Source organism: Microtus pennsylvanicus, chromosome 6 (genome assembly GCF_037038515.1).
Source record: "Microtus pennsylvanicus isolate mMicPen1 chromosome 6, mMicPen1.hap1, whole genome shotgun sequence".
Lineage (NCBI taxonomy): Eukaryota > Metazoa > Chordata > Mammalia > Rodentia > Cricetidae > Microtus > Microtus pennsylvanicus.
In genome coordinates, this window is record NC_134584.1 from 116,456,169 (window position 1) to 116,510,235 (window position 54,067).

The following is a 54,067-nucleotide window of genomic DNA, read 5'->3' on the forward strand; positions in this document are numbered from 1 at the left end:
CCCTTGGCCTCTGTGTCCTTGAGGCCCACATTTCTAGTAAACCAGGACACAACTGGCCTCGTGTGAGCTTATTTCTAGGGACCCAGTCAGCCATCTGAGCCTGTCGGTGGACTCAGTAACGTGAAAGAAGAAAGATAGCATGTTTGCTTTCAATGGAACATTGGGTCCCCAAAGAGGACTCCAACAAGGCATTGGGGAGATGGCTTAATTGATGAAATGCTTTGCCAACAAACATGAGGACTGAGCTTGGTCCCTGGCATCTATGTAAAAAGGCACACCTGTGCTACATCATCATCGTCCCAACCCTGGAGAGGTAGAAACAGAGAGGCACCTTGGGCTCATCGGCCAGTCAGACTAGACTATTTTCGTGAGCTCCTGGTCAGTGAGAGAACTCCAACCTGGTCTAAAAAGGGAAAAAATAAGAGGTGGGCAACACCCAAAGTTGTCCCTGGCCTCCACATACGTGTGCGCGAGCATACACAAACACACAAAGAACCCTCACAATATGTGTGCTCCGTGGCCCCAGGGTTTCATTCCCCTAAAGACAACACAAGTAAGGATTTATTGCAAGCAGTCTGTGTGGGAGGAGACCCAGAAACCACTGGCAGATCTTCCTCAGAAACCTGTTTATGGATCGTAGAATCTCTGGGAGTCTCCCACCCCCCTAAGTTGTTTGCCTCCCAGGGAGGGGGATCCGTGTACATGTGCTCTTGATGATAGGTGCTACACGGACACGAGTGTGTGTGTCCCACACTGTGCTCTGCATTTCCATCCAGCACAGTCTTCTCTGTACTGTTAGAGATCAAGGTCACGGTTGTTGTCATGGTGATGCCCAAGCCTCTCTTCTCTCGCTTGTACGTATGTATGGGTTTCTTGTTCACCTGCTCGTTGTTTGGCTTTGCTGTTTAGGAAATACTGCCACAGACATCTTCAACAAACCCCTTCCCCTGGGAAGATCCATCTCTCGGGCACTCTACAGGGCTCTCTCAGGCCCTAACCTAACTTCATCCTTATGGAGGCCTTCTACAGACAAGCACTGGCATTCTTGGCCTTGCTCCTCGTGTGTGACAGAATGGAAGGACCAGAAGTCAGCATCTCCCAGGAGAATGCAACACGACCAGCCAGAGTTGGCAGACAGTTACTTCGTGTGCCGGTTAATAGTGACAGCTTGACTGGTCTAGAACCGCCCAGGAGACAAACCTCTGGCTGTATCTGGGAGGGATTATCTAGATTAGATTGATTGACGGGGAAGACCCAATTTAAATGTGGGCAGCACCGTCCCATTGGCTGGGCTCCAGGAAAATAAAAAAGAGAAGGTTCGTTGAGCACCAACCTTCACCTTTCTCTGCTTCCTGACTGTGGCCGTCATGTGACCAGCTCCCTCAGGCTCCTGCAACCATGCCTTCCCCACCATGATGGACTGTAACTCCTCCACCTGTGAGCCAAAATGGACTTCTTTCCTCATGATCCTTTTGCCAGGTATTTCCGATACAACCTCACTCCCTCAAGACGTGCTTGAGGTACGCTCATACACACCTCCAGAGCCAGGAGCACCCCAGCCAGGCTGAGTTATATATGGGCCTCACAATGTGTCATTAAGCCCTTCTTGCCATTGTCATTTGCAATGTCTTACAGACAGTGTCTTCTAAAGGCCATTTATAATGCCCCAGGGCCCGCTGCTGGAATCTCCTGGAGGAATCTCCATCTTTGGGGGCTGTTTCTGGCAGGGAACAGAGTGACACATCCACACAGGCATACGTCGGAGCTGGGACATGGGGACCTGGCTAGAAGGCCCCGTGATTCTCACCATGAACTCAATGCTCCACTTAAACTAATTAGTGGCTTGCTCACCAGTCCCTCCTGAAGACTCCCCCGGCAGGTTGGTCCTAGGAAACATGCTTCTCAGCGGGGCAGTGTTTTGGGTGCCCTCCTGTTTTCTCTGATTCAACAATTGGGAACCATCTCTGAGGAGCACCGAGTACGAACCTCAGTCCTTGGAATGATGGGTGAAATTCTCTTGATTGTTTTTTACATTTAAAGAGGCCATATCTTTGTTGTGTATGTATGAGTGTTTTGCTTATACTTGTGTCTGGGTACCACATGCAAGCCTGGTACCTGCAGATGCCAAAAGAGAGCATCAGTTCCCCTCAAACTGCTGTTACAGGTAGGGATGAACTATCGTGTGGGTTCTAGGACAGTAAGTGCAGAGTGTGTGTGTGCGTGCATGTGTGTGTGTGTGTGTGTGTGCATGCGTGCATGTGTGTGTGTGTGTGCATGTGTGTGCACATACCATAGCATATATGTGGACGTTAGAGCACAGCTTACAGGAGTTGTCTCTCTCTTCCAGAGGACACGCTCAGGACATTGGGTTTGGTGGCTGAGTCATCCCGTCAGCCCTCTTATGGTTTTGTTGTTGCTGTTGTTTTGTTTTGTTTCTCTGTAGCTTTTGGAGCCTGTCCTGGAACTAGCTCTTGTAGACCAAGCTGGTCTCGAACTCACAGAGATCCGCCTGCCTCTGCCTCCCGAGTGCTGGGATTAAAGGCATGCGCCACATTGCCTGGCTTTGTGATTTTTAAGACCTCTGTGTAGATGAACCCTCCAGGCCTCCTGGCATGTGTTTGCTGGCATATTTCACAGGGTAACCTGGACTTTGAAAGACCAATCAGACAGTGATTGGGTGTGGTGAGGATTTTGTAATTCAAGTGCCAGAGAGGCAGATCCCTGGCTTTCCCTGGCCAGCAAGCCTAGCAAAACTGGCAAGTTTCTGGCCAGACAAAAACCATGTTTCAAAAATAAAGGTGGTAAACACCTAAAGAATGACATCCAAGGTTGTCTTCTGGTCTTTACCTGTACACACATGTGTGCAACGCACACACACACACACACACACACTCACACACACACATACACACTCAGAGATAGGGAATGTGACAAAGGTGGAGGTTGGCAACAGGGGGCCTTACAGTGCCAAAGCCTTGCTTCTCATTGGTAGCCCAACACCCACGGAAACTACAGGCACCCCAGTCACCCTCCACAGAGTGGTCTGTCACGCACGGCCTCACCTCAGCCTTTGGACATGCTGTTTCCTTGACCAAGGTTGTCTCTTCAATGCTTGTGTACCAATGCTCTTTCTCCAGAACAGCTCCAACATGGACCCCTTCCCCCCAGGCCTACTAAGGTCTTACGAGAGCTAACTGACTGACTCTCCTTTCCCGTCCTCCGAGCAGCCTGATCTTCTTCCATCTTGGCATGACTCGAAGGTATCAGCAAACTCTCAAAGAGGACAGGAGAGAGCTATGGTAAAACATCTGGCTGTGAAGATGAATCTAGAATTGCCTTCACCCATTTTTACCCTGTCTTTGCTTCCTCACTGTCGTGGGTTGAGTTGCATCCCTCAAAAATATCTGCTGTATGGTCGCCCGTTTGACTGCAGCATCATTTGGAGCCAGCTTTGCCATGGTATCAGGCTGAGATGCGGCTCCATGGGGGGTAGAATGGGCCCTGGCACAGTGACCAGAGTCCTGACAGTGGAACTTGGTCATAAAGACACGGAGGAAAGAACACCACAGGGACATGGAGGCACACAGTTCAGCACTGCATTTGTACACCAAGGACCACCAAGATCGCATACACATGGCAGAACCTGGGGGACACAAAAAGGCCAACCATCAGAGCCCTCCAAAAGATCCCAGCCCTGTTGACACCTTCATCTCCAGCGTGTGGCCTCCAGAACAGGTGGTCAGTTCCTGGTTTTAAGCTGACCAGTTTGTGATGCTCTGTACGGGACGCCCAAGGACCCAAGTGCAGTGGCCCCAGCAAGATGAGATCCACGCGTGGCTGTTCACCGCGTAGCTACAGAGCACCTACCGTTCACCATACAGGGTGTTCTCTTCCGTAAGGGCAACTGCTGCCTCTGCAGGGACTTTGCCTTTCACCTTTAAACCTGAAAACCAAGATGTGACCTTATCTCTCCAGCTTATCGCCCCGGCTAATTAGCAGCACCATCTAGAACTTAACTTAATTGGAAAGCTGCAAAATAATTTAGATATGATAGCACTATCTCCTACCGGGAAACAGTCACTCGCGAAGGGCTGTGACTTCTGGCAAGAGATAAAGAGTTGCAAAATAAGACTGTTGAGATTTTTATAACACAATTTGTATTTTTTGTTAATTTCAACTTCTACTTTGTGTGTGTGTGTGTGTTGTTGTTGTTGTTATTGTTGTTGTACAGGACTACCCTCTGAGTTCAACTGCCACCATCTTCAGGATGGGCCTGCTCCCAAAAAGATTATCACAGCTGGGCTTGTTGACCGTCAATGTCCCTTCTTGGAAGCAGAGGACAGGGAGGGTTGGGACACCCTCAGTGGAGTATCCAGCCACCCCTCCCAACCAGTTGGGTGCAATTATGCCCTAACTGAACATGGCCTCAATACCTCCGAGAAGGACAGAAGGATGTAGGTGGGGATTAGAGGAGACAGCTCCATCACCCTGGGGACAGATCTTCTAGGGTGGCCACTTTAAGATCACCCACCCTCATGCCTGTAACTATAATCCCTTACCCAATGCTCTGAAAGTCAGTCTGATATACTCATTGGTTCCCCAGAGTGAACGAGGGTGAAACAGTCCCTGGGTTTGCCATTGTGGGCATCTCCCTCATGGAAGGAATTTTAGCAACATGTGTGTGTTTATGTATGAGTGAGTACACCTATGTACAGTCCAGAAATCAATCTTGGGTGAGGTTCCATTTGATTTTTGAGACAGGGTCTCTTTGGCCTGGCGTTCACCAAGTAGGCTAGTCTGGCTTGCCAGTGGACCCCAGGAATCCCCTGTCTCTGCCCCTCCTGCTGTCCTGCGAGTCACTCTGTAGACCAGGCACACACACACACACACACACACACACACACACATACACACACCCATGTACACACATGCACACATACCAAGTGGCAGTGGCTGCTGGTGACTCAGTTTGGATTCCCCATTTTGTCTTGTGATGTTTGTGCATGAAGCAGTCAGTTCAGCTTTTAGCCTCCTTCCCCAGGTGTATATGGGTAGGACACATACGGAGGCAGGGGGACAGCTTACAGGAGTCAGTTCTCTCTTTCCACCACGGGGGTCCTGGAGATTGAACCCAGGTCATCAAACTTGGAGGAAAGAGCATTTACAGACTGAGTCATCTTGCTCTCCCAGGTATAGCACAATTAATAAAAAAAAAACCCAGAGACAGATATTGGGGTTCAACCTAAAGATCAGAGAAGTAAAGCAGCCAGCCACTGGCTCTTACCTAGACCGCAGTCTGAAATGGCGATCCTGCCTTCAGGAATCTCAGAATGAGACTGACTGAGAGCTGTCTTCTCCCGTTTTATATTCCTCTCTAGTGCTGGGATTAAAGGTGTGCACAACTACCACCCAGTTTCTATGGTAAACTAGTGCAGCTACTGGGATTAAAGTCATGTGTCACGACTGCCTAGTCTGTAAGGCTGACCAATGTGGCTGTTTTACTCTCTGATCTTCAGGCAAGCTTTATTTATTAAAATACAAATGAAATACCACTACGCCAAGGGCCACAATTACTAAAGCTCAGGCTGAGTTTCAAACCCAAGTCCTCTATCTTTTAACTGGAAGCTCCTCCTTCTCCCCCAGCACTGTAATTTCTCCCCTGATCTGTTGATGCATCCCAGATACCTGTCCAAGGAAGGATACAGCTTTCACAGCCTGGAATAAATAATTCTGGCATTGACGCATGTGTTTGGACATGACAGCAGCGTAAAGAGATAGGTTATCAAGGGACTTCCTGGAAATGTGGGGCAGAGGGAAATGCTTTCTAGGAGAAGACAGAAAAGATAACGGGCTTTGGGATTCCCATGTCATTGCACCCTACTGCATAGTGAGGGGAAAGGAGGCTCAGAGAGTGTGGCATGACCAGACCCACAGACACTCCAGCCCGGTGCCAGTAAGGTCACCACTCTTCCTGCCAATGGGCTCCTCAGCTGCAGCTGTGCCCAGGGGAGTTATCTGGAGACAGAAAACACCGCTCTCCGGCTCCGCTGAGATTCTGAGTCAGAGGGTCTGGAGCCCAGCCCAGCACCGGCACTTTGCGAGCTCTCACTAGGCGCAGGCAGTACACAGCCAAGGGAGGAAGCACAGCCTGTTCTAGAACTCTCTGACACCCTGAAGACACTCTCAGCTCAGCCCCCACCCTCCTCCGCAGCTAGGTATGTGAAGGCAGACACTATGGCCTCCTCTCTCCCCAAACCGTGTGTGTGTGTGTGTGTGTGTATGTGTGTGTGTGTGTGTTGGCAGGTGAGCAGGTGAGCATTACATGACCGGGTGTGCATTCCCATGTAATGTAATCATGTGTATAGGTCCTCAGAGGACAGTTTTGACAGTTGCCTTCTCCAGTACCATCTGCCTTATTTATTTTTGACGCATGGTTCCCTCTTGGCCTGGAATTCACCGAGAAGGCTAAAACAGTTGGCCAGCAGTGAGGGAGCCAGCTGCCTCTGTCTCTGTAGCGCTGAGAGTATACACAGGTAGCTCCAGCTCTTTTTTCTTTTCTTTCTTTCTTTCTTGCTTGCTTGCTTTTTTTTTTTTTTTTTTTTGTAAAATGAGTTCTGGGGATTGAACTCAGGTCTGCCTCGTGTTCGCAAGTTAAATACTTTACTGAACAAGCCATCTCTCCCACCCCAAGTCATCTTTATTTCAAAACTCACATAAAGCAGAGAAATTGTACACATGCGCTGTGCCCCATGATGCTTTGACCCCTGTACGTGCTGTGTAGTGTGGAACCCAGGTCAATCTCGGCCTTCTGTTGTTCTCCCCACTCAGGCAGCACTCTGAGCAGCGGGCATTGTGAATTCACCAACTCCCACCCAGAGCCCTGGAAAAGTCAATGTAGATTTCAGGCAATGGCATCATATCAATGGCTCACAGAGGTGAACATCGGGGACACCCTAGAGCCAAAGATGGCCATGGTTTCTCCCTCTTGACAGCCCAAGTTTAATCGAAGGGTTACAGCTGGACTGGCTGTCCAGCAAGCCCTAAAGATCCTCCTCTCTCTCTCTCTCTCTCTTAGTGCTGGGATTTATATAGATGCTACAGGTGAAATGCAGGTCCTCACGCTTGCACATCAAGCCTTGTCCCCAGCCCCTGAAGCTGTTTGGTGTTTCAATTATTCTTTGGTTCCTGATGGCAGCCTTTTCTTCCCTGTCTTTGTTTTTTAAATATGTACGTGACACATTTTTTCCCCTTTTTCCAAAAGAAAGAAAATCAACTGTCAATTCATATGATTTCTAAGAGTGAGAAGTAACACACACACGCCCACATGTGCGTATGCACACACACACACACACACACACACACACTCATTTCCAGAAGGTGAAGTTGTCACCAACCCACCATGCAATAATGTGATCGATGCATTTGATGGTTCCCCAGCTTGAAGAGCCTTTACTGGTCTTGAATATCTCCCTGCTCCAACCATAAACACATCCAGTTCTCAGGATGGGCTAGCTCAGGCAACCTAACTCAGCGGAATGCACTGAATCCTCTCCGCCCACTTAAATCAGAGCCTTCCTAGGTTAAGCCAAAAGTGAAAGCAGAGAGGAAGAGTTGGAAAAACACTAACAGGATTAAAAATTATCCGTAACACATGGCTTGGGAACTGACCTTTGACCAAACATCGTATAAATTACCCAGCAGCTTCCGGCAGCAGGCAGAAACACAGACCTGCAGAGAGAAAGGAAGGAGAGGGAGAGAGGAGGGAGTGTGGAGGGACAGATGAAGTCGTAAAGGAACAGAGGGCAGGAAGACAGGAGCACACGGGATGCCAGGTCTGCTCCAGTAACGTCCTCCTCACTGCCATCCACCAGTCCCATGGAGATAATATTTGGCAGGAATAAGAAAGAGCAGCTGGAGCCAGTGTCTGCCAGAGTGACAGGTGAGACATCTATGCTTAGATGGGCATCTCTTTTTCTGTATTACAAGTTGCTTTGGGAAGCCTGAAAACCCATGCATGAGAACAAGATAAGGCAAGATCCCCAAACCGTTTCTGTGGGAACCTAGGTGTGTTTGCAGATGCTAATTTAGTCTCCAGGGAGAGAGCTGTCCCTTCCCGCTGTCCCCTGAAGAGTGCCTGGAGAGATAGCCACAGTGTAAACAAGGAGACTGCTGACAGCTCACACGCGTGGGGTCTTTCCACCATGTGGGTCCCAGAAATCGAACCCAGGTGTCAGGCTTGGGTGCCAGTGACTTTGCCTGCTGTGCCATTTTGTTGGCCCTCGGGTGGAGTTTTCCAACTGCGGGGTAGCGTTAGAAGTTGATGGGAGCCTTCCCAGCTTTATTATATATTTTCAATGATTATCAAGGTAATATTCAATGGATATATGTTCAATTATATGTAACAGGTGAAGATTAAGATATAAAAGACAAATTTAAAGCATCATTGTTTGAGTATATTTCCTTCAAGTGTTTTTTAAGCTTTTATTATCTTTAATCGTTTATATGTGTCTATACCTGTGTTTGGGTGTGTAAATATGAGTGCAGGTATCTGGGAAAAGCAGATGTGTTAGACTCCCCTGGAGCTGGAGTTACAGTTGGTTATGAGCTACAGTAGGTACTGGGAATCAAACTCAGGTCCTCTGGAACTGGAAGAGCAGTGAGTGCTCTCAACCACTGCGCCATCTTCCTCGATTCTCTTGAGTTTTCATAAGACAGATGTCTTCATTCGGTTTACTACAGCTGTGATGAAACTCCAGGACCAATGCAACTTGGAGAAGAAAGGGCTCATTTTGGCTTACACTTCCATGTTACTGTTCACCATCAAAGGAAGCAGACAGAACAGAAACTCAGACAGGACAGGGACCTAGAGGCAGGAGCTGATGCAGAAGGGATAACGCTATAAAGGGATGCTGCTTTCTGGCTTGCTCCCCATGCCTTGCTCTTCAGAGACAGTGGAAGAAGAGAACTGACCCCTGAAAGTTGTCCTCTGAACACTTGAGGATAAAAGTCAAACTTGGGTCTCATTCCTCAAGATGCCGTCCAGTTTGTTATTTGAGACAAGATCCCTGACCTGGAGCTTGTCATTCACTTTGTCTTCACCCTGGTCCAGAGCTTGCCTGTTTGGTTGCCAGGTCTCAGGGATCTTCCTGTCCCCACCTCCCCAGCACTGGAATCACAAGCACGTGCCATCATGCCTGAGTTTTTATGTGGATCTGGGAGCCACGCTCAGATCCTCATGCTCGTGCAGGAAGGGCTTTACCAAGGGAGCCATCCCTAGCCTCTAGAGTGTTCTTTGTGCCTTAGTGAGGCAAAGGTTCTCCCTCAAGGCTATCAGGGCAGCCCTGGGCTGCAGCGCTGCCTCCAGAGAATTGTGCTTGGAGTATCTGTTCTTCTATCTCCTTCATGGACAGAGAGCTGCTTCAGGCTAGAGATGGTGTCTATTCTTCTTGGTCATCCTCAGCGCTAGCCAACTGCCAGGCCCGTTGCACCATTTTGAGAAAGGACCGTGGAGCAAACAGACAGACAGTGAGAAGCTGTACCCACCCTGTGTGCTCAGTTCCTTTTCAACGCCTCCCCCGCACACTTTTTGAGATTTTTCACTTTGATCATGGAATCTGGCAACTAAACAATTTATCTTTTAACAGGCACGATTCCAGCATGGCTGCAGGGGACCCTGCTTCGAAATGGGCCTGGGATGCACACGGTGGGGGAGAGCAAGTACAACCACTGGTTTGATGGCCTGGCCCTTCTCCACAGTTTCTCCATCAGAGATGGTGAGAACCCAGCGTGAGTTTTCTGTTGCCATGGTAACAACAGGAGTTTGTTCCCTTTCCATTTCGTGGGGTCAGAAGTCTGAAACTGATCACGCTGGGAGTAGTGCCAAAGTATTGGCAGGACTGCTTTCCTTCTGGAAGTTCTGGGGAGAACCCATTGCCTTGCTATGCAAGATTTCAGAAGCTAAAAAATAAATTAAAAAAAAAGATTTCAGAGCCTGGCGATGGTGGCGCACGCCTTTAATCCCAGCACTTGGGAGGCAGAGGCAGGCGGATCTCTGTGAGTTCGAGACCAGCCTGGTCTACAGAGCTAGTTCCAGGACAGGCTCCAAAGCCACAGAGAAACCCTGTCTCGAAAAACCAAAAAAAAAAAAAAAGATTTCAGAAGCTGCCTGTACCCTTGGCTTGTGGCCCCATCCCTGTCTCAAACCAGTGGTATAGCATCTTGATGTTTTTCAGTCTCTTTGTCTCTTCTCCTCTTCTTTCTTCTCCGTTCATGTTCCTTCCCTTCTCCTTCCCTCCCCTCTCCTCTTCCACCTTCTCTCCCCTCCCTCTTCCTTCTCCCCCTTCCCTCCTCCTATCTTCCTCCTCCTTTTCGATATTCTTCATCCTACTCCATCCTCCTCTTTTCTCCCCAACTTCTTGCTCTCTCTCTCTCTCTCTCATTCTCTCCACTCATCAGTACAACTTCACTGACCATCCCTCCTCCCCACATCCCCCTTAGAAGGACCATCAGATCATCGCCAGTCAGATAGCCCCAATGCTTTAACTGAGTAGGACCCACAAAGTGACTTCCATCACACTGGTACCACAGGGGTTCGGATGCAGGCTATCTTGGGGAGGGCATTACCCAGTCTACTGCAAACAACCTGGAAAGACGCCCAAGGTTCTTTGTCATTTTATCTTATGATCAAATCTGCTGTGGGATGAGCCAAGACAGAGAAGGTGACGGGCTGGGAGCTCAGACAAGTCTCTGATGAAAACAGGAGGCCAGACTGAAAATAAGCCAGCTGAGCACACTGCTTGCCATAAACATCATGGCAATGTGTCCTGGGCCCTCTCCTAGCAGAGTCTACCACGTTTTCCACACAACCCTCTAAGTGTGGTCAGATTGCCAACCAGGCCTCTCATCTCCTCTGGAGCTTCCAGTGGCCCCCCAGTGTGTAACAGTGGAGGCAGAAACAAGGAATATCAGGTCCCCCTCCTTCCTAGTTCAGAAGAGAGCATGTGCAGCGAAATTGGGTTCCGGGGGGTAAAGAAGAAAATGGGAGTTGTTGTTCATTTTGTTTTGGACATTTTTCTTGTATTTATTTTAGTTCTCATAAACTAAAGGTATGTATCAGATGTTGAACCTGCCCCCCAGATTATATGTAATTTTATGTGACTATATAAGATCTAGGAACCACAAATGAGAAAAAGCCTCCAATATTTATCTTCCTAAGACTGGCTTAATTTAATAATCCCACCTCCATCCATCTTCCTGAAAATGGCAGAACTTCATTCTTTTCAGCTGAGAGAAAATGGAATTGTATACACTAACCATACTTTCTTTACCCAGTCTTCTGTTGTCGGACACCTACGTGGGTTCTGTACAGCTATTGCCAATGGAGATGCAGTAAATGTGGGTGTGCAGGTGAACCCAGAATGTGTTGCCTTAGAGAGCTTTGGGTAAATACCCAGGAGTGGCATAGCTGAGTCATGCGGTAGATCTAGTTTTAGTTTAGTTTTGTGGGGTTTTTTTTTAAAAAAAAGATTTAATTCAACTATGTGTATGCTATTGCATCAGTGTATGGGTATGTGCATGTGTGTGCAGTACCCTAGGAGTCCAGAAGAGGGCACTGGATCACCTGGAGCTGGAGTTACAGGAGGTTGGGAGCTATCCATGTGGGTGCTGGGAACTGAACTCAGGTCCTCTGTAAGAACAGCAAAAGCTCTTAACTGTGGATCCATTCCTGCAGCCCTTATTTTCAGTTTTTGAGAAACCTCACTTCTAAAGTGGTTGGAGTAGTTTTCATTTCTGTAGGAGTGGATCATGGCCACCGCGCTCACTGGAGTGAGACAGCATCTCAGTGTAGCTTTGAATTTTACTCCTCTGATGGTTAGTGAGATTGGACATCTTTTCATGTGCTCACTGGCATTTCGTGTTGGTATTTCGTTCTTTGCAAACCTTCTGATCATTTAGTAGCCCACTTGTTTCTCTAAGAAAGTGAGGGACAGGATGGGCATGGTGGTGCACACCTTTCATCTTGGCACTTGGGAGACAGAAGCAGGAGAATCTCTGTGAATTCCAGGCAGTCTTGTCTTCTGGAGCAAATTCCAGGACAGTCAGAGCTGCATAGTAAGACCGTGTCTCAAAACAAAAACAAAAATAAACAAAAAAAGAAAGGGGACTGGAGAGAAGGCTCAGTGGTTAAGAGCACTTGTTGCTCTTGCAGAAGACTGGATTTAGTTCCCAGAACCCACGTGATGGTTCCCAGCCATCCACAATGCCTGTTCCAAAGGACCTCCTTATTGCCATGGAAACTGCATGCGTACAGACACATACATACATGCAGGCAAACACTCACACACATAAAATAAATAAATATTTTAAAAAGTGAAAAGGCAGAAAAATAGTCTGTGGTCTTCACAGGAGACCACTAGAAGTTAGTGTCTTAAAAAACAGTAAGGATTAAACATGGTGGTCTCTGTGAGTTCAAGGCCAGCCTGATCTACAAAATTAGTTTCTGGACAGTTGGAGCTACGTAGTGAGACCCTGTCTCAAAAAAAAAATCAATTGAAGACTGGGTAAAAGAGAAGGAGCAGAGAAGAAGGAAGGTGGAAAGGGTAGAGAATAGGTTCCTTCATCAAAATCTAAAGGAGCTGGGCGATGGTGGCGCACGCCTTTAATCCCAGCACTCGGGAGGCAGAGGCAGGCGGATCTCTGTGAGTTTGAGGCCAGCCTGGTCTACAAGAGCTAGTTCCAGGACAGGAACCAAAAGCTACAGAGAAACCCTGTCTCGAAAAATCAAAAAAAAAATCTAAAGGACTTCAAAATAGAACTGTTTGTTTAAAGTTCTGACAGAGAATGATATCGGTCTCCATCAGCAAAGAAACTGTTTCTAGGAGATAAAGTCACCCCACTGGGATCTGAGTATTGGGGTGCAAGCTCATGTATATGTGTGAGAGTATATGCAGCATGTGCATGGGGGGTTGTGGTGTGCACGTGTGTGTGGTGTGTGTTAGAGTGTGTACAGTGTGTGTGTGCATGTTGGGGGTGTGGGAGTGCACACGTCTGTGCGATGTGTGTTGGGGCGGGTGTAGATACACAGTACTGTGATACATGTCAGGGCGTAGGTATGGCGGATGTACGTGTAGTGTGTATTGAGTGTGGGGGCACACAACGGTGTGTGGTTTGTACACATGTGTGTGAGCACATGTTGGGGAATGTGGATGGACGTGGGTATGTGGGAATAGGCGGTCCCAAGTGTGTGTGGTGTGTCTCGTCAGAGTGTGTGGGTGGACATGCCACCGATATGAAATATTTCTCCAAGAGACTGAAATCTCTGACCCAGGCTTCCGAAAGTAGATCCCCCCAGCTGTGAAGGAGGCTTCAGGGGTCAGGACAACCTTCCCAGTCAGTGTTCTAAATCTGTGTCTTCCCCGGACAAACACCAGCATGGTGGAAGGCACTGTCCGTGACTAGGCCATACTGGGCAAGGTGACTGGGTGTTCCTGAGTCTCAGCTTCTGGGTGGAAATGGGGAGTAGAGGGACACACTTACCATCTCGTTATGAGTCTCCAGTGAGGCTCTATGTGGTGTAAGATGGAGATACAACTATTAGAATATTCAACTAGCTTATACAGAGTCCTGGGTTTGAGTCCCAGCACCACGTAACCCAGGCGTGGCAGCATATGCTTGTCATCCTAGCAACTGGGAAACAGAGGCAGGAAGATTAGGAGTTCAAGCTCATCCTTGGCTAGAGCAAGTTCAAGGTGTGCGTGGGCTACACAAGACACCCTCCACCCATACACAAACACACGAAACATCCACATTTTTTAATGTGTTGAATGAACTTACGCTCCAAATTCTCTTCTTATTGTAGTACGCACTGGCATGAAAGAGGCTTGTCTGGGTGGCACACCTCTCCCTGACCCCCAGGAAAGGGGCTTGTCTGGGTGGCACACCTCTCCCTGGCCCCCAGGAAAGAGGCTTGTCTGGGTGGCACACCTCCCCCTGGCCCCCAGGAAAGAGGCTTGTCTGGGTGGCACACCTCCCCTTGGCCCCCAGGAAAGCCCCTGGAATGGCTGACATCAATTTCACAGCCCCAGAAAATGCCAGGCTGACAAGCGTTTGCTTTTCTATTTCAGGGGAGGTCTTCTACAGAAGCAAATACTTGCAGAGTGATACCTACAGCGCCAACATCGAGGCCAACAAAATCGTGGTGTCTGAGTTTGGAACAATGGCCTACCCAGACCCCTGCAAAAACATCTTTTCCAAGTAACGTTCCCTTCTGAATCTTAACCAGTTTCATGCTCTTTTGGTATTTTTCATGGTCAAAGCAGACCATATTTTCTCCCCTAGTGGTTTTCTTTAGGGTAGATAAAACGCCGCATGACTGGTCTGTCACCGTGGATACTGTGTGATTCTTGATCACTAACGGCAAGAAAGGCACAGAGCAGTTGACAAATTGCCAGCTGTTCTCCTGCCTGACTGGCGGGAGAGTGTTTGGACCTTGTCAGTCAAAATTACAAACGTGTGTTCCCTTTGCTCGTGTCTGATATGACAGACAGACAAAGTTCTTCCTGGCTATGTCATTTGTTATGGTAAAAGCTGCACACAGCCCTGATGTCACTACCAGAAATCTGGCTGAATACCTGACCGCAAAACTGTATAAGAGAATGCCTCAGTGGGGCAAAAGAGAAATGAGACCACTAGCTATGCTATTCAAAAAAAAATCTAAGATGCATTAAGTAAAGAAGTTGTTTGTTTATTTGTTTGTTTGTTTAGATCCAGGTAGGCTGAGGAGGTGGCTAGTGAGTGAGAGCCAAAACTCTTGTAAAAGCCAAGCATGGTCACAAACATGCCTGTAACCCAGCACCGTGTGAGAAGGAGACAGGCGGGTTGCAGGGATTTACAAACTGCCAGCCTAGCTCCAGGTCTAACGGGAGATCTTGCTCAAGAGAGTATGGTAAAGAGTGAGAGGCAGGACACCTGACCTCTTCCCCTGACCCTGTGAACACATATGGCTACATGTACCCGCACACACACACACACTTTTTTTTTTTTTACAAAAAACAAGTTTCATAAATGTGTTCTCTGTTCAGGAAGAAAAGAAACAGACTAGGCGTGTTTTTGCTCGCACAGAGCATAAAGAGATCAGCTGTCGGAAGCTGACGAATGAGGGGGAGGGGAGATTTTTCTGGGACACATCTGAATCCATCTGGGCTATGAAACAGATGTGTATGTTACACCTTCGACAATTAAATTCTTGGCTAGAGTCAGGCCTGCTGCCACTACCTCCCTTCCGATACACTTCAGACAGGAGAGAACTATGGAAAGATTCGGGGTGGATTGGCCAAAGATCGGAAGGCTGCTTCTGCTTTTCCAGGGTGACATCATCCATCCCCGGAACAGAGTGACTCGCCCTTGCAGGTGGGCTGAGCTTGGGGAGGCGTCAACAGAGAAAAGGGAGTGGGCTGGAAGGGCTTCGGAACCACACCTGGAGGAGAGTCCCTGCAGTTACATCCTCTGCCAGTAGGCGGAGCACCACTCAACACTTGCATCCGGTGTTTGCAGTTTGGCGTTTGGCAAAATGAACCATGAGTCTTCGCTAACATGAGTTTGTTTTCCTTTTTGCCAAAGCTAACTCTAGAGCTGAGGATGTAGCTTAGTTAGTAGAGTGTTTACACAAAGTTCTGGGTTCAATCCCAGCACAAGCTTAGACGAGATGTGATGGACCAACGCCCCATGCCTGGGCAGTCTCTCACTGAAATCGGAGCTAAACAAAGCCAGCAAGTCCCCGGCAATCTTCTTGTTTCCACTTGGGTTACAGTGTGTGTGACCATGCCTAGCCAAGCACTCAGGAAGTGGCAACAGGATGATCAGAAATTCAAGGACATCCTTTCGTACATATCAGGTTTGAGGCTAGCCTGGGACAAATGAAACCTTTTTTCGAAAGGGAAACAAAATAACCCCCAAATCACTTCTTGAGAAATAAAGATGTTCAATGAGGACTCAGATTCTGCCAAAGCAGAGATGATCTGTTTTGCTAGGTTTTTTTTGGGGGGGGGGTCGGGGTAGGGGGGTGAGGGGGGATTAGAGGGATGGGAGGGTGGGAGTGGTCTTATGGGTTCATGTCTGATATCTGCATAGCAACTTAACATAGTTGAAAACATATCAGTTCCTGCTGGCTCCAGTTGAAGAGACCCCCTGCACTTTTGACACGCAGGAGGGGTGTCATATGGCCACATTACCCCAGTACTTCACTTGCTGGCTGACTCCATGTTGTGGAATGCGTGGGGAACCTGATACCTGAGTCCTCCAGATTCCTCAAGTGGCCCACGGAGACCCAGAGACTTTTCTCTATCGCTGAAGCAGAACATGTTAAATGATAAGAAGGCAAGTCCCAGAGAGCAGAACTACCCAGGCGGGAACAGAGACTAACCCAGCCCCCTTTCTTTCCAGAGCTTTCTCCTACCTGTCCCACACCATCCCCGATTTCACAGACAACTGCCTGATCAACATCATGAAGTGCGGAGATGACTTTTATGCCACCACAGAGACCAACTACATCAGGAAGATTAACCCCCAGACTCTGGAGACCCTGGAGAAGGTATGACAGGCTTACAGTCAGCGCCCACGTTTGACCTGAGAAAGGAACCCCACTCCCCACCCCCGGGGGAGGGCAAGCTGCCTATGAGGAGCTTACCGGAAGGTCCCCTCCTCTGATGCCATGGTGCTTGTTGTTCTAAGAAGGAATTGCAGGGTCTCCATCTTTGTGGCTGTCCTAGTTCCTGGTGGTTGTTTGTCATGTGCTGTTTAAGTATATTTCAGTTAACCGTGGAACACATGCGCAATAGGGGTCCTAAAGATGGTTCCACCTACCGACACGGTAGCTATCTTATCTGATAAACTCTATGACATCCACAGATTAAAATCACTTTACAATGCCTTTCTCATGTGTCCCCACAGGGCTGGAGAGATGGCCCCGTGGTTAAAAGTATGTACTACTGCTCTTAAAGATAATCTGAGTTCAGTTCTCAGCACCCAGGTTGGTGGATCACAACCATTTGTTAACTCCAGTTTGAGGGATCCAATGCCCCCCTTCTGGCCCACAGGGGTACTGCATTCATAGGTGTGCACATACACACGTGCATGCACAGACACGTCACAATGCACACACACATATGTATGCAAATATACATACACAATTTTATAAATAAATCTTTAGAGCATCTCCCCATCCCTAAAAGTGGCACAGACTAAGCAACTTAAGATAATAGATATCTACTATCTGCATAAATGGAGGCCACAATTCTAAATCCAAAGTGTCGGCAGGGCCAGGCTCTGGTAGTTTGTAGGAGAGTATCCTTCCTGTGTTTCCCAGCTCCTGGACTTATCACTTTACTCTCCATCTCTTTGATCCCGGAATAACCTTTGTGTCTATATGCTCCAATTCCCCATGTTCTATAAGCACACAAGTCATGAGGTCACAGCTCATTCTCCTGTGATATGACATCATCTTCTGATTATACATTCAAAGATGCTACTGCCAAGTGAGGTCACAGTCACAAGCACTGGGGTTAGGACTTCCCTCTGTATATTTGGAAGACAACCCAGAGTCATAGCCATGGCTCTTAGCACCCAGGGGTTCTACCCGCAGTGACCTGCAGAGGGAGGTATTACTCAGAGAGCAAGGGCACCGGCAGACAGAGCCTTCCTGGGAAGGGCTGGGCCGATATTTTCGTGAAAATCAATAGACCCGGATTCAGTTTGCTCCTGCCGCTTCCTCAAAGCCACAGTGTTGTCATAAGGCATTTGAATGATCTGCTAAATTGAACACTTTTCTTAGCTGGGAAATGACGTCCATTTCTGTGTAACTAGGTGGCGAGGGCCCAACTAATGCATGATGGGAAATACCGGATGGGCCAGAGTCCCACCTAACTCTTGGCTGGCTGTGTTGTCCTGAAGAAGGACAAACAGCTAGTCCCTAGCCATCCTGTGGTTTGTTCTGAGCAGGGGTCATAGTTCAACTTGCTAGTAGAATTCATGAGTTTTAGTAAATGGTGTTATGACCTCTGTTTCCAGAGCAGTGCACTGTGAGGTCTAGAGGGCAACACCTCTGCCTCTGTGGACTCCAGCAGGGGTGAATTTGAATGACTTAATGAAACCAGCATAGAGCAGTGGCTGAAACCAGCTGGAAGATGACAATCTCCCTGCCCTGATCATTGTTGGGAGCCTTCTGTCATGAGGCACTCTCTCGCTATATGCTGAGGATCCTGACAAGACCAGAATGTGGGATGGGAACACACACACGCACACACGCACACACGCACACACAACGCACGCACGCATGCACGCACATGCGTGCTCACTAGCTTCCCACACCTGATTAGTTGCAGAAGTGCCTCCTAGTGCCAGGTCAACTCAGGTCATGAGAGTAGACATCTCTGTTTTTGTTGTTTTATTTTTTTTCTAGAGAGGGTTTCTTTGTGTAGCACTGGCCATCCTAGAACTTGCTCTGGAGACCAGGCTAGCCTAGAACTCACAGAGATCCTCCTGCCTCTGCCTTGCAAGTGCTAGGATTAAAGGTGTACACCACCACCTGGCTAAGACGTTTCTTTAAAGGCAAAGTATGCCTTTCTTTTCCAATCGGGAGATGTGCACAGAGATCTGCCTTTCTAGACCCAGGCTTAGTCAGGTGTTCCTTGGACCCCATCTTCTCCTCTTTGGAAGACGGAGTGGCTGTTGTATTTTGCAGGTTGATTACCGGAAGTATGTGGCTGTCAACCTGGCGACCGCACACCCTCATTATGATGCAGCTGGAAATGTCCTTAACATGGGCACATCCATCGTGGACAACGGGAGGACAAAATATGTCGTGTTCAAGATCCCTGCCACAGCTCCAGGTAGGTCACTCTGGGATCTGACAAAGCAAAGACAGCTAAATGACCCTCGCTGATGAGCCCCCGATCTGTGTTTGTGACACACAGCTCAGTGCAGAACTTTCCCCCATGGATTTTCCAGATGACCTTCAATTCAGGTTTGTCGTTTAGGCAAAATCCAAAAATTCCTTCGGGAAACACTCAGTTTTCTCTTTTAACATGGAAGAGACATTTCTGAGGTTATTTTGGATAAAGGAAATCCTGTCACTATTTTAACCTCCTGGGTTTTAGGCTCTGAGTCATGAAATCACTATTTAATTTATCCTCACACCCATCCATTCATCCATTGGTCCATTATCTATCCATTCATGTATTCTCCTGCCCACTCAGTCAGCCACCCATCCACTCATCTATCCAACTCTCCGTTTATCTGTCCATCTATCCATCTACCCATTCATCTATCCCCTCATCTACTCACCTGTTACTCAACCGTCCATCTCCCCATCTATTCTCCTACCCACCGAACCATCCATCCATTTATCCGTCCATTAACCTATCTGCCCATTCCTCCATCCACCCACCTGTGTAGTTAATCTTCTATCTATCCATCCATCAATTTAGCGTATTCTAACTTTAGGAATGAGTTAGTCATTTTTTTAAAGACTCCTGACAAACTTTTGCATGCCAAGATTGTGCCACCCCCTCCATCCTGCAGCCAGGCTCCCAGGGCTGTCGGGGTGCTCAGCCCTGCCGGGATCCACTCCAGATCCACACCCTGTTCCTGGGGCCTTCTGGACCTCCTCCTCTTAGGGCCGGGTCCTGGAACAAAGCCCAGGCCAGTGATTGCGTGTTCCTGAGGGGGAAGAGGGTGAGGCTCCCAGCCACCTCTGTTTGTCCAGGACCCTCCTGGTTGCCACACCCAGCCGATGAGGCCTTAAAGGGCATTTGACCCGACACTCTGGCCTAGGTAACAAGTTTCTATCTGTGACCCTGAAAGTCTCTGCCTGCTCTCTACCCCTACAGTCTGTAGGAAACTACCAGGCTCTGCCAGAATCTGGAAGCACAGCCTACCCCACCCCAGGTCCAAAGGTGCCTTGAATATTGTTAAGTGACCCTCACATTACATGGGCTGGTGAAGGATGTGTGATCCAGTTGTCCAGCATCCTGGTGCGTCAGGCAGCGGTCTTCTGGACATTTTTATGTACTGCCTCATATGACAGGGGACCGTGAGCCTCAGAAGATTAGGTGACATGGTGTTGGTCACATAGCTTACAGGAGCCCTGACATCATGCAAGAGGCCGTCTCAGCTTCCCGCTGGTGCAGGGGCATTCATGCTCTACATCCCAGACCTGAACCTTCCATCTTAGTTTGTTCTGTGTTCTCCGTTGGCATAGAAACTAGCCCACAGCCCCACAGCATCCCCTCCCACCCGCCAGCTGTTTACAGCGTGCACAGGTGGCCTCCCAGAGGTGGGGACATTGACAGGGAACTCATTGTAAAACAGCCCCAGGACTGGGTGTGGAGGCCTTTTGCCCAAGGCTGATTCATGCTTACAAGGGACTCACAAAAACAGAACACACACACACCACACACACACACACACACACACACACACACACGGCCATGGCCTTCCGTGCCAGGCTAGCTGCACTTGTGAACTGTGAACTTGTGAACTGTGAACTTGTGAACTGCAGCTGGAACAGGGGGTGGGTTACCCACCCGGTGGCTTACCCACCCTCTCACTCCTGCCCCACGTCTTGTTTTTTGTTTTGTTTTGTTTGTGCGTTTGTTTTGTTTTTTTGGGTATGTTTCTCTCTAGTAACACAGGAGGATGTCAAGGCTATGACTTGGATCATAGAGCATTCCCCTCATTTGCCCATGTGTGCAATGGGCATCCTACAGTCTTGTTTAATTGCCAGGGTCCATGTCAAAGTCCCTCATCTGACGGATGGAGGCGTGGCCCTGTCAGTAGAGCTCTAGCCCGGCAAGCAAGAGGATTTGAGTTTGGTCCCCAGAGCCTGTGTAGAGAGTCAGATGCAGTAACACACACCCGTAATCCTAGCACCAGAGAGGCAAAGCTGGGTGGACTCCTAAGACTCGCTAGTCTAATGTGTGGGCTCCAGGTCCTAGTGAGAATCCCTGTCTGAAAAAAGCAAGGGGAACACACGTGAGAAGCAATGATAGCTCAGGTGGACTTCTGGGCCTGCGCATGCGCACACACTTGCCTAACCGCGGAGACGCACAGGAGTCTGTGCATGCGCACACACTTGCCTCACCCCGGAGATACACAGGAGTCTCTCGACACAACAGGTAGTGAATCCTCTGCTGTGTGTTTTGTTATGGGTAGTGTCAGAACAATGGGTAAAAAACCCTGTGGAATATGTTGTGTCTACTGACATCCCACAAAACACACATGGGAAGTTCATGCGTTTCCGGGAGGCTTGGTAGAAATGGAGTCTGTGGCCCTGGCCCAGGAACACGTTAAATTCTCCATTTGATCGCCATCCCCACGAGCTTCATATGTTCTTCCAAATGTGAGGAAAAGATGGCTCTGCCGCAGGGGGTCAGCAGCTTCTGTTTCTGCCAAAGGACCAGAAGAAACTATTTAAGGCCCTGAGAACCAGCTCTCTGGTGTGTCCGTCACAGTTGCCCTACTGGCCTACTGTCCCCGGAAGCAGTCAACCATGACAGAAAGCAGCGGGTGTGGCCGTGTTCCACAAAGCAGCTGGAGGTTAAGTTTAGTTCCCAGCCTGGAATGGGCACCGTTGGATCCTCGAGGCCTCCCTGGGTTAAGGTAGTGGTTTTTCAGGCTGGAGACCCAGAGTTCAACGTGGCAAGCGGGTTCTAGGTATCTGGTCTTGTGGGCTCTTCCTCAAAGGTTCTCCTGAGGACACAGTCGGAGTGTAGGTGGTGGTGCTCTCCGGCTACATTCCCAGGTTTGCTCTTCTCCAGGCACCAAGAAGAAAGGGAAGAGCCCCTTGAAGCACACGGAAGTGTTCTGCTCCATTCCCTCCCGCTCACTCCTCTCCCCCAGCTACTACCACAGCTTCGGAGTCACAGAGAACTATGTCATCTTTCTGGAGCAGCCTTTCAAGTTGGATATCCTCAAAATGGCCACCGCATACATGCGGGGAGTGAGCTGGGCTTCCTGCATGTCGTTCCACAGGGAGGACAAGGTGAGACCTTCCTGTCACCTACCCCACTGGAGGGAACATTGACTGCCCTGGCATGTCTCTCCAGGCAGCTGCCGCCATAGGGAGAGTTCCGGTGGTGGAATGGGTTCACTAAAGTGATCCTGAGTTCGGAAGTTCCTACTCCCAAGTGCAGATATCCTGGGAACAGAATGTGATCTTGGGCAAACAACCCGCCCCCAAACTGTCCCCAGATGGCCGCTATGGAATCAAGTCTTTCTCCATAGTTAGAGCCTACTCTCCTCATATATTGGGGGGCCTAGTGAGTCCAGGATATCAGTGATATTAAATATCAGGATAACTCTGGGTTCCACGGATGTTGAGTGAAAATATCTCCTTCAGTTAGAGACACCTAGGTGTCCCATGCTTATATACATGAGTGTGTACATGCATGAATGGGTCTTAAAACACACATGCGAATGTACTTATGTGTGTATTTATTTAGTTGCTGTTGCTACTTTTGACAAATGTCCAGTGATTCTCAGTGTTATCTATTCAAATAACACACTAGTATAGAAAGCCGAATATATAATCTCTTTCTTGGGCTAGGAATGTAGTTCAGCTGGGAGAATGCTTTCCTAGCATACATGAAGCCCCGGGTTCAATTCCCAGTACTGTATAAATTGGGCAGGGTGGTGCTTGCCTATAATCCCAGCACTCAGAGGAGGCAGAGACAAGAGGGTCAAGAGTTCAAGGTCATTCTCAGCTACACAGCAAGTTCAATGTCAGTTTGGGCTACATGAGACCTTGTTTCAAAATTGTCATTTTTTAAAATCCCCTTCCCACAAAACTCCCCACCCCCTTCCCTCAGAAGGAGAAGGGGGCAGATGAGGTCAACCACTGCTTAAACCTTCTAGCACTTTTTTGTATTTCTCAGAATAACATCAAGGGCTCCATTCACCACTCCTCAGCCCCCTTTCTTCCACCCCCTGCTAAGGGCCCCTTTGTCTTCTGTTCCTCCCTAAGGAGCTGGCTTCCTCCCTCACTGGTCTCGCTCCCAAAGCCTTCTTTCCTGAGCCTACCTGCAGGAAATCCCACACTGGCTTCTTCTAGGTCCCTACCACTACTGCATTTTTCTTGAGAGCGCCCTTCATCCTTCAGATTTTATTGCAGATTTTATGTTTCTGTGGGTTCCACCTCACTTGTATATACTGTCCTCAAAGGAGTGACTTTTTGTCTCTGTGGTTCCCAAAGAAGCGCCTGGGACTCATGTATTTGTAGCATGAATGGACAGGACAGAGAAGCCGACTCAAGTTGAGTACACCCTTATCCATCTCCAGAGACACTGGGGCTGCCCTGCTCCGGGAGCTTGGAGAGCTATAAGCCTGTACTCTGTGACTAGGAAGGCCCTGGGATAGTGGGTCCCAGGCTCTAGAAGTCAATTGAGGTAAACTCTTTTATAAAAAAAAATCCAAGTGTCTGGCCTGGGTTTGGGGTCACAGGAGAGACAATGCCTAAACCAATCACCCTGGTGCTGACCTGTCCGCACTGACACTCCCCACCCCTATGATGTCACAGCTCTCCTCTGGCCTCCGGAAGAGGGAAGAAAACAGCTAGACCAAAGAAACTACCTCCTCCTTCAGGAAGGAAGTTAAGCAAGAACTGCCAAAAGAGAACACACAGACACAGACACACACTCACACACACAGAGATACACACACGCATACACACACAGACACACACACACACATACTCATCCACAGATACCCCCACACATACTCACACACACACAGATGCACATACAGATACACACGTGCATACTCACACATAGATGTACGGACGGACACACATACTCACACACACAGATACACACACAGATACACAGATACACGCACACATGCATACTCACACACAGATATACACACACACAGATACACAGACACAGACACACATGCATACTCTCACACACAGATACATACACATGCATACTCACACACAGATACACACACATGCATATTCACACACAGATACACAGATGCACACACATACTCACACACACATACACAGACATACACACAGATACACAGACACACACACATGCATGGTCACACACAGATACACACACACACATGCTCACACACACAGATACACATATACATGGGGGGTGGTATCAGACAACTGACCCGTAGAGCTAGCAAATTAGTACCCAGGGTGATTCCAGCCTGGTAGCACACAGCCAGGTCACCCGGGGCAGATGCAGCTCCCTAGCTAGACCTGGGCCTGTTTCATTGCAGCCCTGGGGCCAGGTGGGGTGAGTGTGACTAGCAGCCCTGGGGAGCGGACTCTGCTCTGCTGTGTGTGCTTGTGCAGGAGAGGGGACCGAAGAACAGAGCACTAGATGTTTGGGGACTCCAGTTCCAGGTGGAGACTGCACTTAGCAGGTTCCACCAGCGCAATTGTCCCCAGGGAACTTGTCTGTCTGCCACTGGAACCATGGGAAAGCTGTCCTCCTGTGGCCTCTAAATGGCCTTTCAGTGAAGGCTCCTACCTGCCTGTTAGTTTGGTAGGTTTCTTTTGTTTTGTTTTGTTTTAAATTTTTACTTATTTTATTGTGTATGTACGTGCTTGCATGTGTGTTCCTGTGTGTGTGTGTGTGATACCTTAGGGTACCACCTACCTTGTTTTTTTGAAACAGTGTCTCTTGCTGGCCTGTGGCTTGCTAATTCAGCTAGATTATTCAGTCAGAAAGCACCACGGACCCTCCTGTCTCAGCCCAACCCCATGCCTTAAACACTGTGATTATAAGTGGCTGCCAGCACTCCTGGTTTATACACACAGGTGCTAGGGTGCAAACTCAGGTCCTCATGCTTGTACAGAAAACTCTACCAACTGAGCCATCTCCCCAGCCCCTTGTCCTCGTTATATAACATGGTGCATTTACACCGGTATTTTCATTCGACTGTATCATGTACTTTGTGTGCACCCCCTACCCATCTTCTGCTCTCATCCACACGCATGCATTCCCAAATATATATAAATGTAATCGTGAAAAAAATTTTCATCTACGTGTGGCCAGCTTGGTTGATTTCATAATTTGGCCATTGTGAATAGCACTGTCTGGCATTCTGAGGTGAATACGGAGCTCAGAATGGGGAAAGGGACGTCCATAGGGCCCTGGGCTAGGGCAGGCCTGGCTGCTGCGATGTCACCATGCCAGGTATATCAGAGAGTGAGCTGACCACTGGGTCTTCTTTCAGACTTACATTCATATCATCGACCAGAGGACCAGGAAGCCTGTGCCAACCAAGTTCTACACAGACCCGATGGTGGTCTTCCACCATGTCAACGCCTATGAGGAGGATGGCTGCGTTGTGTTTGATGTCATCGCCTATGAGGACAGCAGCCTCTATCAGCTCTTCTACCTGGCCAACCTAAACCAGAACTTCGAGGAGAATTCCAGGATGATGTCAGTGCCCACCCTCAAGAGGTTTGCTGTACCGCTCCATGTGGACAAGGTACTGTGTTCTCTGTTCTCTGGACAGCCCTGAACCTAGGCCAAAATTTTCCGGACACTTGTTAACATTGAATTTCCAAATGAACTGGGCTTTCTTTGTTTTGTTTTTCTCTTTGCTTTGCTTTGTAGAGCTGAGGACAGAACCCAGGACCTCACAAATAACAGATAAATTCTTTGCCACTGAGCAACATATCCCTGCCCCAGCCCTAAACTAGTCCTTAAAAAAAAATTCATTGCTTTTCTAAAAGCAGCTATGTTCTGTAGAAACTGTAGAAAATCTAAATAAGAAAAAGGAAAGTCCTTTTAAACCTGTCTGGAAATGGTAACATAGGCTGTGTTGCCAGCACTGAGGAGGTAGAGGCCAGCCTTGGCTACGTAGCCAGACCTTGTCTCAAACAAATTATCTCTTTAAACCCACCATACAAGATGGTCACTGTGAATGTGTTTGTGTTGGCTCTGGTCTCTTTAGACACGTTTCATATGTGTATAGATACATACATACATACATGTACATGTATATTTTATATTTTAATTGCATCTTTTTAACGGTTTTATTGAGGTATAATCCACACACCACAGATTTGATCCACTTAAAGTATTCAATTCATTGTCATTTGTTACAGTCAGATTTGAGCATCATCCCAATTCTCGATTTTGAACATTTTTCCACCCTTAGAGAAATCCCATCCCCTTTATCCCTTAGATATTAGCTCCCAGAAACTCTCTCCTTACCCCAGGCAACCATGGATCTCCTCCCAGCCTTAAAGTATATCACCTGACCAAGCCCATTATGTTGGCAGAATCTGCCAGCACACGGCCTGGCACTACTGGCTTCCCTTACTCAGCAATGTATTCTGTTTGCCCATATGGTGGTGTGTATCCACACTTGGTTTTCTCTCATGGCCAAGTGTGTGCACATTATCTTGCCTTCTGCCTTTTATATGAGTTATATACCGAGGCGTCTCTCTATGTTTCCATCTTAAATATTCAGCTGATGGTCCAGCCAGGGACCCATCATGGCCAGCTTGCACAATGCCCCTGCTGCATTGTTCTTAGCCCTGTCGAGACTCTCAGGACAGGAGTCCTTCTCAGTCAGGGTACTGCTGTCACGGCTCTGAGCAGAAGGAAGCTTCTGGCCCCAGAACTCACTGACTTCATGACATAATTAATTTAAATGGAACCAAATTGAACTCAATTAAACTGCGGCAGCTCCCGCTTACTAGAGGAGAGCTGCATGCCAGGTGCTTCGCTGGGCGTGTTATCTCGTGGTTTGTGTTACATCACTTGGTGACCAAAGCGACTTATGGGAAAGCTTGAAAGCCTCGTTTTACAGCTGTAAAAACTGAGAGTCAGAGATAAAGGACCGTGTCCCTGGCCACGGTACAAGGTTAGAAACTGGACCAATCACTAAAGGTGAATCTGTACCCAAAAAGGGACAGGAAATCGGTTGTTCACCCTTGCAGGCCTCCCGCCTGGAGAACAGCTCTCCACAACCCAGGGAGCCTTTTCCCACACTCGTCTCTGGGTTCTGTAGTACAGGGGTTCAGCCCAGCTGGGGGGCCAGTCCAGGGGGCAGAAGAGTCAGGATTTGTACTCAGGTTTGTGGGTCCTCAATTTCGGCTCTTTCCTCTCTGACAACTCTCCCTGTGTCTTTGCCATGGCTTCTGCCACTTCTCACATCACTCTGACTTCACATCTAGAATGTCTTTGTTGGTGTTTGAATCAACTGACTGGTCATTAAGCTGTGTGAAAGGGAACATGTCACTCACCAGGGAAAGCGGCCCTGTCTGCTGCAGAGAGGAGAGGAGCGCAAATGAGATCTGAGAGCCCAGCAGAGGTCTGTAGCTCCAGCTGAGGCTGCCTCCTCCCAAGGCCTGACTTCGGAAAATAAATGTAGGGTTGGGTTTCTATCGCTGTGATGAAACACTGTGACCAAAATCAAGGTGAAGATGAAAGGGTTTCTTTGGCTGGCACTTCCACATCATAGCCCATCACTGAAGGAAGTCAGGACAGGACCTCAAACAGGGCAGGAACCTGGAGGCAGGAGCTGATGCAGAGGCCATGGAAGGGTGCGCTTACCGGCTTGCTCTCTATGGCTTGCTCAGTCAGCTTTCTTATAGAACCCAGGACCACCAACCCAGGGATGGCACCACCCACAATAGGCTGGGCCCTCCCCCATCAAGCACTAATTAAGAAAATGCCTTACAGTCAGATATTATGGAGGCATTTTCTCAATTAACTTTCAGATAACTCTAATTTGTGTCAAGCTGAGATAAAACTAGCCAGAGCAGGGGTGTTAGTCAGAGGTAGAAAGAATGCTTAATACTCTGAGATACTGGGTTTCATTCCTGATCTGGCATTGGGCAAGAATGAAGGAGCCAAGCAGCTGGGCATGGTGGCTCATGCCTATAACACCAGCACTCTGGAGACCGGAGCAGGAGGATTGTAAAGTCAAGTCTGGGTTGATAGGCTACCTGGTGAGATCTTCTTTTAAAAAAAAATTTGCTGTTGTTGTTTTAATCGGAAAATAAAAGGAAAGGAAGCGGTTAAATGGAACTCGGTGCTGCTGGTCTGTACTCCCAACTACTCAGGAGGCTGAAGCAGGAAAACCTGAAGTTTTAAGGCCAGCCTGGACAACTCAGTGAGACCTCAAAATAAAAATAAATCTAACAATTAGGAATAGGGTTTCATATAGTTCAATGATAGTGTGCTTGCCTAGCAAACACGAGACCCTGGGTTCAAGTGTTTCACAGTTCTGCTAAAATATGGGGATTAGGGCACTTAAAACTATCAGAAAGCCACCCTCATGGTAAGGGCTATTTGAGTGATCCATGGCACCCCATAAAGTCACCCCCAGCCCTGACCTCTTGCACCCCTTATGCTGGGAAAGCCCCACAATGAGGCACCAAGGACTGTCTTCTGGTGCAGGCAGAGAGTGTCACAGAACGCACAGGGCATGAGTCACGAGGCTGAACTCAGGCCGGGGCTGATGCCAGAAGAGGGACAACGTTCCCTCCCTGCCCCCATGTAAGGCTTTGCACCCTTTGATCACGGGGGAGAATGGCTACTTCTCAGAGCCAAGCTTGAGCGGTGTGTGCGTGTGTGTCTTTAAAAGCCACCTTGTAAGCCACCAGGAGCTTTGAAATCAGCAAAGAAGAGCAAAGCCTCGCATGGGTGGCTCTGACCACGCTGCTTAATTGCTGTTTATTGTCCCTTAAAGATGGCTTCTTGGCTTTCAAGTCACTCAGCTGCCTGGCTGTACAAATGGGAAAGCTGGGTAGGTGGACACAGCCGCACACACCCTGCTCCCAGGGCCTGGCTCCATCCTAACCGTGGGTTAGGAACATTGGTCCTTCTCAGATGCTCTCTCCTCGGGGGCCTCTGCCCATCAGTGTCCCCTCTGCCTGCCCCACTGACCTATTCCAGAGCCCTGCCTGTTCTCCCTGCTTACAATTTGGAGTCATCTGCCACAATTTCCCGCCCACACTCAGGACAGTATCAGCAGAACCTCCCTGCTACTGTACCAGTGGACGTGAGGATCCTGAGTGATTGCAGCACAGGCTGAAAAGACTCTCTGGGCCTAAAGAGCTCCTCACCCTTTGGGTCTCTGTGCCATCGCCCCCTGGGGGCATGCATACACTGTGGTACCCCCCTAGGGTGACACTCTACTCCAGCAGGACAGGCTTGTTTGATTCCCCTCTTGCTCCTGAAGTACAGGCTCCTGGAGGGCAGGGACTGTGTCTTGCAGCAAGCCATCCTTGCATTTAAAAACTCTTAAACAGCCAGGCGGTGGTGGCGCACACCTTTAATCCCAGCACTCAGGAAGCAGAGGCAGGCGGATCTCTGTGAGCTCGAGACCAGCCTGGTCTACAAGAGCTAGTTCCAGGACAGGCTCCAAAACCACAGAGAAACCCTGTCTCGAAAAAACAAAAAAAAAACAAAAAACAAAAAAAACAAATGCTTAAACATAACCAGCCCACAAATCACAATCCCAGAGAACCTAGACAACAATGAGGACTCTAAGAGAGACATACATGGATCTAATCTACATGGGTAGTAGAAAAGACAAGATCTCCTGAGTAAATTGGGAGCATGGGGACTATGGGAGAGGGCTGAAGGGGAGGGGGAAGGCAGAGAGGGAAGCAGAGAAAAATGTAGAGCTCAATAAAAATCAATTAAAAAGTCAGTCTGTAGGCAAAAAAAAAAAACCCAAACAATTCTTAAACATGGGGAAATGAATGAATGAATGAATGAATAACATGAAGCAAGGCACAGTTCCGTCAGCATTTGCATTTCCCAGTGAGTACTGCTCTACACCCAGAGCAGATGATGGGAAACTATTCTCAGAGATCCAGGACCTCCTGGTCACCCCTGATGCTCAGACCAGCTGAGGTCAAAGGAAGGCAGTGTGGAAACCCCTCCTCCTCCCAACCCCAGCTATTTATGTAGAGCTGCGGGCACCTGAGGTGTGGCTCTGCAGGGGAGGAGCAGTGGCAGGGAGGAACCTAGGCATGTCCAGACAGTGGGGCAGCGGCCCTGCCTTCGTACTGAAGAGCGCCGTAGCGTGTTAGAAATAGATTTGTGAGCATTGGCTGTCATGGGTCAGAGGCTGTCACAGTAGGCAGCGAGCCAGAGCGACATGAGATGGCTTTGGATCCTGGACCGGGAGATTTGGGCTTTGTTTCCAAAGGCAGTGAATCTCTGAGGATAAGATGAAATAGAATCCGTGGAGGGTGTGCTGAGTGCTGGGCCCTGTGGGAAATGGCTTTTATTTCCCGATACTTTGTCAATAGGAAGTTTCTCTGAGCTTGTTACTTTAGAGACCTCAGTCTGTCCCTTCTATCTCCAGCAAAGTTCTAAGGACCAAGGGATCATGGCTACTATAAAAGGCATCTCTTTATCACACCTACCTATACTTTGGCTAACTGGGGTACCAACCTGTTTGAGAGACTGCCTCTGTCCCCCTAAGAGCAGACTGTGTTGCTGGAGTGCCCATGAGGGATCTGGTGGGACTGGCTGTGACTTTGAGTCCTGGGTAGGGCATCTGCATAGGTCCAGGCCGAGCCTGGAATGAGAAGCTCTCAGTGGGCCATTTCATCTGGCTGAGAGCTAAGGGGTCCTGGACATCTCCATCCATACTCCTTCCTCCAGGGCAGCCTATGATCCAGAACCTGCTATGCTGCTGGAATGTTCTCCCTGTCCATCACGGTAGCTACCAATTGCCAGTGTGGTGGTGGAGCCTGGAGATGTGGCTAGCATTGGGGTCCATGGAAGTTCCAACCTCACTTTACCTCATTCTAACGTCTCAGTAGCCGCATGTGGCTCTTCTCTCTTTCATTTTCTTCTCTTGGTCTCGGCTTCCTTTGCTACAGACTGAGGGATTCTAACTGGGCCAATCTTTAAAGACCCCTGCAGTCCAACTACGGAAATACAGCAAACTTTCTCTTTCCAGAAAAGTGAGAGCTGTGAGCATTAAAATAGGTTGGTTTTAGTGCTCATGTGTTAGACAGAACAGCTCCCTGTGGCAAAGGCCCATGTGTCTTGGTAGGAGAACGATTTGGTCTTACTTAATCAGTGTGCAGGGTTTGGGCCTCGGGCCTGTGGGCCTCAGCTTGGGCTATTGCTCCAGGCCCTACAAATTTTAAGAATGGTTCACTGCTTTGCCGATTCATACTGCAACCCAACGAGTTATTCTTTATCCCCAAGTCTACAGTTAAAAGAGAAAGTTGCTTGCCCAACGCCAAAGATTCATCGTTGGGATTGTGTCAGGATTTGAATTCGTGTCTGTTGTTAACTACAATGCCTCTGGCTGGGGACCATAAATTTCTGAGATCAGGCAGAACCCACTGTGTTTCACCCAGCACCCCATTTACAGACAGGGAAGCCAACCCACTGGGGCCAAGGGTCTTTTCAAAACTCACATAGCAAGTTAAATGAATTCTGATTCCACACGGAAGCTGGTATCTCCATGGGAGCGGGGGGTAGGGGCAGATTTCTGAGCTCACTGCTCCCCCCCCCCGGAAGTTCCCTCTGGAATCAGGATTGTGGGCAAACTTTTGGGATTTTTCATTAAATTCTGGCTGATTTCTTGTCAACGCTGAGCAGAGTTGGCTTCTAAAAGCAGCCAAGTCATGTTAGGTTACTGCTGTGTGTGGAAAATTAAAAGTTTATCCCTTAACCAGTCTGACAAGTTTCAGGCTGGAGCCAGAACAGTCTCTGTAGACCAACTCCCTATGAGTCAAGGTTGGACATGCCTTGGGCAGGGAGGGGCTGGCACAGGGTGCTGCTGTCACGTGCCTAGCAAGCCACGGGCCCAGTATAAGCTGTTACAATGTACCCAGCAAGGGGCTACTTGGTTCACAGACTTGGTTTCATTGGATTCTTCAACCAAACTGCAAAGCATGCATGTTCTTTGTCTCTTGACCACTGGAAGTAAGGAAAAGCTTATTAAGTCTTGTATTCACTTCCTGGGTGCCGTGTGTCATGCGTTAAAGAAAATCTGGTCTCTGATGTCATGGAAAAAATGACCACAAAGAGGGACAAAGCTTCATGAATGAAATAATCAGAGCCTGGACTGCTGTGCCAAAGACACGGCAGGTTCAGATTGAGCAGTTAGGGAGGAAGATGTTTGAGCTGAGACCTACGGGAAAGGGCCCCTCGCTCTGCCCTCTGTCCAAAATACTATTGCTTCTGGGAGAATCTCAATGTGAAGGCATGAGCCCAGGCTCTGCTTCTCTCTGTATGACTTTTGTTAAGTCACTTTCCATCTCCGAACCTCAGCTTCTGCTCCTAACAATCAAAGGATTGAACTAGAGGAGTAATCTCCAAGGAACTCTTCAACTCAGCTGCCGTGACGTAGTTAACTTTCTTTCCCAGCAAAAGAGCTGCTACCATTCACATAGGTTGTTGGGGGCTGGGGAGGTGATTCAGTCTACAAAGTGCTTGCTACGCAAACATGAGGACCTGGGCTCCATCCCTAGTATCCACATGAAATACAAGCATGGCATTGAGTACCTATAATCCCAGCACTGGAGATGTAGCGACAAGCAGATCTCTGAAGCTGTCTGGCCAGCTAGTAAAGAAAATTGATGGATCCCAGGTTCAGTAAGAAACCTGTATCAAAGAAAGCTTAAGAGGTGGAATCCTCTCTACCCCACTTAGCTGCTCAAGGACCCACCATCACGAACGCACAATAATGATCTAAGGATCCTCACCAGGAAGTTCATGACTATCCTTTTGCTTCAGAGGAAACACATGGTCATTGATGTCTCTAGAAAGACAAAGCACCAAAGACAGAAATGCAGGAAAAGATAGCCACAATATATAAGACCACACCAGTTAGCATCTTTGTATTTGAATTCAGAGCTCACTTTGGTGGTAGCAAGACAATGGCTTTGGTGTGATCGATGATTCTTTGGGTGATGCAAAGAAGAATGAACCTAAACCCAGACTTGCAAGACTTGGCCTGTACTAGAAGATGACTTCCAGGAAGCACGGAAAGGAAAGCGGGTACAGACTGAGGAAGATCAGGGGGACCGCAGAGGCTGAAAAGCAAAAGGAGTAGAGACCCTGCCATGTGTTTGTTTGTTTGTTTGTTTTCTGCTGTGGTGGGACAGATTTCTAAAATCTAGAAATTTGCATGTGAAAAAATAACAAGAGGGGATGCAATGGAGAAAGACACCGAGGGCCAACCGCTGGCTCCATACACAAACACACGTACACTAGGCACATACGCGTGCCCACAGAGGGAAGACACCGAGGGCCAAACGTTGGCTCCATACACAAGCACACACACACTAGACACATAACACATGCCCACAGAGGAAAGACACCGAGGTCAAAACACTGGTTCCATATACAACCACACATACACTAGGTAATACACATGCCGACAAAGAAGAAACAGGTTGTTTTTAATGCTAAAAATGATGTTGAAAATTTGGATAGACAAGTTAGCCATAGTAAATAATAATTTAATGGTATTCCATCATCTGGTTTCTCTTTCCACCCATGCAGTGGCTCAGAACCAAGTGTGCTCCAAAAATATTCAGTGAGAGACCCCACTCTAGCCATGAGGTGGTGGTGCACGCCTTTAATCCCAACACTCAGGAGGCAGAGGCAGGAGGATCTCCGTGAGTTCCAGGCCAGCCTGGTCTACAGAGCAAGTTTCAGGACAGTCAGGGCTTCACAGAGAAACCTTGTCTCAAGAAAGAAAGAAAGAGGAAGGAAAAAAGGAAGGAAGGAAGGAGGGAGAAAGGGAGGGAGGGAGAAGAAAGAAGGAAGGGAGGAAAGGAGGGAGGGAAAGAAAGGCCCCCTCTAAAGAAAAGATACTTACATTGCATTTAAATTGCCTTCTGTTCTGATCTCAGACTTGCTCAGAACACAACACATCACTTTGTACAATGTATCCATTCTCTATATGCTACCCACCTATTAGTCATTCTGTAGTTGTCTCGGTTATCAGGTCAGTGCTGTTGGTTGCAACACTTACACAAAGTCTTCGGTGTTATCTGAGTTTCAGGGCATCATGGAGGGATTGGAAGGAATCCTCTGAGAGTGATACCGTAGACCTACTGTGTTGCCACAAAGATGTCCTCATCAACAAAAGTGTTTATCTGGGTCCTACTGTGAACCATTTGGCAGATGATGTCACTTAATCTTTGCAATCAGTCGAAGACGTGCATACTATTATCTTCATGATACACAGAAGGACCTCGGACCACAGAGACGCTAATTACTTGCCCCAAAGTCTCAAGCTTAGGATGTGACAACGAGGGACGTCTCCTCCCCTACCCGCTCTGTTGTTTAGATCGGTCACATTTCTCACACTTCCGTCCCAGTGTACCTCATTAGCATACGTGGCTGGCCTCAGACCAAGTGTGCTATTTGTTCCCAGGCGGTCTCTCACTGTAACATCCTTAGCATTATCTGTTACTGCAGACTCCGCAAACACCCGTCGGAGGATGGAAGCAGCTTTTTGCGGGTGAATCATCCAGCATTTTAAAAAAAGAATATTCTCTTTGGAGCATATTGTTTCCTTAGAGAGATAAAAAGCTTAGATAGGTTCTGACTGTAAGCTTTGGAAGAGTCTGTTCCTGTTGCCAATCCCCGTTCATTTTAAAGCGATGGTTGCATTTTTAAATGTATTTACTTAACGTGTATCGGTGATTTGTACTTTTTGTCCCTGCACTTCTGTATACAGTGCCTCTTGGGGGCCAGAAGGGGGCATTGGATCCCAGGGACTGAAGTTAACAGATGTTTGTGAGCCACCTTGTAGTGCTAGGACTAGAACTCAGGTCCTCTGGAAAAGCCGGGCCATCTCTCCAGCCCCAATCCTCATTGTTGTTGTTGTTGCTGCTGTTTTCGAGGCAGGGTTTCTATGTATTGCTCTGGCTGTCCGCAAACTTGCTTTGTAGACCAGGCTAGCCTCGAGCTCAGGGATCCACCTGCCTCTGTCTCCTGAGTGCTGGAATCAAAGGCATGTACCACCACTGCCCAATGGACCTCACTATCTTTAACTAAGAATAACAGCGATGAAACAGCTGCTTTCTGTGGTTACCGAGAGGCCAAGCACCTTGCTATGTTTGGAAGCTCTGCTCAAAAGCATATGATCAAGCAAGGGTTTGTGGGAATAATCTTTTATGTTGTTGTTTTTAACTTACTCTTTTCAGAATGCAGAAGTGGGCTCAAATTTAATCAAGGTGACATCTACAAGAGCAACAGCCTTGAAGGAGAAAGACGGTCATGTCTACTGCCAGCCTGAAGTTCTCTATGAAGGTAGGATACATTCTGATACATTCTTTCTCACCGAGAGGCCCAGAACCCCTCTCTGTGATGCCTCCCTTTCATGCAGGGATAGGGAAGAGCAAGGAAGGCTCTTGAGACCCCGGAAAAGAATTTGGGGATCTTCCTTGGATAGCTCCCAGCACTTATGGTCCTTGGATGAATGACAAGCATAGTGGATGTATACAAATAGCTGTGATGTATTAAACAGGCACAGTAGGTCCTGTCTCTTCCCTCTAAACTGCCACCATTTCTACAAAGTGGTCGTCATAGGCCCACGGAGCCTGAGAGATGCTGAGCCACACACGGCGTGTCAGACCACAGAACAGGAGCCACACCCATGGGCCCCATGTTCCTCAGGCACATGTGGAGTTGATATTCTTTGTGGCAGGGCAGTGCTGGCATTGGAGGATGGGCAGAAACATCCCTGGGTGCCAAATAGCCTTACCCTAAACAGGAGCCAGCCAAGAGCTCTCTGGGAAGTGCCACTGTCCCACAGGGCTGAGTTTCTGCACTTGGTGTCTTACAAGATGTACCCCAAAGCCTGGTGTAGAGAAATCTGCATTTCATACTTCCAAGTGTACAGTGAAGCTGGGTGTGGTGGTATATGCCTATAATCCCAGCATCAGGAGGTTGAGGCAAGAGGATTGCTGTGAGTACCAGGCTAGCCCAAGCCACATACCCTGTCTCAAAAAACAAACAAACAGAAGTGGATTATATGCCTGCAATTTCAACTCTTGAGAGATGATGGGGTTGGGGGTTAAAGTCTTGCTCAACTTCATTGTGAGTTAAAAAGCCTGCAGAGGCTCTAATAGGTCTTGCCTTGAAACAAACCAAAAAAAAATGGGCAAAAGTAATAGAAATATTGAAAGTTGCAAGATGGAGTTTCAGCTGGCAGGCAGTGCTGACCCCAGCAATGCTTTTGAACTTCCTGTTTATGACATAGCCAGCCTTTTACACTTAACCTTATCATATAGACATTTCCCATGTTGGGAAAATCCTTTGTAAATATTCTTTTTATACATATTATAATAGGATTTACCGATTTTATTTTATTTATTTTAGACAAGGTCTCACTCTATAGGCCAGGCTGGCTTTGAACTTGTGACAATCCTGTTACCTTAGTATCTCTTAGTACTTACACAGTGACTGCACAAACCCAGGTACCAGATTTATTTTATATTATGCAATGACACTCCTCCCAGTGGTTTCTGGAGTCTGTTTTCATACTCATGTGCACTTACACACACACACACACACACACACACACGGGGGGGTGGGGGTTAAAAATTGCAGCAACCTCTGATTGAAATCTGTAATTCTCTGATTTCTATCATGGATAATTACAGGCGCTTATGCTTTTAAAGCCCCCTGGTGTGTGGTTCCTCACTCCTGAGCCTTCTGACAGGGCCGTCATCATTATCAAGGACCCTCCCTACCTGTGACCACCTTTGATGTAATCTGGGTCTGAATCAAGGTCAGGGGTGGTACTTGGGAACTGTTCCTATGAACAAGGCCCAGTTTGGCATGAAGAGGGAAGTTCCCCACCCAAGTGATGGAATTTCATCAGTGTCCCATCCTCTCCAGGCCTAGAGCTCCCTCGGATAAATTATGCTCACAACGGGAAGCCCTATCGCTACATCTTTGCTGCTGAAGTTCAGTGGAGTCCCATCCCGACCAAGGTACTGTTCCTGTGCACGCAAGCTGGGTTCTCTGGACCCAACTCAGTGTCTGCAAAACAGCCTCCTCCGGGCTTAAGACTGGGAAAAGGGGTTCAGGAGGGAAATCAGTTGGGATAAGTCTAAAGTGTGAGTTCTGTGTTCCATCTGCACTTAGAGACCCAGTTATTGGCACTCTGGGGTGGGCTCTGAGAGCAAAGGAATCAGCAGGGAGTGCTGCCCCCAGCAGCCAGCTCGCCTTCTCCAGCAGGAAGGGTGTCACTGGAGTCTGGAGGATTAATTTTGTTTTTTAAGTGACTATTTGTCAGTATTTACTATAGTCCGGTGCTGTCCAAAGTGCTGGTCAGACACCACTTTTCTTTCATATCAACATTTTTAGTTGCATTAAAAAAAAAAAAACCAACGCAGAGCAGATGAGATAGCTCAGTGGGTTAGGGGATGTATTGTCAGGTTTGGCAACCAGAGTTTGAGCCCAGGAACCTACATAGCAGAGTGAGAGACCAACTTCTGTCCTCTGCCACATACGTGCTGTGGCCTGATACAATGATGAGTGCCCCCCCACTGACATATGTTTTACATATGGTAAAAATAAAACAATGAATTAAAAATGATTTTAAAAATTAAAATATTACCATGGAGTGATGGAGCACGCCTTTAATCCCAGCACTCAGGAGGCAGAGGCAGGCAGATCTCTGTGAGTTCGAGGCAGACTGGGCTACAAGAACTAGTTCCAGGACAGGCTCCAACGCTACAAAGAAACCTTGTCTTGAAAAACAAAAAACAAAAAAAAAGGAAATATCTATGGTACAAAATACTCATAAGCAAAAATTAAGGTTTACACACACACACACAGCATATGCCAAGCCACTCTCACTAATTCTGTACCCTACAGGAATGGGCCTGTGAGAGATTATGGGAATTTTCCTTTCTATTTGTTGTTTTGTTTTTGGATACTGGAACTCAAACCAGAACCTCAGGTGTTCTGGGCAGGAGCTCCACGGCCGCCCCAGCTGTAGTCCAGAGCTTCCACTTTCAAAGCAACAAAAGAATTGTATCATATTTTAATTAGTGGCATTAAACACCTTAATTATGTAATTTAAAACATTGTGAGATAGTGCCAAATACCAGAAAAAATTCATGATTGTTGAGTCTCAGCCCTATGTGGGCCCCGTGTTTGATGCTGAGGGAGCAAGTTTGGTTCTTCCCTTTCTGACTGCGCTGCCTGAGACAGGTGTCGCTTGGAGGTGATGTCACACGTGTAGGTTTGAGGGCTCAGTCTCACCCCTGTGGCTCTTCTGCCCTCCTGCTCCCAGAGTCGGTGTGCTTGCACACGTGAGATCCCATCTTTCCCTTCTTTGTGTACACAGATACTGAAGTACGATGTTCTCACAAAGTCCTCCTTAAAGTGGGGTGAGGAGTGCTGCTGGCCGGCGGAACCCGTGTTTGTGCCCACGCCAGGAGCCAAGGATGAGGACGATGGTAAGAGTGGGGGGAGGGAGTCCATGTGCTGTAATCGCCCACCAGACAGAGGCACCATCCAGAGGCACCCCACAAGTCGGTGGCCTGATGAGGGGTCTAGGTGTGTCAGTGGCAAAACCACATTACAAACTTCCCAAGATTGCTTCTGATGTCAAGTGCCAGCTCAAGGTCTCCCACCCCTGCGTTCTGGAATTCACTAGGACCCTGGAGCTCATGGGCAGTCGTTATTCTAAAGATTATGCCTTATCACAGTGAAAGAGGATAGACTAAAATTAGCAAAAGTCTGGAGTGGGCACATAGGATGGGGTGCAGGAAGGGCCAGGACAGAGCCCCTGGTCATCCTTTCCCAGTGGGTTCACCCATAGTGTTAACCTCTGACAACCAAGCATCTCCAGCCAGGGAAGCTTGCCCAAACCTCCGTATCCAGAGATTTTTACCATGGCTCACTCACATCACGTGACTGATACCCTGTGTGGATGACCTCGGTGTTTAGCTTCTCATAGGCCAATCAGGGACCATGTGGTCCTAGACTCATTCATATATCACATTGTCAGCCGGGCGTGGTAGGTATGTCTGAGATCTCAGCATTTGGGAGGTAGACAGAAAACAATCAGGGGTCTAAGGTCATTCTCAGCGACACAGAGAATTCGAACTACTGAGACCATGTCTCGAAAAGCAACAGCAAGAAGATAGGTAGGTAGATAGATAGGAAGATGATTGGATGGGTGGATGGATGGATGGATGGACGGACAGATGGATGGACGAACGATTGTTTTAGAATATAATACCTGGCATGGCCAACAGCCTCTGAAAAATTCTCATAGATCAGACTGTGACAAAGGCCAGACCTTCTATGGGCAAGGTTTAAACTTTCTGCTACACGCCTGTACCTTTCCACTGAGTGACACACGCTCCCTCAAAACGTGCAGTTTTGGGTTTTAAAACTCATCACAAGGACTGGTCCCCAAATCTCAAATGATCTCTTACACGCATGTGAAGTTTTCTTAGCACCTGGAAAATGTGGGTTTCCACATAGCCAAATCAAAATCTGATCCCCCTTTGCCTCAAAAATGCCCTGCCCACAGCCTTGGGGGTGCTAGGGAGGCTAATAAGCTATGGGTGGGGACACCAACCAGGCCACGCCAGGGATGGAGCTGCCCACACCTGCAGGGGAGGGCAGGCCGTCCCACTGAGGCTGCCAGCTTCTTCCTTCAGGTGAGAGGAGTGGCTTTTCACCTGGCCTTAACTTCCTACTGATTCTGGTCTGGCACACAAGAAGGGGGATCCCATGTCACCGCCATCTCCGAGGCGAGGGACTGTTTAGCATCCCATCCACTCCTACTGAGACCAGTCCCCTACTTGGCTGGCCAACTGCTTCTCACGCCTTCTCTCCTTGGGTGTGGAGTGACATTGTCCTCATTTCATCAAGGGGAGGCTCAAAGTGAGGCAAATTGACCAAAGTCATGTGCCCCATATGCAGAGGTTGGATTTGAATCCAGGCCAAATCTGATGTCACCCATGTTCGGCTACAGCAACCAAGGTCCTTTGGGAGGTATCTCGGGTATTTCCTGAAAGTTTCCTTAACCCTGCTATACCTTGTAAGTGAGGGCAGAGGATAGAGAACGTTTCAGTTTACAGGCAAAGGTTGGGATTGCCAATATAACCAGGAGAGGAGCTGGATTCTTTCCAGCACCAGCACAAGCAAGGTGTAAATACCAACACGTGTTCTGTAATCCCAGCCTCGGAGAGGTGGAGGCAGGGAGTTTAAGACCAGCCTGGGCTACGCTGTAAGACCTGTCTCAAAACAAAGCAACAACAGCACAAATGCAAATGCTTTGGCAATTCAATTTTGCTCAGCTGAGTGGCACATCTTACTCCAAGCGTGCTCCTGGAACTGGCTGGGTCTCTCCACACTCGGAGGTTCCAAACAATAGAAAAAGAGCGTTCTTCAATATACATGAAAATGAACAAGGTGCTTCCAGAGTCTGCCTGCAGATCCCCTTGGCACCCCGTGAGGTTGGAGGTTGGTAGGAGTTATCTCCAGTGCAGAGATGAGACTAAATATCAGCGAGGCGAAGTGGCTATCCTGGACTGGTATTCTGATTCCAGTCCGGGATTTCTCTTCTGCCAACACAGCAGGTCCTATATCCTCTCCCCCTCTGTTTGGATCCTGAATGAGTTGACAGAGGACTGAGAGGCACCTCTGAGAAATGTCCCTCTGCAGGTGGAGGATGCGCAGAGCTTATACATTGGACACTGTTAGGTATCTCTTAGGAACAGGAGTGGAGTTGATGGATAGAGCAGCTGCCTAGCCTGCGAGAAGGCCCGGGATCACATTCTCAGCTCTGTGAGTGAAAATAAACTTGGTTTTGTCTGTCTTCCTGTAGGAGTGATCCTATCGGCCATTGTCTCTACTGATCCGCAAAAGCTGCCTTTTTTACTTATTCTGGACGCCAAAACTTTTACGGAATTGGCTCGTGCGTCTGTGGATGCAGACATGCACCTGGACCTGCATGGCTTGTTTATCCCGGATGTAGACAGGAGTGCAGAGAACCAGACCCCTGCCATGATGCAGGAGGATGAAAATTCAGAGGCCCCTATCACCCAACAGGCCTGACGGTGTCAGGATTGGGCCACAGTAAGAATGACTTCTCTGGTGGTACCTGGGGACAGTAAGGGTGATTGTCAGCTCGACAGCATCTAAGATCACTTAGGAACAAACGTATAGGCCTGGCTGTGCAAGAGTTTCTATACTGGGCTAACTGGGCAAGGAAGATCCTTGGCTGTGGGCCGCACCATCCCATGAATTGAAGTCCAGACTGAATAGAAAGGAAAGAGCCAACCGACCATCAGCATTCATCTGCTTCCTGACTGTGGATGCAATGCCGCCAGCTGCCCCACGCTCCTGACATCTTGCCTTCCTCTGCATGATAGACCGTACCTGGACCTGAGGGCCAAAATAAACCCGCCTTTCCTTGAGTGGCTTTTGTAGGGATCTTATCCCAGGAATGGGAAAGTGAGTAAGCTTTTACCTCCCTCTCTGGATGGGGGTGGCCATGCATTTCACCCTGCTGTTATTTTTGGTGCAAATACTAAAATAATCCACAGAGACAGCTCTGATTTCATTGTATTAGAATCCTTGCAGAAAAATCAAGTCTTGTGCGGTCAGTTCTGGTATATTTAAGAAAGCCCTTTCTCTTCTTATTAAGACCTTGAGGAACTGGGAAGGTGGCTCAGTTGGTGGAATACTGGCTACACAAACCCGAGAACCTGAGTTCAGGCACCCTGCCCCCTCCCATAGCTACCCACATAAAGCTGGACATGGCAGCATGTGCCTGTCACCCAGGCTCTGGGGAGGCAGAGGCAGGAAGTTCTCTGGGGCTTGACAGCCAGACAGTCTATTGAATTGACACACTCAGCAAACCGTGAGAAACCCTGTCTCAGAAAATAAGGTGAGCCGGGCGGTGGTGGCGCACGCCTTTAATCCCAGCACTCGGGAGGCAGAGGCAGGCGGATCTCTGTGAGTTCGAGACCAGCCTGGTCTACAAGAGCTAGTTCCAGGACAGGCACCAAAGCTACAGAGAAACCCTGTCTCGAAAAACAAACAAACAAAAAAAAAAAACAGGAAGAAAGAAAAAAAAGGAAAGAAGGTGGAGCAGGATGGAGGGAAATACCCAGTGTCCACTTCTAGTCACACACATATTTGCATGCATACACACACAGGTACATACATATATACATGCGAAAGACCTTGAACATGAATCAAGAATTATATTAACCATGTTATTGTTCTTTGAACAAGTAGCCGTGAGCATGAGAAAAGGTGGGGCTCATTACTGCTCCTTCCTCCATCTACCTCTTTTCTCCCCCCTCTCTCCTTTCTAATGGACTAGATTGTGGGTGTGGCCTCTGGTTTTCTCAGCCAAGCCCTGTTCATAAGTCACATGACCAGGAGGGCATGATGCTTTGCGGTCATCTCACATAAAATATAAGAGAAAAAACAAACAAACTTGAAGATCTGTTCAGAGGTTATTTGTTTTTATACGGCTGCCTCTTCGAGTTCTTCTGAGCCCATAACGTAGGCTGCAGAACTTCAACTTTTCCGGCCTGCAAGACGCCCAGTTGTATGACCAGTGACTGACAGGTTTGAGAAAGACCTTTCTCTGCAGGAGGGGACACTGAACAGGCACTGACCGGATAAGGACAAGAGTTCAGGGTGGAGGACAAGGCCGGGCTGGCCTGAGAGCCAGAGCGTATCAGCGGCTGAAGGGAAAGGGGGCGTCCAGGATGTGCTTCAAGGTGGACCAAACATGTGGGGCAGAGTGGAAGGAAGTCCCCAAGCAAGACAGTGACTGGGATTGCAAACAAGTCAGGTCATGGCCATCTGAGCCACCTTTACAGTCTAGTGGGTACCTAAAGCAAGCGACATAGCCTTGATCACTGGAGCCCTTCCCCTTCGTCCCCTGCGGGAAACTCAGTCCTTCAGCCCCTGGAAGGTTGGGGATGTCAGTGACAGTGGCCTAAAGAAGGCATGATCAGAGCCTGGGTTTGGGTGGCGGAAGCAATGTGGCAAATGTGACAGTCACTCACCCACCCGTGCCTCTGCTTTAAATGTTTGAGGGTAGAGTGGAATGTGAGGTGGCTGTGTCCCCACCTCCGTGCTCCCAATTGCCAAAGAGCACCCAGACCTAATCTCGAGAAAGCACCCAGTTCTGCAGGGAGGAAACAACGTTGGTGGTTTGTTGACCTTATTTAAGATGACAGCTGGAATGCCGTACTGGTGAGCGAGGCTGGCACATCAGATCCTGTTGTCTCGGTTTCAAAAAAAAAACACTGAAGACTGACGACAGGATATTGGATTTGTCTGGGTCCAGTGTCCTAGAATCCCATTACATTTCGTACATCCACAGGCCAGGGCACTTAGCTCAGAACTCCATGCATGCACCTTTCTCCAAAGGCCCACAAAAACAGCCCCCCCTCCACCTCCTCCCAGGCTTCCTGCTGATGAAGCATGTGGGTGGGCAAGATGGACGAACAGGAAGTCCTGGGAGAGACTCCCCAGGTTTGTTTATTGCTGTCCTCAAGAGCTATACTTCCAGGAGCGTTCCAAGACCAGGGTGTCAGAGGCAGTGAAGGCTCACAGGTGGTGGTGGTGGCCAGAGCAGGTTTCTCTAGGGTGAGTCCGGTGCCGGGACAAACTGGAGGTGTTGCCTGGGTAAATCAGCTCCTGAGAAACCTTCATGCCTTTGAGCCACCTTTGCAATGTTGATTCATACTTGTTTCCTCAGGACCAAAGTTACTGGTTGCAAGGCTCTCAGCTTGGAACAGGTTGCTGGTCCAGGTTAAGTCAAAACACTTTTGATCCCTCCTTACTCTGTTTAAAGATCTGTTGGGTGGTTTTGAAACACCCGGAAGTCTTTGCTGTGGCAAATCAGGACACACATACAAAAGCCTTCACCAACTCTGCCATGCCCACCATCTATACCATCTGACAGTGAGACACCTTGGGGCCTCTAGGCTTCCTCTTCCCTCTGGAGGTTGAAACTCATGGCCACTATCACACAGGGCTGTCTTGAGAAGCATCCGAAGTAGAGCCTTTACTTAGCTACGGAATCTAAGAGGTGTGCAACATTGTATCCATGTGGGCTAAGGATGAGCAAGACTTCCCTGTTCTTGGTGATTGACAGGAGCATCTGGGATGGGTGGTACTTCTGGAGTCACTTGAAAATACCTTTGGGGGACCTGCAAAGGGTTGTTCCTGCAGGTGGAGGCTGCAGCTTGGGACTAGGAGAGAGGTAGATGCAGATTATTGAATCAAGCAATGATAGAGCTAAATTTCTTTCCCAAGAAAGAGCCATGGGAAGGGAGAGAGACAGATGAGGGAGTGTGTGTTCTCTGATTATAAGTTCCTGTGCATTCCTCGTAGAACACCTGGCTAGATTAAAATAAGATGAGAAAAACACCGCGAGTCCCATGACCCAAAGAAAAACCAGTGGATGCATTCTTGTCTGTTTCCTGTAGCTTCCATAGTTTGTGTGCAGAGTCCACAGGTTCGAGATCTGTTTATGAGCCACATACCAGCTTGAAAACCTTCCACTGTTTGCACTTAAAAGGTCATTACCTTCTTTTCATGGGTGCATATGACTCCCTCTCTGGGACATGGCAGCATGGGTACCACCTACCATCTTATACTTTAAATTATTTCCAGTCCCCAACCCTGGTAGCTATTGCCCTGATGGGTCAGTTTGCATGAAATTCTAGACTCCATCCCTTGCCTTGAATACAGGCGATGGTACAGTTTCTATTTAAAAAAAAATGGTCTGCACAAGATTAAGCTAGTCACCTTTACCATGATGCCCTACCACTGGCTGGGGCGCAGGAGGGAGAGTGGTTTTCTTTCAGGGTGTGGCCCTTGGTACTATGCTCCAGTGGATGGCCCCACACCCAGAAGTATATGAGCAGCACAGACTGGAGTCTATGGGCTATAAAGCGGGTGAGTTGGGCGGGGGTGAGAGAGAGAGAGTGGGTCTGGAGTGAGTTGGGAGAAAGTCGCATATACATAGAATGGTAGATTGCTTTTTTGTTGTTGTTGTGTTTTCGAGACAGGGTTTCTCTGTAGCTTTGGAGCTTGTCCTGGAAATAGCTCACGTAGACCAGGCTGGCCTCGAACTCACAGAGATCTGCCTGCCTCTGCCTCCCGAGTGCTAGCATTAAAGGCGTGCACCACCACTGCCCGGCTTCGTTAGATTGATTTTTAATTTTTACACAGAGTATCATTTGGTTCAGGCTGGTCTTGAACTCATAGCCAAGGATGGCCTTGAACTTCTTTCTTTCTTTCTTTCTTTCTTTCTTTCTTTCTTTCTTTCTTTCTTCCTTTTTCTCTTTACTGTGTGTCTTAGTCTTCTATTGATGTGAAGAGACACCATGACCATAGCAACTCTTATAAAGGAAAGCATTTAATTGGGGCAGGCTTACAACTTCAGAAGTTTAGTCCATTATTGTCACAGTGGGAAGTGGCGCACAGGCAAACATGGTGCTGGAGAGGCAGCTGAGAGTTCTACATCTGAATCAGTTGGCAGAAAGAAAAGAGAGGACGTCTGGTCCTGCCGTGAGCATTTGAAATCCCAGAGCCAGCCTCAGTGACACACTTCCTCCAACAAGGCCACACCTCCCAATCCCTGTCAAGTAGTGCACTCCCAAATGCCTGGGCGTTCAAATCTATGAGCCAGTGGGGACCATGTCATTTCAAATCACCACACTGTGTAATTTAAAGTCTAGAGTTTGTAACACAAGGCCAGGAGCTGCTCCTGGACTGTTTGACAGCTGAGGCCAAAGTTCTGAAAAGATTCATACAGGTCATCCGTGGTCATCTGATCCGAAGAAATTATGTTCTTGTTTTCTCAAGTTGCTTCTCAAATTTCTGGATTGTGGGCTGAGATTTAGACACAAATAAACCCTTCCTGAGGAACGGGTTGTCACTTTTCACAAAATTTGTCCCATTTAATGAAACTTTTTTGTTGTTGCTGGGTGCCTAATGAACTTCTTTCTTTGTTACAGTCTTGAGCTCTTAAAATGGTGTGCCAAGAGTCTTGGGGAGTCCCTCTCTGGGCAGCCACCGCAAGCTTGGCCTCTGCAGCTCTGTTCCAAGTATCTGAGGTGCAGTGATTGTGGGCAACCATCTGAATCTCCTGTAGCCCCTGACTTGGATAGGCAGGATTTCAGCAGATCATTGCCAAGACAGCATGTGCCATGGTGGTGTTTCATGCTGAGTGGCGCTGGGATAAGCCTTGGGAGGGATAAAGAAGGAATCGGATTCAAATATGGTCTCTAGGAACTTCTAAACCTCCCTGCCTTGGGATATATATCTTTTTTTTTGACCCAAACTAGGCTTTTGTTCAAAACCAGAAAACAAGATGTAAGCCACAGTCACAGGTGGCTCCATAGCTCGCTCTTCTATGGATATTTTAACTTCTTGTCTTCTTTAGTGGGGCCTGGAGATGGTAACATCTATGATACCTGGTTCAATTCAGACATCCGAGTACATTTTTCCAGTATTTCCCCTACAAAGTCGATCCACTGCGTTTGTAGGATGAGTAGTGGTCTCTGAGGTCTCACAGTTCCTGCCCTTTCAGAAGGGCAGAGCCTCTGGGTGGCCTTGGGAGTGGTGAAGGTCATCGACCTTCTGATTTTGTTTTCTTCCTGTCATTTGGGCGGGGCAGGTGTGAGGCCCCAGCTCCTAACCTTCCTTGGAGCTCTTCACCTTACCCTAGGAATTGATGTTAGGAATTGATGTAGGAGGACAGCTTTGTCCACGTGGCTGGTGATTCCCTCAGCTAAGGGTGGGGACCAAGATTTCTTACAAGGAGAGTGTGTGTAAACTGACAAACCAGCTTGTGCCAGACCAGGTGTTTACAGGAAGGGGTAAGGAAGGTATTGTGGATGAAACAAATTCCATAAACTGCGTATGGCTTAAAGCGGGCGGTTCTCAACCTTCCTGATGCTGCGACCCTTTAATACAATTCCTCGTGTTGTGGTGACCCTGACCATAAAATTTCTTTCTTTGCTACTTCATAGCTGTAATTTTACAACGGTTATAAACTGTCATGTAAATATCTGTGTTTTCTGATGGTCTTCGGTGACCCCTTGTGAAAGAGTTGTTCGACCCCCAAAGGGGTTATAACCCACAGGTTGAGAACCGCTGGCTTAAAGCAGTAAACACTGATTCACTTGCCATTGTGGAGGATAAAAGGCAAGGAATCTTGGGACACCTTCCTCCTGTAGGGTCTAGGAGGAATTCTCCCTGACTCACCCTCTAGCCCTGACTAAGCCCTGACACAGTTTCTGCCCTTGCTCCCAGGGGCACATCTGGATCAAATCCTCCTCTGCCTCCCCCCTGTGATTCCATTGGCCTTCTGGGATGCTGTGGGATGTGTCTCCAACTCTAGATCTTTACTCTGGACACATCTGTAAATGTAGATCTTTACTTCAGACACACCTTGCTATGGCGGGTCCCATTCACAGGTTGCAGGACCTAGATTTCTTTGGGGGAAGTGCCAGGTGACCACAAGCACCTTCTGGCCTTCTCTATGTTGATCTGCCGTATTCTCTAGAGACAGGGTCTCTCATTTAACCTGGAGCTCACCTTTTTTCAGCTAAGCTGGCAGCCATCAAGCCCCAGAGATACTCCAACCCCCACTTCCGACCCTAGTGCTGGAGTTGCAGGTATATGTGGCCACTCCTGTCTCAGAGCTAAAGCTGGCCAATCTCCATTATGTAAGACCTGGGACATTCTTGCTGGAGGCTGCAGTTTTCTTCACAGTTGAACTGGGATCATTCTAGTGTTTTGATCTTGGTGCGAGGTGAAAGGACTTTTGGTGTGCAAAGGATGCAGAATTAATGATAGAGAGAAGGTGTACCTTGTTCGTTATGTAGTGACACGTTGTCTTGTTCTCTGCTCCGTCTCTCATCCGTCATTCATCACCTGTCTATCCATCATCTATCCATGCATCCATGCCGAATCGTTCATTTTCCCACTGTAAACGAAAAAGAGGGAAGGCAGGTGCGGTGTGGGGGTCCACCAAGACATGCATGAAGAGGCCACAGCATTGGCCATGGTGTTTAATGTGTTAACATCAAAGGACCTCTCCATGTCTGAGCCCAAGCGATGCTCTGGGAAGGGGCTGCATCTCGTTGTCGCTCACAGACACACTCCCTACTAGGCACCCCATCCAGCCAAATCAGTTGTTCATTATTTATGTTTGTGTCTTATCCCAAGGCAGGGAGGTTTAGAAGTTCCTAGAGACCATATTTGAATCCGATTCCTTCTTTATCACTCCCAAGGCTTATCCCAGCACCACTCAGTATGAAACACCACCACGGCAGATGCTGCCTTGGCAATGATCTGCTGAAATCCTGCCTACCCAAGTCAGGGGCCACAAGAGCTTCATTTTAAGAGCTCAAGACTGTAACAAAGAAAGAAGTTCATTAGGCACCCAACAACAACAACAAAAAAGTTTCATTAAATGGGACAAATTTTGTGAAAAGTGCCAACCCGTTCCTCAGGAAGGACGGCATTGTCTTGATTAAAGAGCACACCTGGGAGCCACAAAGTGCAAATTATTGATGTTGAAACCACCCGTTCCCAAGAGGGCAACGCTGACAACAGCCACCAGCCCAGATGCTATCTGCAGCGCTGATTGACTGGACCTGGAGGGACGTGTTCAGAACCGCGGTGGCCCAGTTAAACTCACGCTCCTTTCTTCACGCATGTATAGGCTCTAAGCCTCTTAGGTTTGACTCCACTTGTTGATTGTTTGCCAGGCTCCTTGTGTAGATGCTGGGGACACGCAGATGTGCAGCGAGTGACACATGGGAGTACCCAAACTTCTCCAAAACAACAGGATGCAAAGTCCTGTCTGCAGAGCAAAGCTGCTCTGCAGGTTCGCTGAGGACCAGTGTTCACCTCACTGAGCCACAGTCTTTTAGACCATGACACGGGAGTATCTGGTGTGTAACTTTAGAGGGTCGGTCAGTGTGATGGAAAGGGAGCTCCCGGCACAAGGAGGCACCCAAAGTTCCACAAATGAGCATCAGAGGAAGTGGTAATTATAGAGAAAGCGAGTTAATGACCCCTTATTTAAGAAACTCCCGGGGGAGTGAAAAGAGAGAAGTTCCAGCTGCTGTCACCAATATTGGAGGTGTAATTGTTTTTACTTATTTATTTATTTTGCTTTGGTTTTGTTTTTGTTTCGTTTTCATTCTCGTGTGTATGTGGTGTGCGTGTTTGCACATGTGTGGGTGCAGATGGACATGTGTTTGCATCCATGTGGAGGCCAGAGGTTAGCGTTGGGTCTTATCCACCATCACTCTTCTACTTCATTCACTGAGGTGGGGTCTTGAAGTCAAACGTGGAGTTTGCTGACATGGCTAGTCTTGCCAATCAGCTTGCTCTGGGTTCCGCTGTCTCTTTCTTTCCAGGCTTGAATTACAGGTAAGCCACTCTGCCCACCTAGCATTCAAGTAAGTTCTTGGATCCAAACTCCATCACCCAAGCTTGCTTGGCCAACACTTTAACCAGTGAGCCGTCTCTCCATCTGTGATTCTGTGTTTGTAGGGGTGTGGGTGGGTGTGTGTGTGTGTGTGTGTGTGTGTGTGTGTGTGTGTGTGTGTGGTACCTGAGAAGGCCAGAAGGGGGGCATCAGATCCCTGGAGCTGGAGTTACAGATGGTTATGAGCTGTCTGATATGGATGCTGGGAAGTGAACTAGGGTCCTCTACAAGGGCAGTATGTGCTCTTAACCACCAAGCCTCCTCTCCAGCCCCATGGTTTGCTTTCTCATGTTAGTGTCTACTGACCACTTGCCAAGTGCTGGACATGGTGGCACATAGTGGCCTCTGAATAACTGCAGCTGTCATGCATGGTGCTGGACACAGCCGGCCAACAAGAGTCTGAGACTGTAAGCCAGTCATTTGTGTCAAGCAGTTTCTCACAATAATGAGAAAACTAGGTACACAAAGGTGTAATGGGGGCCCAGGTGTGTCTGTCAAAGTGGCGGGACATGGCTATGCATCCAGCAAGTTCCCCAGTGGAACATGGATTGTTCCAGACGGGAACTGCATGACCAGTGGGGGTCATGTGGGATCCGAGTGAGACAGCTGTTTCTAGCCAGGAGCCCCATTCAGGCCATCGCAGTAGCAGGACAACCAGTAAAGTGACAGGAGCAAGATTCGAGGCTGGTAGCTAGACTCCAGGAGAGTTCAGGGTTCAATGAGACAAAAACGAGCTGAAGGAAGTAATGCTGGGGACTGTCGGCCCTGGGCACAGATCCAGGGACAGAAGACAAATCAGTTATTTACATGAGGCCAGCCAGGAGATTTCCCTGGCTCCATTGAGAGGCTCGGGAGGCTCAGTGCAGAGGGCTGGACACGAAAGACGGTAGACATGTTGAAAATGAGAAAGGGCTGGTGAAATGGCTCGGTGGCTAAAGATGCTTGCCGCCAGGCATGATGGCCCAGTTCAGTCTCTAGTAAAAGAGAACTGACTCCTGCAATTTGTCCTGGACTCGTACCTGGAAAGAATAGGGACTTACAGATGTGTTAGAGACGGGGTGACTGAAGGAGGGGATGGCACCTGTCCGCTGTGTTCCCAGAGGTGCGCACACACCAATCTGAATAAGCAGGCCATGTCATCTTTGCCAACTAAATTACTGCTCTCTAGACATTCCTTCCCTGAGTAGCCAATTAGTTCCTTAGATTTAGTGCTGACCCTAATTGCATATGGTCTCCCACAAGAGACGGGCATATTGTAAGCACTTAGAATTTTGGTTGAATGAACAGGCTGTTCAAGGTGTGAATGGATCTCCTTTTTAGGTGTCTTTGTCTCTGCAGGACTGAGCTACCATTCAGAAAATCCATATATCAGAGGCTGATCACAGACTGATGCGTGAAAACAAGACCCTCTAAAAGAATGCACAGGAAGACACCCTGAGAACAAGGCTTTCTCAAGCGGAGTGTGGATGAAGTACCAGCTCTGGAGGTCTGTCTGATCGCTTTCTGAAAATAGTTGGATTGGTTTAAGTGTTTAAAGGTAAATCAGAAGGAGGGGGGCTGGAGAGATTGCTCAGTGGTGAAGAACACTGGCTACTCTTGCAGAGGATGCAAGTTTGATTCCCAGCATCCATACTGGATGGCTCACAACCAACTGTAACTCCAGGTCCAGGGGAATCCAACGCCTCTGATCTCCACGGGCATCTGTGCTCATGTGCACATAGCCACACAGAGACACTCATAATTATAAATAATAAAAGTGGGGTATGGTGGCACACGCCGTTAGTCTCAGCACTCGGGAGGCAGAGACAGGGGGATGGCACACGCCGTTAGTCTCAGCACTCGGGAGGCAGAGACAGGGGGATCTTTATGAATTCAAGGCTGGCCTGTGAAACATAAATAAATGCATGCAGCATGAGATAAGGGAGACAGAACAGGGTATTTAAAGATCTAGTATGGAAGGCAAGACCATGTGATGAAGTTAAGAGATAAATAAAGTTCACCTAACTCCCAGAATTAGGGTCAAAGAAAAACAAAAGGGGAGAGGAATATCAACTCAGCCCTGAAGACAGTGCTGGCTCTACAGGAGGAGAAACTCGATGTTACTTAAAGGTCAACTAGAGGTTGATAATTCCCAAGCTGAGCAAGATCCCTCCAAAACCAAAGGCAATGGTGGTAGGAGAAATGGTGACAATAAGAGGAACAACACGGCACGTGTGGAGTGCCTACCGTGTGCCAGACCCTGGTGCTGGCCTTGGCCAGCGCCATCTCATTGTGCCCTCCCCATCGCCAGGTGAGGAAGTGCTTGGGTTACCCCAGGTTTAGAGAAACAATGCTGTGTCTCTGACTGCTCTGGGAATTCTAGACTTAACTATTTTAACCAGAGCAGCTGCGACCAGGAGCCACCAAGCTCCGGTCGATTGACATTCCCTCCATGGATGCCACAGGAGAGCCACTGGAGTCTCACCTGAGGTTCAGCCACTCCCTGCTGGGCTCCCTTCCCAGCTGTGTGCACTTCTGCCCCAGATGCCTGTGGTTTCATGAGATACTGTAGAGAGTCTGAAAAGTTCGCTGAAGTGAGGAAGGTGTGGATGGAGAGGAAGCAGGTCATTTATGCAGCTTTAGGGAAATCACATCTACATTCAGGTAAGACTTTGGGGTTTGTGGCTGCCTTGGGGGTCACACATATCCCTGTAAGTAACCTATCCCTTACGCTCTGTAAGTAACCCCAATAAATTCATACTGCTCTGATGGAATAGTTACTTTGTTCAGTCATTGGTGCCCTATAGGGGGAGAGGGCATCTGTTAGGGTCTCCTTTGGAAGAGTTAAGACAATACTATGTAAACTTCCCCAGCCTCCAAGGCTGAGACCCAGAGGAAGTACAATGGGTAAGGAGAATTCAAATGAGTTCAGATGATTAGATATGTCCAAAGTGCAGTGAATTATTTATACTGTGTAAATATTGCCAAATAAACCAGCTTACCAGACACCCCACAGCCAGGTAGTTAGAATTCTTGCTAAAGAATAAAATTTGAGTACTTCTTATACATTGTTTCCATTTTTATAAAGTGGTACATGCCTGACTAGGACAAAACAAAGGTTCTAGCACAGGACCTTGTTTGAAAGAGTTACTAAGGTAACCTATGCCTGGGGCTGTTGCGATCTAAGGTTTACAAGTGTCATTTTGGGTCCTTTAAATCACTCTCAATAACTTGCATCCTTGGAGTTCAGAGTTAGGCCAGGGAGCAGGAGAAGAAAAGCAATGTCTATCCAATAAGGAAGCCTTTTAAGATACATATTTTGATTCCAGCTTCGTCTAGGGTCTAGTGACACAAAGATAAAAACAAACAAACAAACAACCCCTGTGCAGGCTCGTGAAAGCCTTTAGAACAGATAACCAGAAAGGACACGCAGTGCGCACATACCTGTATATAACTTAGACAGGGGTTAAATATCCAAAGAAAGAGGAAGTGAGAGTAGAGAGGCATCATCTCTGAGCTCTAAACAGAATAAAGAAGCAAAATGAAAATATCAGTAGACTCCCTGACAGAGAAATAGGATGATCCCAAGGCCCTGAAATGGGAATGAGTTAGGGTTGCTCCAGGAGGAACAAGTTGGCCGGTGTGGCTAGTGCACACCGAGAAGGGACGTTAGAGGTTGTGGTCATAGGACATAGGATGTAGCTCACTCAGGGTCCTGTTCAGCATTGAATCTTCTTCCTCCTAAGTCTGACAGAAAGCTATCGGAGGCTATGTAAACCAGAAGTGGCTTTATTTGACTTCCTTGTCAGGAAGGATTCCCAAGGAAGGATGAGGTGGTGGAGGCTCAAATGGTTTGGGTGAGGCTGAAATGGCTGGAGGCAGAGCAGTCTGCCTCAGACCTTGTGGAGTTCACTGGTGAGTGAGATGAAGGGCCCCAAACACAGTACGGGATACAGGTCAAGGGCTAGGGGCATAGATCCACATATATGGCTGTCTGTGTGCGCAAGATCCTGGGTTCCATCCCCAGTCCCTCTTAAAAAGACCCCCATTTCTGCCACTGTGTAAACAAATACTATCAGAGTACTACCACATACTCAGGAGGAATTGGAATTAGGTTTGAGGAATCAAATTTTTAATTTTAAAATGTTGTGTTTATTTTTATTTTATGAGCGAGTGTGTGTGTGTGCGCTTGTGTGCATGCACCCAATGCATGCAGTGCCTAAGGAGGCTAGAGAAGAGTGTCAGATCCCCTAGAGCAGGAGTTATATGGACGATTGAGACCCACAATGTAGGTTCTAGGAACAGAAGCCAGGTCTTCTGGAAGAGCAGCCAGCGCTCTTACCCGCCGAGCCATCTCTTCAGCCCTCATGAGTTTACTTTGTGGCCTGCATACATTGCAGGTAGCCATTCGCTATCGCAGGGAGTCAGGCAGTTATTATTAAGTAAGCCGGTTTGGAGGTCAGTGGAGAACTGTGGGAAACAGCACCTGGCGTTACCTGGTAGGGACTGGAAAATATCCCTCATTCCTATTAATATATATTCACTTAGCAAATCTGTAGGGAACACCTAGTGTGCGTGTCAGGCACTGGGATGG

The 54,067-nt window shown here is 48.2% G+C and overlaps 1 protein-coding gene and 1 pseudogene across 1 annotated transcript; both read left to right on the plus strand.

Annotated features, from left to right (window-relative positions):
* Nucleotides 1-7,721: 7,721 nt before the first annotated feature.
* On the plus strand, nt 7,722-41,609 carry Bco1 (beta-carotene oxygenase 1). Its single transcript, XM_075977958.1, has 11 exons — nt 7,722-7,939; nt 9,645-9,773; nt 14,124-14,253; nt 16,441-16,588; nt 18,737-18,884; nt 21,813-22,036; nt 25,249-25,506; nt 35,177-35,282; nt 36,876-36,970; nt 38,335-38,446; nt 40,834-41,609. Exons 1-11 carry the CDS (start codon nt 7,876-7,878, stop codon nt 41,061-41,063), a joined length of 1,644 nt encoding a protein of 547 aa, XP_075834073.1. The 5' UTR covers nt 7,722-7,875; the 3' UTR covers nt 41,064-41,609.
* On the plus strand, nt 32,703-33,069 carry LOC142852984 (small ribosomal subunit protein eS24 pseudogene; annotated as a pseudogene).
* Nucleotides 41,610-54,067: the final 12,458 nt, after the last annotated feature.

What these genes read in the sequence shown, in the direction of transcription:
- Bco1 (XM_075977958.1), top strand. Translation starts at nt 7,876, where the DNA reads ATGGAGATAATATTTGGCAGGAATAAGAAAGAGCAGCTGGAGCCAGTG. An exon ending in TGCAAAAACATCTTTTCCAA is followed by an intron (nt 14,254 to 16,440) that starts GTAACGTTCCCT and finishes CTTTCTTTCCAG; the next exon opens with AGCTTTCTCCTACCTGTCCC. An exon ending in CGTTCCACAGGGAGGACAAG is followed by an intron (nt 22,037 to 25,248) that starts GTGAGACCTTCC and finishes GTCTTCTTTCAG; the next exon opens with ACTTACATTCATATCATCGA.